Below are 72,089 nucleotides of genomic sequence, written 5' to 3' on the forward strand. Positions count from 1 at the left end.
TATCAAATATATCAAGTATGGTGTACTTGCAGATTAGAGATATTAAAAACCTAGCAGGGACATCCTCACTGACACTATCCCAGCATTTTCACACAGCAGCCCATGCTTCTACATATAGATGATAGAGCATACATTTGTTACACACAAGGATGTTCCTCTCCCAAATGATCCACGATGTTCTGCAATTGCAATATAGCTACTGTGTCCTTTGGCTTCGAACTGATCTCTGGTTACCTGTTGATATTTAAAGTTTTTATCAATCTTAGACACCATTAATTCACCAGATAGTTTGTAAATAGTTTGTAGCACAGTCAAAGGCACAATAATAGTGCATATGAAGATTAACCTCCATAGGGGGCAGGGTACCCTGTATCATTTGTTACTCCTCAGAGGGCTTAGCTGTACAGTGCTGTGCTATTTCAAAAAGGCAGAAGGCTAAACAATAATACTTACAAATGGAGACAGAATATCATAGGTAAAAGTGAGTGAAAACCTGGGATCCAGTAATCATCAAGCAGTATGGTTCAGCATAAAGACAAAGACTGACTCATCCCATACAAAAACAAAGGTGTTGGATTTAGGAAGGCTGATTTTGTAGGGATGGGAAATTGCCAAAGAATTGCTTACACAGAGTGGAGGAACATGGAAGCAGTACAGGAGAGGTGGGAAGCATTAAAAAGTGCAATATTAAAGGCAACAGACCTTTGTATCAAAAGTTTTAGGAAAAACACAAGGAAAAGGAAGCCAGTGAGGTTTGCGAAAGAAGTAGCAAATATTGTGAAAGAAAAAAGATGGCTTTTAGGAAATATAAGCAGACACAAAATAATGAAGACAAAGAGATTTATCTTGTTAGACAGAAGGAGACTAAGAAAGTAATCAGATGTGCAAAGGCACAAGCTGTGGAGAAAATGGCCCAGTCAGTGGGTAAAGGAGGCAAAACTTTTTTTTTTAGGTATATAAGCGAAAGGAGAAAAACAAAAGGCAGAATCATAAAACTAAAGACTGGGAGTCTTGTTGAGGACGACAATGTAATAGCAGATCATCTTAAGAATTATTTTTGCTCAGTATTCACTACAGAAAGAGAGGGGAAGGGGCCACAGTTAAGTTGCAGGGATATTCAGGAAAATGAAACAAGTACATTTACAGAGGAGAAGCTCCGAACAGAACTCTTAAAGTTGAAAGTGGACAAATCTATGTGGCCAGATGGGATACATCCAAGGATACTAAAAGAACTTAAAGAGGTGCTGGTAGCACCATTGACAGAATTATTCAACCAGTCATTAGCTACAGTAGTAATTCCAGAAGACTGGAAAAGAGCAAACATAGTCCCACTGCACAAAAGTGGAAGCAAGGAAGAGGCAAACAACTACAGACCAGTGAGTCTTAGATCAGTAGTAGGGAAATTGATGGAAACAATCTACAACTCTTTCTTTTAAGAGTATCTCAAATCCAGCAATTTACAGGATCCCAAACTGACATGATTTCCCCCCAGTGAATCCATGCTAACAAATCTTATTGACTTTTTTGACTGTATGACTAAAGTGATGGATAAAGGTGGAGTCGTGGATATAGCTTATCTAGACTTTAGTTCCACATCGCAGACTGTTAAATACACTTGGAAACTTGGGATTGGATACTATGATTATTGAATGGCTAAGTTCTTGGTTGCAGGATAGAAAACAGAGAGCTGTGGTAAATGGAGTGCATTCACAGGAGGGAAATGTTACCAGTGGAGTACCACAGGGATCTGTACTTGGACCAGTGCTTTTTAATATCTTAATGGTGACATTGCAAATGGCATTAAAGGGAAAGTATACCTTTTTGCAGATGACACAAAGGTATGCAACAGGGTAGACACACCAGGTGGGGTAAAACAAATGACTGAGGATCTAGGTAGACTAGAGGAATGGTCAAGAGTGTGGCAATTACAGTTTAATGCCAAAAAATGCAAAATCATGCACTTGGGTCTCAAAAATCCAAAGGCTAAATATAGTATTAAAGGCACTATACTGGAAACTACTGGGGAGGAAAGGGATCTGGGAGTCACTATTTCAGGTGACTTAAAGGCAGGTAAGCAATGTAACAAAGTAATGAGGAAGGCTAGTCAGATGCTTGGCTGTATTGGGAAAGGAATCAGCAGCAGAAAGAAAGAAGTAATAATGCCATTGTATAGGTCATTGGTACGGCCTCATCTAGAATACTGTGCTCAATTCTGGAGGCCATGTCTTCAAAAGGATATTAATACATTAGAGACTGTACAAAGAAGGGCAACTAAAATGGTGCATGGCCTACATCACAAAATATACTCAGAAAGACTAAAAAATCTTAATATGTATAGTTTGGAGCAGAGAAGGGAAAAGGGGGACATGATAGAAACTTTCAAATATATCAAGGGTTTTAACAAAGTCTAGGAAGGAAACATTCTCCAAATGAAGAGCAATAGGACACGAGGACATGCACTGAGGCTGGAGTAGGAGAGGTTCAGGGGAAATTCGAGGAAAAATTACTTCACAGAAAGGGTAGTGGACAAGTGAAATAGCCTCCCATCAGAGGTGGTAGAGGCTAAGACAGTAGAGCAATTTACACATGCATGGGATAGACATAAGGGTATTCTTACAAAGAAATAAGGATCAAATAAGCTTTGAGATAAAAAAAATATGGTAAAAAAGGGTAGACTAAATGGGTCAAGTGGTTCTTATCTACCATCAAATTCTATGTTTCTATGTTTAATATCTTATATAGGTGCCCACTCTCCACAAATAGTGTCTGGGACGATACTATAGTTTGGTGCTATAATAAGTGCCAAAATGGCTACAGATTCTGGTCACAACTGCCATCCAGGCACATTCACATTCACATTCAAGGCTGCCAATGCAGCACTATACTGCCTCACCACCACTTGCAATTGAGATGTGTTGGCTTGTGTCCTCTCCGTCTCCTTCTTCCAGGGAGGATGAGATGCAGGTACAGGTGCAGGCTCCCAGAGAGGCTGCTTCTGGACACCCAGTGAGTTCACAGTGGTGGAGCCAGGTGGACCAAGCAGCAGGTGGCTCACCTTCCCCTCATGCCGAGTGTAAATTCCACACATACGCGCATGTCCTTTCTCAGCAGGGGAAGCCAACAGCAGTAGCGGTAATACCGCCAGTGAGTAACACTTCCTCAGGAGAGCCAGCTGGTGAAACAGGGAGTAGAAGCTGACAGCAGTCGCAGTAATATCAGCAGTAGCGGTAATACCACTCCTGGGAGAGCCAGCGTTTAAACCAGACAGCATATCCTCTCTCATGCTGTGTGTGTCCACCTCATGTGTCCTCTCTTAGCAGGGGGAGCCAGCGGCAGTAGCGGTAATAATGAGAATCACACTTTCTCCTGAGAGCCGGTGGGTGAACCAGGCAGTGAACTGCTCTCCCTCAGGGCCGGAGCTTCCACTAGGCAGCTTTATGCAGCTGCCTAGTGGTGCTGGGACCTGATGGGGCGGCCTGCTACAGCTACCTGAAAAAATTAGCTTGATCCTACCTCTCACAGCCACCGCAATCCCCCCAGCACTCTTATCTTAGAGTAGCAATGACTGCCAAGCTCCTGTAGTGCAGCCTCCAGCTCCGTCTCCATTAGGCATAGGCAGTAACTTTGACAGCTCCTGGAGTCTTGGCCTAGGTATGACATGTGGTGCTGCTCTTCATTCCACGCTCTTTCAAAGACTACTCAGTCCCAACTCTGCAACACCACCTGCTGGTAAGGTAGCTGCACAGTACAGTCTCTGCAATTGAAAGGAAGGAGGGGAAGAGCAGCATTCTGTAGGGGTAGATGAGCAGAAGCATGCACACAGATGGGGGGATATAACAGGAGACATTTAACAGAGTGAGGAGGGTGTCAGAGCAGCAGGCACCCATAGAGACTGGGAAGATGGGGAGAAGAGAGCAGCTATGCAACAGACTGGGGGTGGGGGGAGAGCAGCAGCATGCCTTTCACCTGAAGGGCGGGTAGGGGGAAAGGGCAGTAGGCAGAAGTTTTGCCTAGGATGCTGAAAAACCTTGCACCGGCCCTGCTCTCCCTTCTTTCCCGCCAATGGCAATAGCTGTAAGAATGACCGTGGGTCACACTCCTTATCCCAATAACTGGAGAGGCTGCTCGGACTTCCAGGCTAGTCCAGTCACACCCCACAGGGACACTCAGAGAGATCTGCCGGCTCCGCAATTTAACCTTCACCTCCATAATAGCACTGAACACACACACACAGGACAGGATGCTCTGGAGACAGCAGTTATGATGTCAAAATTGTTGAAATATCAACATGGAACATGTTCACATCTGCAGGATGTTGACATGTTCACAATGTCAAAATGTGAAATGTTAATATTCTACAGGAAGTAGAGGGTTAGTCTGTGGGACAAAAGGATTAGGCTTAGGCTGCCGCAGGCACCAGCGAGAGTGTTAGTGTCATGAGGGGGAGTGAGATTTCTGATTAGGGCTTACCATTACTCACGGCCGTCATCCAGTGGTTACAGCAGAGACTCACCATCACATGACTGTTGGACCCAGAAGACACCATTGGAGCCACTGGAGATCCACTATCAGGTAAGTAAATGCTGAACTGGGACTTGACATTATGACAGTCATCAAAATATACCCAACCTCAGAATTTCACCTCCTTATTTCTTATGGAATTACTACATTAGTTTTCTCAGTATTCATATCAGGTAATAAAATATTAACATTTAATTATTTAGCGCCAGCATATTAAAATTGTTCTTTACAATTGGAAACAAAACAGCAACAAAACAGTAACAACACAAGACTGGTTAATTACAGACAAAAAGGTAAAAGGGCCATGCTCTTATCCTTCTTAACACTAATAGTACTGAAAGTATGGTGGAATGGTTGAGATATAGACACAGTGGCATGGTGACATTAGAACAGGTCCCATTGGAGTGGTCAGGACAGGAGTTCTTCCGTAATTTCTTTGGTGGGATCTGAGGATATATCAATCATAAATATGAAAGTTGCATTGGCACATGTCAGTATCTACCCCCCTCCACCCCCCAGAAAGTCACTTTGATGAAGCCCAGGCAAACATGGGGAGAAAATACAATATCAGCACAGATAGGCCTCATGGCTCCAACATTATGAAGGAAAAATGGTAACCATGGTGCCACCAAACTAAAAACTACATAACCAAGCTAGAGAAACAATTCTACTTTAACCTATATCTATATTGGGTGTGGCCACAATAAATATTATATCCCTTCTGGACACACTAGAGTGCACTAAGGAAAAGAGGTTAATTAAAGTTTACTACTACTTATGGGCCACTATTATTTACTATACTATCTCTAGAAGCGGTTGTGATTAGCGAGGAGGTGCCACATTACAAGTGATGTTTGTATGACTGGATCAAGGCATTAATGGTTTCATTAATATTTAGTATGATTTAACAGTTATATGATAGATAGATAGATAGATAGATAGATAGAAGATAGATAGATATTACAACACTCCATTAACAAGTATGGGAGATAGTGTACAAACAGTGGATCTAGGCATGGGCAAGCCTAGATTCACACCCACCGCCCACTCGCACCACGCATCCCAGCTGCAGCCGGCACCATTGTCAAATGCTAGAGGTCCTAATTGACCTCTAGTGTCTGTGTGACACTATCACACATCATGACGTCTCTCCTATAGATCCGAGTAGTAGGCGTCCAGAGACAGAGGGCATCAGCAGTCAGGAAGCAGGAGCGGGGCTGGTGAGTATTGTTTTTTTTTCTTTTTGTGTGTGTAAGTGGTGCTACTGGGGCACATCTATAGTGGGCATATCTGCAGGGGGCACATCTACGGGGGGCACATCTACAGTGGGCACATCTACTGGGGCAAATCTACAGGGGCACATCTACTTGGGGAAAATCTGCAGGGGGCACATCTACTGGGGGCACAACTACAGGGGGAATAACTACTGGGGGCATAACTACTGGGAGCATTACAACTGGGGGCACTACTAATGAGGGCATTGCATAGGGGCACTTAATAAGTGCAATGTGTATAAGGGTCTACCTGGTGCAATGTGTGTAAGGGGCTACCTGGCGTAATGTGTATAAGGGGCTCTTCTATACTGTGGTATAATGTGATTAAGGGGCTCTAACATGGTATAAGGGGTACTACTGTGTGGTGTAATGTGACTGACGGACACTACTGTGGGGTGTAATGTGAGTCGTGCTATGAAGCCATGCCCCTATTTTTTGCTGTGCGCATTAGGTGCACACTAACCCTATTTTGCCTGTCAGGAGGGAGAAGGAGGAAAGTTCGCCAAAGGAAACTTTCGCCCTGGGCGCCACAAGGTCTAGAACCGGCCCTGTGTTCAAATACATATTTTTTAAAATCCAGATACTTGTACAGTATATGTGTACTGGCAGCATATGCTTTTATCCCATACATTGATGCACTGAATCACTAATAAATGTGATATTATAACATTAAAACTAGAGATGAGTGGGTTCGGTTCCCTGAGAACTGACCCCCCGCAAACTTCACTATCCGAGCCCGGATCCGAGTCAGGCTCGGATTCCAGAATGGGAAAAACGTCATCATCCCGCTGTCAGATTCATGCAGGGTTTGGATGCCATATAAGGAGCTGCGCGTTGTCACCATTTTGACTCCGGCATTGGAGAGTGTAGAGAAAGGACGTGTCTCCGTCCTCAGTGTCCTGCATCAGTTCAGTGGTAGTGTCTTGTGCTACATCAGTCTAGTCACAGTGGTGGTGTCCTCTGCTGCCATGTGTCCAGTGCTGCTATATAAGTCCAGTCCAGTGGTGCTGTGTTGTGCTGCATCAGTTCAGTGGTGGTGTATTGTGCTGCATCAGTTCATTCACAGTGGTGGTGTCCTCTGCTGCCATAAGTACAGTGCTGCTGTATAAGTCCAGTCCATTGCAGTGGTGCAGTGTTATCCTGCATCAGTCCAGTGTTGGTGTCACTGTGCTGCTGTATATGTCCAGCGGTACTGCCGTATAAATCCAGTGATACTGCCGCACATGTCCAGTGATACTGCCGTATAAATCCAGTCCAGTAATATTGCCATATATGTCCAGTGGTACTGCCGTAAAAATCCAGTGGTACTGCCATATAAATCCAGTGATACTACTGTATAATTCCAGTAATACTGCTGTATAATTCCAGTGGTATTGCTGTATATGTCCAGTGGTACTGCCATATAAATCCAGTCCAGTGATATTGCCATATATGTCCAGTGGTACTGCCGTATAAATCCAGTGGTACTGTCATATGGCAGTATCACTGGACTGGATTTATATGACAGTACCACTGGATTTATATTGCAGTACCACTGGATTTATACTGCAGTACCACTGGACATATATAAATCCAGTCCAGTGATACTGCCATATATGTCCAGTGGTACTGCAGTATAAATCCAGTGGTACTGCCATATAAATCCAGTGGTACTGTCATATAAATCTAGTCCAGTGATACTGCCATATGACAGTACCTCTGGATTTATACGGCAGTACCACTGGACATATATGGCAGTACCACTAGACATATACAGCAGTATCACTGGACTGGATTAATACGCCAGTACTGCTGTATAATTCTAGTGGTACTTCCATATAAATGCAGTGGTACTGCCTTATATGTCCAGTGGAACTGGCATATAAATCCAGTCCAGTGGTACTGCCGTAAAAATCCAGTGGTACTGCCATATAATTCCAGTGTTACTGCTGTATAATTCCAGTGATACTGCCGTATAAATCCAATGGTACTGGTGTATAAATCCAGTCCAGTGATACTGCCGTATAATTCCAGTAATACTGCCGTATAATTCCAGTGGTACTGCTGTATATGTCCAGTGGTACTGCCATATAAATCCAGTCCAGTGATACTGCAGTATATGTCCAGTGGTACTGCCATATAAATACAGTGATACTGCCGTATAGGTCCACTGGTACTGCAGTATAAATCCAGTGATACTGCCATATAAATCCTGTGGTACTGCCATATAAATGCAGTGATGCTGCCGTAATTCCAGTGATACTTCCGTATATGTCCAGTGGTACTGCCATATAAATCCAGTCCAGTGATATTGCCATATATGTCCAGTGGTACTGCCGTATAAATCCAAAGGTACTGTCATATGGCAGTATCACTGGACTGGATTTATATGACAGTACCACTGGATTTATATTGCAGTACCACTGGATTTATACTGCAGTACCACTGGACATATATAAATCCAGTCCAGTGATACTGCCATATATGTCCAGTGGTACTGCAGTATAAATCCAGTGGTACTGCAATGTAAATCCAGTGGTACTGTCATATAAATCCAGTCCAGTGATACTGCCATATGACAGTACCTTTGGATTTATTCGGCAGTACCACTGGACATATATGGCAATATCACTGGACTGGATTTATATGGCAGTACCACTGGACATATACGGAAGTATCACTGGAATTACGGCAGCATCACTGCATTTATATGGCAGTACCACTGGATTTATATGGCAGTATCACTGGATTTATACTGCAGTACCAGTGGACCTATACGGCAGTATCACTGTATTTATATGGCAGTACCACTGGACATATGCTGCAGTATCACTTGACTGGATTTATATGGCAGTACCACTGGACATATACGGCAGTATTACTGGAATTATACAGCAGTATCACTGGAATTATACGGCAGTTTCACTGGACTGGATTTATACACCAGTACCATTGGATTTATACGGCAGTATCACTGGAATTATACAGCAGTATCACTGGAATTATATGGCAGTACCACTGGATTTTTACGGCAGTACCACTGGACTGGATTTATATGCCAGTTCCACTGGACATATAAGGCAGTACCACTGTATTTATATGGAAGTACCACTAGAATTATACAGCAGTACTGGCGTATTAATCCAGTCCAGTGATACTGCTGTATATGTCTAGTGGTACTGCCATATATGTCCAGTGGTACTGCCGTATAAATCCAGAGGTACTGTCATATGGCAGTATCACTGGACTGGATTTATATGACAGTACCACTGGATTTATATGGCAGTACCACTGGATTTATACTGCAGTACCACTGGACATATATAAATCCAGTCCAGTGATACTGCCATATATGTCCAGTGGTACTGCAGTATAAATCCAGTAATACTGCCATATAAATCCAGTGGTACTGTCATATAAATCCAGTCCAGTGATACTGCCATATGACAGTACCTCTGGATTTATACGGCAGTACCACTGGACATATATGGCAGTACCACTAGACATATACAGCAGTATCACTGGACTGGATTAATACGCCAGTACTGCTGTATAATTCTAGTGGTACTTCCATATAAATGCAGTGGTACTGCCTTATATGTCCAGTGGAACTGGCATATAAATCCAGTCCAGTGGTACTGCCGTAAAAATCCAGTGGTACTGCCATATAATTCCAGTGATACTGCTGTATAATTCCAGTGATACTGCCGTATAAATCCAATGGTACTGGTGTATAAATCCAGTCCAGTGAAACTGCCATATAATTCCAGTGATACTGCTGTATAATTCCAGTAATACTGCCGTATATGTCCAGTGGTACTGCCATATAAATCCAGTCAAGTGATACTGCAGCATATGTCCAGTGGTACTGCCATATAAATACAGTGATACTGCTGTATAGGTCCACTGGTACTGCAGTATAAATCCAGTGATACTGCCATATAAATCCAGTGGTACTGCCATATAAATGCAGTGATGCTGCCGTAATTCCAGTGATACTTCCATATATGTCCAGTGGTACTGCCGTATATGTCCAGTGGAACTGGCATATAAATTCAGTCCAGTGGTACTGCCGTAAAAATCCAGTGGTACTGCCGTATAATTCCAGTGATACTGCTGTATAAATCCAGTCCAGTATTACTGCCATATTAATGCAGTGGTGTTGCCATAATTCCAGTAATACTGCCGTATATGTCCAGTGGTACTTCTGTATATGTCCAGTGCTACTGGCTTATACTGCAGTATCACTGGACTGGATTTATATGCCAGTACCACTGGACACATACGTCAGTATTACTGGAATTATACGTCAGTATCTCTGGAATTATACGGCAGTATTATAGGAATTATACAGCAGTATCACTGAAATTATATGGCAGTACCACTGGAATTATACGGCAGTATCACTGGAATTATACTGCAGGACCACTGGACATATATGGCAGAATCACTGGACTGGATTTATACGCCAATACCACTGGATTTATACTGCAGTACCAGTGGACATATATGGCAGTATCACTGGATTTATATGGCAGTACCACTGGACATATACGGCAGTATCACTGTATTTATACGGCAGTACCATGGACATATACAGCAGTATCACTGGACTGGATTTATAATTCCAGTAATACTGTCATATAATTCCAGTGATACTGCCGTATAAATCCAGTCCAGTGTTACTGCCATATACTCCAGTACCACTGGAATTTTAAATCCAGTTTAGTGTGCTGTCATATACATCATAGGACAGCACCACCGAACTTATATTATTTACTCCAAATAAAGGGGTTATTAATATTTAATCCAAATAAATTTTACAGGGTTTGCCCTGTGTTGTGTAACTGTACACTGTCCTGTACCGCATATTGTTATATAACTCCAGAAAAGTAATGGAGAACAAAAATTTTGAGGATAAAATAGGGAAAGATCAAGAACCTCTTTTCCTAGTCCTGAAGCTGCTGCCACTAGTCATGACATAGATGATGAAATGCCATCAACGTTGTCTGCCAAGGCCGAAGCCCAATGTGATAGTAGAGGGCATGTAAAATCCAAAAAGCCAAAGTTCACTAAAAAGACCCCAAAAAATAAATTGAAATGGTCTGAGGAGACACATAAACTTGCCAATATGCCATCTATGACTCAGAGTGGCAAGGAACGCCTAAGGCCCTGGCCTATGTTCATCACTAGTGGTTCAGCTTCACATGACGATGAAACCCTCATCCTTCCGCAAGAAAAATGATAAGGGTTAAGCAAGCAAAAGCACAGCAAAGAACTGTGTGTTCTAAGATGTATCACAAATCCCCAAGGAGAGTCCAAGTGTGTTGGCGGTTGCGATGCCTGACCTTCCCAACACTGGATGGGAAGTGTTGACTCCTTCCACCATTTGCACGCCCTCTGCAAGTTCTGGAAGCAGCACCCACAGTCCAGTTTCTGATATTCAGATTGATGATGTCACTGTTGAAGTACACCAGGATGAGTATATGGGTGTTGCTGGCGCTGAGGAGGAAGATGACAATGAGGATTCTGATGGTGATGTGGTTTGTTTAAATCAGTCACCGGGAGAGACACCTGTTGTCCATGGGATCAATAAACCCATTGTGATGCCTGGGAAAAATACCAAAAAAGCCACCTCATTGGTGTGGAATTATAAGCAGTGTGTTGCATCTGTCAATCTTTAATAAGTAGGGGTAAGGACTTTAACCACCTAGGAACATCTTCCCTTACACGTCAACTGCTGCGCATTCATCAGAAGTCAGTGTCAAGTTGTGAAACTTTGGGTAAGAGTGTAAGCAGTCCACCGATACCTAAATCCCTTCTTCCTCTTGTACTCAAGCTCCTGCAAGTCACAACAACAACTCCCTCAACGTCTACTTCCTCCTCAGTCAGGAACGTCAGTAGTCCTGCAGGCCATGTCACTGGCAAGACTGAGGAGTCCTCTCCTAACCGGGATTCCTTCGGAGGATCTTGAGTGATAAGCCTGCTGTTGCTGCCGCTGCTGTTATTGCTGCTTGGAGTCGATCATCATCCCAGAGGGAAAGTCGGAAGACCACTTTTACTACTTCCAGTAAGCAATTGACTGTCCAACAGTCCTATGTGAGGAAGATGAAATATGACAGCAGTCATCCTTTTGCAAAGTGGATAACTGAGGCCTTGACAGCTATGTTGGTGTTTAATGTGTGTCCGGTATATGCCATTAGTTCAGTGGGACTTAGAGAATTGATGGATGTAGTGTCCACCCGGTATCAAATCCCATCTAGGATCCACTTCACTAGGCAGGCGATACCGAGAATGTACAGAGACATCAGAAAAAGGGTCCTCAGTGTCCTAAAAAATGCAGTTGTACCCACTGTCCACAGACATGTGGACAACTGGAACAGGGCAGACTAAGGACTATATGACTGTTACAGCCCACTGGGTAGATGTATTGCCTCCCGCATCAACAAAAGCAGCAGCACCAGTAGCAGCATCTCGCAAACGCCAATTCGTTCCTAGGCAGGCTACGCTATGTATCACCGCTTTCCATAAGAGGCACACTGCTGACAACCTTTTATGTAAACTGAGGGACATCTTCGCACAATGGCTTACCCCAATTAGACTCTCCTGGGGATTTGTGATATTGGACAATGTCACCAATATGGTGCATGCATTATATCTGAACAAATTCCAGCACGTCCCATGTTTTGCACATACAATTAATTTGGTGGTGCAGAATTTTTTTTTAAATGACAGGGGCATGCAGGAGATGCTGTCAGTGGGCCAAAAAATTGCGGCACTTTCGACATTCAGCCACCGTGTGCCAAAGACTGGAGCACCAGCAAACACTCCTGAACCTGCCCTGCCATCACCTGAAGCAAGAGGTGGTAACGAGGTGGAATTCAACACTCTATATACTTCAGAGGATGGAGGAGCTGCAAAAGGCCATTCAAGCCTATACATCCACCTACGATATAGGCAAAGGAGGGGGCATACACCTGACTCAAGTGCAGTGGAGAATGATTTCCGTCTTATGCAAGGTTCTCCAACCCTTCGAACTTGCCATACGTGAAGTCAGTTCAGACACTGCCTGCTTGAGTCATGTCATTCCCCTCATCAGGCTTTTGCAGAAGCAGCCAGAGTAATTGAAGAAGGACCTAAGATGGAGCGATTCCACAAAGTATGTGGGACTTGTGCATGGAGCCCTTTATACGCTTTGCCAGGATTCAAGGGTGGTCAATCTGTTGAAATCAGAGCACTACATTTTGGCCACTGTGCTCGATCCTAGGTTTAAAGCCTACATTGTATCTCTCTTTCTGGAAGATACAAGTCTGCTGAGGTTCAAAGATCTGCTGGTGATAAAATTGTCAACTTAAGCGGAACGTGACCCGTGAACAGCTCCTCCTTCATTTTCTCCCGCAACTGGGGCTGCGAGGAAAAGGATAAGATTTCCTAGACCACCCACTGGCGGTGATGCAGGGCAGTCAGGAGCGAGTGCTGACATCTGGTCTGGACTGAAGGACCTGCCAACGATTACTGACACGTCTACTGTCACTGCATATGATTCTGTCACCATTGAAAGAATGGTGGAGGATTATATGAGTGACAGCATCCACGTAGGCATATACTGGCAGGAAAAAGAGGCAATTTGGATGCCCTTGCACAAACTGGATTTATTTTACCTAAGTGGCACCCCCCTCCTTTGTGTACTCCGAAAGAGTGTAAGGTGCAGCCGGTAACCTTGTCAGCGATCGACGTAGGAGCTTACTTCCACAAAATGTGGAGAAGATGATGTTTATCAAAATGAATTATAAATTCCACCGGGAAGACCTTGACCAGCAATTGCCTCCAGACGGTACACAGGGACCTGTGATGGTGGATTCCAGTGGGGACAAATTAATACTCTGTGAGGAGGAGGATGTACACACTGAAAGGTGTGAGGAATCGGAGGATGAGGTTGACAGCTTGCCTCTGTAGAGCCAGTTTGTGCAAGGAGAGATTGATTGCTTCTTTGGTTTGTTTGGGCCCCCACCAAAAGTCAGGGTCTGCCACACGACTGTGGCTGAAATGTCGCTGAAATGATTGGTTTGTTAAAGTGTGCATGTCCTGTTTATACAACATAAGGGTGGGTGCCCAAGGAAAATTCCATCTTGCACCTCTTTTTCTTCTTTGCATCATGTGCTGTTTGGGGACTATTTTTTTAAGTGCCATCCTGTCTGACACTACTGTACAACTCCAGCATTACAACTGCCGTATAAGTCCAGTCCAGTGGTGCTGTCTTGTGCTGCATCAGTCCAGTGGTGGTGTCTTGTGCTGGCATAAGTCCAGTGGTCATGTCCTGTGCTGTATATTATTTACTCCAAATAAAAGGGTGCATTACTTATATTATTATCCAAATAATTTTTACAGGGGCTGCCCTGTGTGGTGTAGGGGTACGCTCACCTGTGCTGTATATTATTATAATAGCTCCAAATAAAAGGGTTATTATTATCTAAATTAATTTTACAGGCTTTGCTGTGTGTGTGTGGTTTAGGGGTACGCTCTCCTGTGCCACCAATATTATATTTGTATTAAATCTTGGCAAATTCCAGTTGTGTCGCTTAGCTTAGTCATACAGCTACCTCATTGCACCTCTTTTACTTCTTTGCATGATGTGCTGTTTGGGGCCTAGTTTTTTTAAGTGCCATCCTGTCTGCCATTGCAGTGCCACTCCTAGATGGGCCAGGTGTTTGTGCTGCATACTTGTGTCGCTTAGCTTAGTCATCCAGCCACCTCGGTGCAACCTTTTGGCCTTAAAACAATATTGTGAGGTGTGAGGTGTTCAGAATAGACTGGAAATGAGTGGAAATTAATGTTATTCAGGTTAATAATACCGTAGGATCAAAATTACCCCCAAATTATGTGATTTTAGCTGCTTTTATGTTTTTTTCAAACATCATCCAGATCCAAAACCAAAACACAAAAGGGTGGTTTTGGCAAAACCAATCCAGATCCAAAACACGAGCATGGAACTAGAACTAAAACCAAAACACGAAAAGTGCCCGCCGCACATCTCTAATTAAAACACAGGATACATTTAAAAGTGAAATATTCTTTTAATTTACTGTATTATGTTTGTGAAAACAATAGAGATACTGTGCAGTTGTTTTATATCTATAAGATATATTTTACATTACAGACAATGCTGATTTTTCTCTCATATATTCATTTTATATAGGCTTGTGTGATATTAATTTTAAAGTTAAAAATATGTAATGTGTCATTGTAAATATCAATTGGCTATTTTGTATATAATATAATTTAATGTAGAAGTATATATAAATATACAGTTGTATGACTAATGCTTTACAAAATATTAGTCATATGGCAAATTAAAAATAAATATTATGTGATTATAATTATTGCCAATTGTTTCATTGTTATCTCAGGGTACACACAAAATTCATTGTTATCAAACAAATTATGCCTGCTGCCTAAAATCATATTCCCTATAAATTGTCACAAAACCTTTGCAAATATATCAATAATACCCATTTTGCTCTTTTCCTGTTGATATGTGTACTGTCAATGACTGCCTTTCAGTGGTTTTATTGTAGAATTCTCCTGTGAGATCATGTAAGCTTTACAAACCTTGGTTAAAGGGATTCCCACTGCTTGCTACTGCCCTCCTCCTTTTCCTCCCACTTCCCATCTTTTATCTTGTACTTACTGAAAAATCCAATTTTTATGCTCTCCATCAGGTGTGTTTTCTCAGCAACAGACCTCAGAGGAGTGAAAAATGTATTATAAGTTGCTGTAAAGAAACATCTGCAGACTGTGTCCAATATATTTTTTCCTGAAGAATATGAAGTACAAGTATTTAACACAGCAATGTCATGTATTCTAATGTCAAGCGTTTTAATGCTTAATTTTTAAACAAAATAAAAAAAATAGAAAATGAACAGAATGAAAGTAATTGCTTTTGTGCATAGTTTTTATTTAAACTGAAGCAGAATAGGAAGTAATTGGGCCCCAGTCAAAAAGCTGCAATTGTGTGTATGTGCATAGCTGCTACTATAAGACAAAATACTTGCAAATTAGCACCAGTAACATTGTCTCAGTTTTATGCTAGGTATACATCACATACTGTACAAGTATGTACTTCTGCCTGTGTTTGTAACCATTTTGATTGTTACTTAAATATGCATACAGCTTCAATAGTTTCTCTACTACAGCTGAAATAACTTTACACCTTATGTACAAAAAATAAATAGAAAAATTGCTGCAATGAACACACTAAAACAGTATATATGTCTGGTCTTTGAATAAAGCACCTATCAGCTTTAGCAATATGATTGCAAAAAAGCCAATCAAATGCATTTTGTAAGTGCTTACAAACGTTATCATCCGTGGAACCATTGGTTTTTGTGTGAGCACAGCAGTGGCAAATGCAGGATTTCTGAGGGGGTGTTTCCATATATGATATATCTATATACAGTATAATTTGCACGTACATTATACAGTATACTAATTGGCATATCAGGGAGTACAAGGCTGCATATGGCTAGCGGTTCTATTTCCACTCATTACCACGTCATTTCCATGCCACGGAGATTCAGGTGCAGACGTAGCATACTGACACTGGGATCCTGGCCGCCCTAATGCTGGCAGGGATGGCGGCGCAATAAATCCCTTGCGGCTCGCTGTGCTCGCCATGCTGCGGGCTTGGTGGCTCGCCACAATTTCTGTTCCCACTCTGAGGGTGTCGTAGACACCCACGAGTGGGAATAGCCCCTGTTAGCAAATTTCTGGCTGTCGCTATTGTCAGTGGTTGGGATTCTGGCGTTGGTATCCTGACTGCTGGGATCCCGACCACTGGCAATATGACTACATCCCGTGTAAATATATATATATATATATACACACTGCTCAGAAAAATAAAGAGAACACTTGAACAACACAATGTAACTCCAAGTCAATCACACTTCTGTGAAATCAAACTGTCAATCAGTGTTGCTTCCTAAGTGGACAATCAATTTCACATGCTGTTGTGCAAATGGAATAGACAACAGGTGGAAATTATAGGCAATTAGCAAGACACCTCCAATAAAGGAGTTGTTCTGCAGGTGGTGACCACAGACTACTTCACAGCTCCTATGCTTTCTGGCTGATGTTTTGGTCACTTTTGAAAGCTGGCGGTGCTTTCACTCTAGTGGTAGCATGAGACGGAGTCTACAACCCACACAAGTGGCTCAGGTAGTGCAGCTCATCCAGGATGGCACATCAATGCGAGCTGTGGCAAGAAGGTTTGCTGTGTCTGTCAGCGTAGTGTCCAGAGCATGGAGGCGCTACCAGGAGACAGTCCAGTACATCAGGAGACATGGAGGAGACCGTAGGAGGGCAACAACCCAGCAGCAGGACCGCTACCTTCGACTATGTGCAAGGAGGAACAGGAGGAGCACTGCCAGAGCCCTGCAAAATGGCCTCTAGCAAGCCACAAATGTGCATGTGTCTACTCAAATGATCAGAAACAGACTCCATGAGGGTGGTATGAGGGCGCGACGTCCACAGGTGGGGGTTGTGCTTACAGCCCAACACCATGCAGGAAGTTTGGCATTTGCCAGAGAACACCAAGATTGGCAAATTCGCCACTGGTGCCCTGTGCTCTTCACAGATGAAAGCAGGTTCTCACTGAGCACATGTGACAGACATGACAGAGTCTGGAGACGCCAAGTAGAACGTTCTGCTGCCTGCAACATCCTCCAGCATGACCGGTTTGGCAGTGGGTCAGTAATGGTGTGAGGTGGCATTTTTTTGGGGGGCAGCACAGCCCTCCATGTGCTCACCAGAGATAGCCTGACTGCCATTAGGTGCCAAGATGAGATCCTCAGACCCCTTGTGAGACAATATGTTGGTGCGGTTGGCCCTGGGTTCCTCCTAATGCAAGACAATGCTAGACCTCATGTGGCTGGAGTGTTTCAGCAGTTCCTGCAAGACGAAAGCATTGATGCTATGGACTGGCCCACCTGTTCCCCAGACCTGAATCCAATTGAGCACATCTGGGACATCATGTCTTGCTCCATCCACCAGCGCCACGTTGCACCACAGACTGTGCATGAGTTGGCGGATGCTTTAGTACAGGTCTGGGAGGAGATCCCTCAGGAGACCATCCGCCACCTCATAAGGAGCATGCCCAGGCATTGTAGGGAGGTCATACAGGCACGTGGAGGCCACACACACTACTGAGCCTCATTTTGACTTGTTTTAAGGACATTACATCAAAGTTGGATCAGCCTGTAGTGTGTTTTTCCACTTTAATTTTGAGTGTGACTCCAAATCCAGACCTCCATGGGTTAATAAAATTGATTTCCATTGATAATTTTTGTGTGATTTTGTTGTCAGCACATTCAACTATGTAAAGAACAAAGTATTTAATAAGAATATTTCATTCATTCGGATCTAGGATGTGTTATTTTAGTGTTCCCTTTATTTTTTTGAGCAGTGTATATATATACACTGTATATATATATATATATATATATATATATACACTGTATATATATCAATTTCTTAACAACAGCAACATATTTTAATAATTATAAGAAGAACCATTGTTAGTAGAAGATTGATTCAATTTTATAAATGTTACCCAGTATTTCAGTTAGTGTAAGTAATGGTCCTGACAAATAAATAATAATCAGGCAGCCCCAAGTCAAGGGTTAAAGACAGACAGTGTAATCAATACATTTGTAGCAAATTTTAGGGTAAGCTACAAAAAATAATTGTAAAAAATGGAAAGCCAAAATCATAACAAGTAATACGGTTTACAAAACTGAATACATGTGATAACCAGACAATAACTATTAAATGGCCACATTGTTTGATGGAGGAAACATTATTTGAATGAGTAGAGTCCCCTCTAAGTCTAGAGTTCATAATGATTTCTCTACTGCAGGGACATTCCCGGGTGATCACTCATAATCCCAAAAGAATAACTTCTAGGCAACCACATCATTTGAAATAGGAGTTCTAACTTTTCAAAAAGGGATAACCCTGAGTCTGTGGATGCTAAAATGGGGGCAGCAGAGCACTTTTGCTTTTTCCTTTATTTATTGGCTTATAAAAATATATGCAGTGATTTATCTGGAGGTGGTATGGCTTTATGATGACATCACTTTCCAGACAAAATTACATTAACAAATCTTCAGGCCCAAGCAACAGCAACTATAAGGGGAAACTTTTAGGTAATCCCTCCCTAAAAACTAGAACACATGCAATCATCCTTAGCAGCTAAGCGGTTAATCTATGTTTGACTCAGTAAATACTAGTTAACTAAACTAAATATTAGATATTCAAACAATCCATCAATAATCTTTTATTAACATAAGTAATCTGTGTCCTCCTTAAACATGTACAAATGCTGTTCTATTAATGGATTAATGCTGTTAAAAATATTGATTGAAATATTAGATGCATGGTACTTAAATAAAGTAAAACCAAACCAAATTATTCAATAATGTGTATGTTAAACCATGGCAGCTAATTTAAAACTGTTTGAAGCTTTAGTTCACTCTAATTTAAATTATATATCACTTGAGAGCATAAATGGGGGTTATTAATGAGACTAATAGAAAATGCATTATTTATAGCACTACAAATTGGTTTACTTAGATTCTATACATCACAATAAAGATATTGAAAATCTTCATGTGTTGTAAAATTTTTGAAATGTATGTATGAATTGCTTAAGATAATAATAATGGTTTATTCTTTTGCATTTCAATTAGGTGATTTTCTTGTCAGTTAGGACACACTTTATATTCTTCTTTATAACATAGTTAGATAGAATTTATGAAAGGTTGAACCAAACGGATTTGTGTCTTTTTTCAACCTCATCAATTATTTGTGTTGATCCTGAGGAAAACAAAGCAATATCTCCCGCAAAGCAGATGTCATTTTAACCTAAAGTAGGGGAAAACATCATTCCTGAACCTATAATGCAATTGGATTTATTCCAGATCAATTACCCCAACTCTATAATTACTTTTAAGAAAGGCATCTAATCCATTTTTAAATCCACTTAGCAAATCTGCCACCATAATCTCCCTTGGTAGGGATTCTGGGAAATCCACATATTGACTACCAAAAGGGCTAATACTAGGTAAAAAAAAAAAAGGTTCTACTTGCAATACAACTAACAACATCCACTACATGACACTTGCATATTTAACTATGATCAATATGTTTTCAGCATTCATGGAAAGACAGGATGCAGCAATAGTAGTACTGTACATCCTGAATTTCAAATATGTTCTGCATTTCACAGAGAACTTTTATATAATCGGATTTATTTTAGCTGGATCCACAGTACAGTAGATACATCTAAATGCATTGCAAGTATTACATGTCTATGTTGATGGTGAAAATTATTTTACTGAAGTTGCCATGGATGCACCTCATTGCATACTCCTGGGAATTTGCTACCCAACTCTTGAACTGACTTTGAACATTGATATGTATGTGTAGATATTATTTTAATTATCTCTGTTATTTTTGTTAACGTGCCCAGCTTTTCTTTCCTGGTTACTTAATAAAGTAGTCCATTTCAGACCCTTCTGAAGTTTTTCATCTAACTTCTATACAGGTTGAGTATCCCATATCCAAATATTCCGAAATACGGATTTTTTTGAGTGAGACTAATATAGTGAAACCTTTTGTTTTCTGATGGCTCAGTGTATATAAACTTTGTTTAATACACAGTTGTTAAACATATTGTATTAAATGACCTTCAGGCTGTGTGTATAAGGTGTATATGAAACATATGTGTATGTGCACAAACTATGTTTAATGCACAAATTCATTTAAGTTATTAAAAATATTGACTAAAATTACCTTCAGGCTGTGTGTATAAGTTGTATATTAAACAAATGCATTCTGTGCTTAGACTTGGATCCAATTGCTATGATATATCATTATGGTATGCAATTATTCCAAAACACAGAAAAATCTGATATCCAAAAAACTTCTGGTGCCAAGCACTTTGGGTATGGGATACTCAACCTGTATTATATATATATATATATATATATATATATACATACATACTGTACCAGATAAGTGGTGGCACTCAGTGACTTTCTATAAAGTCGAAAAAATCATGTCCTTTTAATCAACATTTTGGGGTAAACTCCCCATCTTCCTGATGATGGGAAGTTTACCCCAAAACATTGATTAAAAGGACACAATTTTTTCACCTTTAAAGAAACGTTTCGTGGTAAACTCCCCATCATCAGGAAGATGTGGAGTTTACCCCAAAACGCTGATTAAAACTCCCCATCTTCCTGATGATGGGGAGTTTACCCTGAAATGTTTCTTTAAGGGTGAAAAAATTGTGTCCTTTTAAAGAAACATTTCGGGGTAAACTCCCCATCATCAGGAAGATGGGGAGTTTACCCCAAAACGTTGGTTAAAAGGACACAATTTTTTTGACTTTATAGAATATATCTGCAGCAGGTAGATTAGTTTTGAAAAGAATATCTATGAGGTTTTTACCTCGTGAATAGCATGGCATCAAGACAATATTGATATCCTTGTCACTCCTCAACACTGGCCAGAGTTTCTTAGAAACTTTATTAATAAAAGGTGAAGCTACATTGTATTTATTCACCCAAGTCAACTTGCTGGTGCTTGCACTTTTATTTTTCTTCCTCAAAAGGTGTGATCTGTTTAATGATAACCTCAATGCAGCTAAAAGTAAGGTGTTATGATTATATCCTCTCAGAATAAATCTTTCAATCAGCTGATCAATTTGAACTACAGCAGCTTCCAAATCATTATTAATACAAAAAAATTTAATCATTTGGGAGTAAGGTAACCCCATCTTAAGCTTTTTGGGGTGACAACTATCAAATTGGAGAAGAGAATTATGAACAGTGTCCTTTACATACACAGTGGTATTGATCTTCCTATCCTTTATCCCAATCTGGAAATCCAAGAAGCTAATTGATGACTTACTCATGTTAAAAATTATATTTACAGGGGAAGCAGAACTGTTATGCTCTTTCATCAATTCAACAAATTCCAGTTGGTTACCTCTCCAAAAAATAAAAAAGCTCATCAATAAAACGGGTGTAGAAAAATATTTTAGATGAAACTGTGCTTCAACCTTACTGAAAAAAATGTAATTCTCTATTGCAAACATATACGTATTTCCATACACCGGTGCCATGGCCAATCCCATCGCACACCCGGTTGTTTACAAATTGTATGTGTTCTCAAAAAGGAAGAAATTTCTAGTTAACAGAATCTCCAACAAATTTGAAAAAATCTCAACCTAAGCGATATCAATAGTACCATTATTCATAAGAAAGACCTTGTGGCAGCCTAGCCATCATTATGCAGGATAATTGTGTATAGGCTTGATACACCCACTGTAATCAGCCATAAACACTCAGGGACTTCAGATAGTTCCAATAATTTATTCTGAAGTGACGTACTGTAGTGTTCAGTAGGAAGATTTTTTGAGTCTGTACTACAAGTTGTAACAAAGAGTCAAAAAAATTGCTGTTGGTTGCATTAGAGAACCATGGGCCGAGATAATAGGGCAAATGGGTGGAGGATTCAGCCCCTTATGAATCTTTGGCAGTATGTAGATAATGGGGGTTATAGGGAAATCAGGTATTTGGTTGAAGTGCTAACATTGGCATGTGATTCTAAATTTATTTCTGAAGAACTATTGTAATTATTAATCCTTTTAAACTTGGCAGTCGGATCACACTTAAACTAAATATAGATTTATGAATCCCCAGTGTGCCGTTTAATCTCATTCCTGTAATCCTCCACATCCTGCAGGACAATTTACCTCCCTTGTCCACTGGACGAATTATTAATTGAGATTTATTAGACAAGGAAGTATGAGCTAATTACTGCTTCTTAGTTAAATTGTGTTGGTATTTAGATGCCTACTTTTGGTTCTCTGCAATTTCAGAGTCAAGAAGCCTCATAAAGGTCTTGATTGAAGCAATTTCGAAAAAAAAATCATCATAGCCGTGGTATTAGATGTATTTTTATGAAAGTATTCTTCCAGTTTCAAACTTCTTTGTAATTGATGTTTTTCTATTTTCCACTGTAAATCATTGAAAGCTACTGATGGAATAAAGGAGAGCCCCTTAGATAGTACTTCCTTCTCAGCTTCATTTAAATCATATAAAGATAAGTAAAAAATCAATTATTTTTGTTCTTGTTGGTTGGTGGCTTGTTTCCAACTACTTTGTCTCCATCCTTGACCGACACATCGGCTGTACCTCCTCCTCCTGCCTTGGAGAACGTGGTCACCCCTAAAGGGATGGTTTGTGCAGATCTTTTCGATGATGTCCCAGGGGCATCCGAGTCGTTCATGGATAAACTACCTTCTTGTGAGGAGTCAATATCCAGCTTGCTTTGAGGGTATTTTTGGAAAAAAGGTTTTCTTTTATCCGACCTATTAGAGCTCTGATTGTTTCTACCAGATAACCATTGGTATACCTGATGGTTCTCGTAGTCTTGTTTTACTTTAAATAATTTCTCTCTTTAAAATTTTATTAAATCCTTCTTATGTGCTGCAAGTTCCTGATTCAATTTATGTATCCAGTCCTGATCTTGTTCAGACTGTAGCGTATCCAAATGGATTTCTTTAAAACTAGAGATTTTATCTCTCAGACAGCTCTCCTCTTTTTAGACTGTTCAATTACCAGCAGCATCATATCGAAAGAAAATTTATTCATTATGCCTATCCATTTTTTTACAGAACAATGAATCGAATCTGCCAATAGTCAGGCAGTTTCACACCCAAAAACCCCTTGGTATTTGCTTTGACCTGTAAAAGTAAAAGAGGGTGTTCCGCACTGGTAAATGATAACAGACAAAACCTTATTATGAGGAAATGTGTCCGTGACCGACATCGGAAATGTAACACTGATGTGGGGGCAAATGCAGGATTTTCTGGAGAGGTTTCCATATATGATTGTTAGGAGTAAATGCAGGTTTTGTAGGGGAGGCATGGTGGGTGAGTTTCATAAATGTAACATAGAACACATACATGTACACACTCAAACTCACACATACATGTACACACACATAAAACACATACAAACACAAAGACAAACATATAACATACACAAACACAAAGAACACACACACCTACATATACACCCACATAGAACACAAACATACATGCATAGTAAACACACACACACACACACACACACACACACACACACACACAAGCACATAGAACAGACACACATAGAGAACAGACACACCTACATATAAACACACATAGAGCACATACATACATACACACATACATACAAACAAACAAACAAACAAACAAACACATACAGTATAACCACATTTACATATGTGATACCCTGACGGTATGCCCCATGCTGGTGCTGTAGCCAGGTGAGGTGTGCTACCGCCAGGCTTGCAGTAGCTCACAAACAAACATTTGGGCCCCCCCACCTGTGCGCACTAAGCCCCCGCAACCCCTGTAGTGGATTCAGGCATGCTGGGGACTGCGGAAGGGCTTCCATACATTGCAGTATAAAACAAAATGTAAAATGTCCGCCGCCGGGGAGACAGATGCTAGAGTTCACATTTGACCTCTAGTGCTTGTCTCCTTCTCGGCGGCAGTCATTTTTGGTGGATCTTTTTACACTGCAATGTACGAAAGCCCTTCCACATCCCCCAGCATGTCTCAATCCACTGCGGGGGCTGCAGGGGATAGCTTTACTAGGTGGCTGGTTCAGTGGGTGCTCGGGCCCGGGAGCACCCACGGAATCGGCCCAATTGACACATATGTAATGTGCACCAGCTAAGCAACATCAGTGGTCTCTGATCATCAGAGATCCTTACAGACTGCTTGGCAGTGACACCAGGTAAGAGTTGACTCTTGTATTCCCCTAGTCCATCTACCTGCTCTGCCTTCAATTTTCTGCTGACTGGCACACAAGGTTGTTGTCCTGTTGGAAAGCAGTGCTTTAATTTGAAAGTGACACACATGTTGATCAAGGATGGAGACAAAGAGAGTTTATTTGTCTTCTTCATAGCCCTTCACAAACAGCTAAGCCTGGAGCCCGTGAGCTTGTGAGTACATGATCACCTGTTTGCTCTCAGGGACATATACTACCTCCTACTCTCTACATCTTATAGAAACCTTCTCTGGACCCAGATACATATGCTCCCCATCCTATTCCTGGTCCCCTAAACATACACTACCTGCCCTAAAAATCATCATCATCATCATCATCATCATCATCATCATCATCCCACCACCATTGACCCCAGGGACATTTACTATCCACCCTATTCCCCAGGTTCATAGACACTGAACCCCCCAAACCAGGTTACATACACTAGTTCTGTGACCAGCCCAAGCACTGCAGTGTTCACAATACACCACAGCTTCTGACAGCTCTTGTGCCAGGAGCTAAACCATCAAATACACATCACTCTCTGTGGCAGAGCCAATCATGTCAGCAAGTACTGCATACAGGTCAGTCTTCTCTTGCAGGCTGAGGCAGTTATGTGCAGTATGTTTAATCTTTTTCCTGTGGTGCCAATGTGTTTTTTTTAGTGGAGCCAATGTTTTTTTTTCCGGTGGGGGCCAATATGTTTTGTTTGGCCCCCACAGTGAAAAACACACACAAAAAAAACATTGTTTCAGATGAGGGGATAATTTGTTTGTAGTGGCCAGTGTGTTCTATTATTTTCTTGTGCAATGTTTTTCATCTGCACATGCCTCTGAGTTGCACCATGCATGCATACTGATAGGGGTTGTACAGAGTTGCAATACAGACTCAGATGGATGCACTAAGAAATGTATTAGAAATGTGTTGGGTGTTCCTAAGCACGTACAGGTAATTAACCAATTAGGTGCAGAGGTAGTGCAGTATGGGCATGTTATTGGAGGGACCTGGGCATGTTGCTGAAAGTGGTTGTGTACAGAGATGCTGACTGACTCACACTGGAGGCCATGTTCAGATGGATGATCTGCACCTAGGACAGGGCTGGTGAAAGTTTCAGTGGTGCGACTGATGGTGGACTATAGTGACAAACAAAGCATAATTGCAGCATCTGTAGACACTGACAGTGGGTGTCTCAGTCCCTGCATATTCTGATGTACATCAGGGAAGGGCTATGTAGTGGCATTAGCATGAAGTCACATATGCAACTGCAGCAGAAGATGCAAGGAAGGCCACAACTGCATATGCTCAGTTTCAGGCCCTATGAGAAGGGATCCCAACCCCCTTGACAGACTCCACCCCCTCATTATGCACCCAGTAAGGGCTGCTTCCAAAAATTTCCTGGGTTGGGTTTTCATCCCAATCCGCCCCTGCATCTAGAGTAGAATAATATATTTACCCAATGAAATACTGTTTTGAAAGTGACCCAGTGTTATTATTGCACTCACATTCAGTATGAAATCATTAAGAGAAATTACTTAAATGTGAATGATCTCATCTTTCTAAGCAACCAGCTGAAGAAGATACACACTGCTGTGATCTGTACACAACCAATCCCAGTGGAAGGTGCATGCCACAATTTAGAACCTGGAGTTGAGATGATGGTTCAGAATTTCCTGATAGCAGGCTCCCTACAGACCAGTGGGTAGGACCCTATCAAGTGTTGCTGACAACTCCAACTGCTCTTAAAGGAAATTAGAAAATGATGTGGATTCATTGTGCACATTGTATAAGAAATTAAAGTCACCTGAGACAGCCCATTCGGAGGACATTCTTCAAGATACAGCTGCTTTACTTTATCAGTAAAGGCGCTAAGTGAGTGATTCTTACAGTCACCTCCTGGATCACTTGCCAACAATATGAGTTCTTGAACTAGTCATAATAAAACTGGGCTAATTACTAGCAAAGTAACTATAAAGAGAACATTTAAAGAGTGCTCTGAAGATCATCATGAACATAAATATGTTGTTGGTACCAAGGTCATTAAGATAAGGTATTTTGATTGTTATGACCTTTACTCTGATTGACAGATTGAATATCTCTATGGTAAGCATATGACCAATGACACATATGATAAATATGTTAAAATGGTATACCATGCAAAAAGTGTACATAAAGACTTATATACAGTATGGGAGACCATGAAGAGGATATGAATGAAATGCAAAGTAGAATTGCAACAAAAATTAATAAAAGTAAATGTTTGTTTTGTATGACTGTAGAGGCCGACTTTTCTATACTAGCTCACTTTTCAACACCACAGATATGATACGTTACTAAAACAGTTTTTTTATTGGCATGTGTTATATTGTAGTAAGTCAAATACAGGGCCTAATTCAGATCTGTTAGCTCGCTAGCGTTTTTCGCTGCACAGCGATCAGGTAACTACTGCGCATGCATATGCACCGCAATGCGCAGGCGCATTGCACTTGTACAAAGCGGATCGTTGCTGTGCACTGGTTCTGGCAAAGAATCCATTCGCACAGCCAAACGCAAGTTGATGGACAGAAAGAGGGCGTTTGTAGGTAGCAACTATCCGTTTTCTGGGAGTGTTTGGAAAAACACAGGCATGTCGAGGCATTTGCAGGGTGTCTGACGTCAAGTCCGGGCTCGAATAGGCTGAAGTGATCGCTACGGGTGAGTAAGGTCAGAGCTACTCAGCAACTGCACAAACTGTTTTTTTTTGTACAGGGCGGCTGTACATGCGATCACACACTTGCAAAGCTAAAATACACTCCCCTATAGGCGGTGTCTATCTGTTCGCAGCGCTGCAAAAAATAACTAGCGAGCGAACAGATCTGAATTAGGCCCATAGTCTGTAGTGGATTTCCCTGTTTTAATATATTAGCAGCTAGTTTAATTTATGCCCCTGCCTTGCAAGTAACAGTTGCTACAGGGAGACCTGACTACCTCTTGAATACAGATGATAAACAATGCATACAATACCACAGAAAATTAATTATAAGGATAAAGATGGCACAGTTAGCATACTACATGTTATAGGACAAAAAGGGTTATATTTATTGGACAATAGCAACTTTTGTAACTAAGATGCCAAGTACCTGGGGTCTTTATTTGTGAATAATATATTTTTTCAATTACGAAAGGATACTTTTGATAATGCAATTTCTACTGATGCAGCAGGAAACAATACGGCTTTCTTTACGGAAAATAAGGGACTCATTTTGTACAAAAGCATCACAGCATGTCATTACCTATGGATATGTAATTGGCAAGGTGTCACTTACCTAAATGACATCCAAGGCGCGTCTGTAGTGCCCATGCGTGCATTGTTTTCTGTGTTGGAGCACATGCACCTTATTTCATTCTAAATCTGCACATGCAATAGACTCCTAGAAAAGAAGAATGGCAAGTAGAATGCTCTATTTCAGCAATGCATTTTTCACACTAAGCATGGGTAATTGAAGAAACACACATTTGCTGTTGTGTATGGACACATACGCTCAGATAACAGATATAGAAGTCATATTATAAGACAGCATACAGTACATACAAATATTTACACTTCTTGCAGGAATACATCAAAAGTGTTACAGAATGTCAACCCATTAGCCATGTTATTTATTCCAGATACTCTAAAATGTTTTTACAGTTTTATTTTCCTCAGTGTTGATGCAATGTTCTGCTAAAATGTATTATTAAACTAAAAAAAGAAAAATATATATTTCAATAGAGCATTTATCCAAGAGTCATCTGAAACAAGATATATATATATATATATATATATATATCCAGTTTCATCTTAGGAAGAATGTTTTTTTGGGAGTTAATGTCTGGTGATTCAAATACTGTAACACAGGAGCACTGGATGCATATGCATACAATTTTTGGAAAATTTATTTTGGGCTTCTGTATGTTTGTTATGGTCTGGTAATAGAACTTTGAATTTGACATTTGTCCAGGCATTTCTGTGGGCAAGACATGAAAGGGTAGTTTGAAAATAGAAGATTTTTTTTTTCCGCAGACACTTTCAGTAAATACACTTAAAAACTGTTTTTCCCTTGATAGAGCTATTGTTTGGGATGGCAAGCAAGCAAGATTAATTTATTCAGCTAATTCTCTAATAGATGTGATGCTTATATTTTTGTACTGCTGAGGTAGACAGCAGTTGCATGCATACAGCAGTCCTAGTGCCAGGCATCACTTATTTATTACATTTTGTTTGTCAGTTCTGAGCCACACATATAATGTAGAGATGAGCGGGATCCCGAATCCCCTAAACTCTGCAATCCGAGCCAGGATCCATGTCTGGCTCAGGACTTACCACCTTCCTTGGATCCCAAAATAAGGCAAAACGTCATCATCCCGCTGTCGGATTCTTGCGGGTTTTGGATTCTATATAAGTCCCGGTGATCGGTGCCATCTTCACTCCGGCTTTGGAAGTTGTACAGCATGGATGTGTCTGTGCTGTCTGTTGCTGTGGGCTAACATTTAGGGGTTGCTGTGACTTCTAAGGAGCTGCTGTGACATTTATCTAAGGGGCTGCTGTGGCATCTATCTAAGGGGCTGCTGTGGCATCTATCTAAGGGGCTGCTGTGACATCTAAGGGGCTGCTGTAGGGTTCACATTTAGGGGCTGTTGTGTCCTCATACAAGGGCTGCTGTGTCCTCCAGGAGATGCTCTGTCTGTCAAGGGGTTGCTCTCTGTCAGTCCATCCAGGGGCTTTGCCGTGGTGTTAAAAAGAAAAAGAAAAAAAATAATTTTATTTTGTGTTCTACCCCAGTATATATCCAGAGGCTGGTGCTGGATTCATCCATCAAGGGGCTGCTCTGCCCATTAAGGGGAGCTATGTCCATCCATCCAGGTGCTCTGCCCCAGTGTTAAAAAAAATAAAAATATAAATTTAAATCTATTTTGTGCTGTACCCCAGTATACATCCAGAGGCTGATGCTGTGTCCATCCATCAAGGGGCTGCTCTGTCTTTTAAGGGGTACTCTGTCCATCCATCCAGGGGCTCTGACCCAGTGTTAGAATTACGTTTATATATTTTTTTTAACACTAACACTGGGTCAGAGCCCCTGGATGGATGGACAGAGTACCCCTTAAAAGACAGAGCAGCCCCTTGATGGATGGACACAGCATCAGCCTCTGGATGTATACTTGGGTACAGCACAAAATAGAGTTACATTTATATTTTTATTATTTTTTATTTGTGCTGTACCCCAGTATATATCCAGAGGCTGATGCTGTGTCTGTCCATCAAGGGGTTTCTCTGTCCATTAAATACAAGGGTGTTGTTAAAATACAGGGTTGCTGAGAAAATACAGGAGTGCTGGCCCTGTCCTGTATGCTGTAAATATACAGTGGTGCTCTAAAAATACAGGGGTCTTGTATGCTGTAAAAATACAGGGGTGTTGTAAACATGAAGGAACACTGGCCCTTTCCTGTATGCTGTAAAAATACAGGGGTGTTGCAAAAATAAAGGAACACACCCATGCATTTTTACAGCATACAGGACAGGGCCAGTTGTAAATATAAAGGGACATTGTTCAGGTTGCTGTAAACATAAAGGGGCACTGTTCTGTGTGCTGTAATAATAAAGGGGCACTGTCCTGTGAAATGCAGAACAAAAATCTGGAGGAAAAAAACTGAAAGATCAGGAACCACTTTCTAGTACTAGTGTTGAAGCTGCTGCCACCGGTCATGACAATTAAGTTGCAATTCCATCAACGTTGTCCACTGTGGCCAATTCCCAATGTCATAGATGTGGTTTGTTTCAACAAGGCACCAGTGGAGACAGTTATTGGCCATGGGATGAAAAAGCCCATTGTCATGTCTGGGCAAAATACCAAAAAAGCCACCTCTTAGGTGTGAAATTATTTCTCTGTGAGGATGAGGATGTAAACACTGAAAGGGGTGAGGAATTGGAGGATGAGGATGACATCTTGCCTCTGTACTTCTACAGTGACATCTTCAATCTCAATTTCAGCAACTGGACTGGCGGTGCTCCTCCCAGCACTTGCAGAGTGCGTGCAAATGGTGGTAGGAGCCTCTTTTCCCATACGGTGTTGTAAAGGTCAGGTCTAGACATACAGTAGCAAACGTGGACAGTGCCAGCATCACTGTATTTTCACAACATACCTATAATTTTACAGTATACAGGACCAGTGTACTGTACTTAATTTTAACAACAACACCCCTGTATTTTTACAGCATACAGGAACAGTGTACTTTTATTTTAACAATAGCACCCCTGTATTTTTACAGCATACAGGAACAGTGTACTTTTATTTTAACAATAGCACCCCTGTATTTTTACAGCATACAGGACCAGTGTACATTTATTTTCACTGCACCCCAGATTTTTTACAGCATACAGGTTTATTTTCACTGCACCCCTGAATTTTTACAGCATACAAGACAGGGCCAGTGTACATTTATTTTCACTGCACCCCTGAATTTTTACAGCATTCAAGACAGGGCCAGCACCTCTGCATTTTCACTGCATACAGGAGGACAGTGCCCCTGCCCCCTGTAAAACACAGTGACAGCCAGGACAGCAACACCCATGTACAGCTGCAACACCCCTAACAGCACATGAAACACCAGTGACAGTCAGGATAGCACCCTTATCATCCCAGGGACACCACAGTGACAGGAACATCACCACTACAGAGCACACACTGACCCCACCTGATGACACCACCCACAGAGAGAGACAGAGGTCTCTCTCTCTTGCACTCCAAGTGAAAATGGCTGCGACACACGGCTGTTTATATGGAGTCCAAAACCTGCAAGAATACAACAGCGGGATGATGACATTTTGCTTTGCTCTGGAATCGAGCCTGGTGGGAACTCCTGAGCCGGACTCGGATTCTGTCTCAGAACGTGAAGTTTTGGGGGGGGGGTGGGTTTCTGTTCTCAGAGATAAGCGGGTTCGGTTCTCAAATGTATATATATATATATATATATATATATATGTATATATATGTTATATTTAGGATGTGTACATAGTGATGTGCATTTAGTGATATACAGATATGTCCTGCTACAGTGTAGCTTAGATGTATGCTCACTAGTCAAAACATAAGCCAAAGATCGAAACTTGCCTCACCTCTGAATCTGCCCTATAGTTAAAAATAGAACATACACAAAGATAATTATCTGTGTTTTTTTTCCATTTGGTGATTTGTATCTGGTTACATTTTAACTGGAGTCACATGTGCTTGGTGTTTATACTGATATTTTGACTTGTTATTGATTTGCCACCTGTGAGAGCCTATTATAAAGAATCTCCTCTGCCTTACTAGACATGCCCTTGAAAAAATCAAATGACCATTGTTACGAACCAGGTAATTTTTTTGTTGTTAATTGATTAACATTAGTTAAATTCTATATGTAAACTCACTGACTTACACTTATGTTAATTAATTTATTATTATTTAGCTTTCCTTACTAATAACATTATTTTGGGTGCTATCAGCATTGTCTGTATTTTTTCATTTTTTATCAATCTTGACCGTAACTCATTCAAACAATGAACCAAATTGAATTAGACGAGACACAAAGGGGGCAATTACAATTTCACACAGGGCCAGTTGTTGTATAACAGTTTTCCTTCAATAGATTAAAAGATAAAAACTATACTACAGTATTTTGCTATTTATACTACAGTATAAAAACTGTATTTTGTTTTTAGTCAGGTTGACTTTGTCTTAGACTCAATTGTGTGATGCTTTGAAACAATTAAGAGAGAGAAATATGCAAAAACTGAAGAAATCAGGAAGGGGGAAAACTTTCATACCACTGTAGACCCAGCTCTGACTGCATAGGTAGGAAAGGGTTTTAGTGACTCCACAGATAAAACACTGTGAAACGTTGAGTTTCAGGTAGTTAATACAGCTAGTGCTTGCTGTTTGTATTTTAAAAAGCTTATAGACAAGCATAATCAAATATCCATTGGTGATCTCAAGAGTGCGATCAAGATACCAACAGGAAGCCCTTTCTACAAGTTGGTCAACCTGTCAAATCCAGAGGTCTATTTCAGGAATATAATGTCTTATCAAGCACCAAAAAAGAGGGTATTCAAAGAAACGTCATGACACCAGACATCGGATATTTAACTGCATGTCAATGGTGTGTTCTCCTTTTTCATAGTACCCTGATACACTCTGTCTTTGTGGCAGTAGGTCACAATAGACAGTTGTGTTCTAGAAATACAGGTTGAGTATCCCTTATACAAAATTCAAAATCCCATATTTTGGGGTCCCCTACTAAGATAATGACATATATATTATATAATATATGTCTATATAATATAATATATAAATATATCTATATACAGTATACACATAATATATGTGTCATTATCTCAGTAGGGAATGTGGGATTTTGAATTTTGGATAAGGGCTACTCAACCTGTTATTCAGTTTGACATAAAATTACTATAATTTTGTTTATCTCATCAAACAAGCACATCTTGCAAATGCTGTATTTTAGACAAGGTCCTGAGAGAAGCCTTAATACAAGGGTAAACTGAACTAGCAGACCCAAAAATAAAGGGTTATAACAAATTCCATGTACAAAAACTAGATAGTTCTTTAAGACCAGTTCAGAATGTCAAATTGTTACATTTTTACCACCTACCAATATAATTCAAAATGGAGGGCTTGTTAGATATCCTTTTCTGCTTTTGAAAGACAGTTACTAAATAAAAAATAGACCTCAGAAAAGGCTTTACATTCCATCTAAATACACTAGAATCATAGTTGTTTTAAAGAGGTTGTAGTCATAATGTCACCATTGAATATATCAACATATCTGGATTTTGTGGCAATTACAGAGTCATGGTGCAATGAGAATAATGACTGGGACATAGCTATACCAGGATACAATTTATTTAGGAAGGATAGAATAGGAAGAATTGGAGGAGGGGTAGCAATGTATGTGAAAAAAGCATAAATGCTACTTTAATACAAAATATTAAAGACAAAACTGAGGCCCTATGGGTCTCCATAGAAACTTGGGAGAAGGACATTATTCGCATTGGGGTGATCTATAGACCACCAGGCCAGGGGCAGGATTTGGACAGGAACCTATTGTTGGACATCACTAAAATAGCTTTAAAGGGAGACATCATAATCATGGGAGACTTTAATTTACCTGATGTAAATTGGGAGGGGTCTTTTGCAAGTTCAGCTACAAGTGGCAAATTTCTACATTCCTTACAGGGAGCATCTCTCAAGCAATTGGTGAGGGAGCCCACTTGCAAAGACTCAATATTAGATTTAATTCTTACAAATGGTGATAGGATATCCGACATATATGTGGGTGAGCACCTGGGATCCAGTGATCATCAAGCAGTATGGTTTAGTATAAAGACGGGATCCAACTCCTGTCACACAAAAACAAAGATGTTGGATTTTAGAAATGCTGACTTTGCAAAAATGGGGAGATGTTTAAGTAATTCATTGGCAGACTGGAGGAGCTTGGAAGGAGTGCAGGAGAGGTGGGAAAAACTTAAAAGTGCTATACTAAGTGCAACAGACCTTTGTATCAAAAGGGTTAGGAAAAGCACCAGGAAAAGGAAGCCAGTGGTTCACAAAAGAAGTATCAACTAGTTTGTATTTCCTAAAAGCCATCTTTTTTGCTTTCAAACACACCTCTTTGTCGTTATTATTTTGAGTCTATCTTGACAGACGGAAGGATGCTAAGAAAGTGATCAGACGTGCAAAGGCAGAAGCTGAGGAGAAAATGGCCCAGTCAATAGATAAAGGGGGCAAAACTTTTTTTAAAGTATATAAATGAAAGGAGAAAATCAAATGGAGGACTAATAAGGCTTAAGACAGAGAGTGAGCATTTGGTGGAGGGAGACAAGGCAAAAGCAGATCACCTAAATCATTATTTTTGACCAGTATTTACTACAGAAGAAGGGATGGGGACACAGTTAAATTGCAAGGACATTCATAAAAATAAGGTAGATGAAAGTACATTTACAGAGGAGAAGGTCCTAACAGAGCTTTCAAAACTAAAAGTGGATAAATCAGATGGGATACACCAAAGGATACTCAAAGAGCTAAAAGATGTGCTGGTTACACCTTTAACTGGATTATTTAACCAGTCACTAAATACAGCTGCTATTCCAGATGACTGGAAAAGAGCAAATGTAGTTCCACTGCACAAAAGTGGAAGCAAGGAAGAAGCAAGTAACTACAGACCAGTAAGCCTTACATCAGTAGTAGAGAAAGAAATGGAAAAACTATTAAAAGAAAGAGTTGTGGAATATCTTAAATCAAAACACTTACAGGATCCAAAACAGCATGGATTTACTGGTGGGAGATCATGCCAAACAAATCTTATTGACTTTTTTGACTCTGTGATGAAAATAATAGATCAAGGGGGAGCTGTAGATGTAGCATATCTAGACTTTAGTAAGGCATTTGACGCTGTTCCACATCACAGACTGCTACATAAACTTGAAAGCATGGGGGTGGATTATAAAACAGTTAAATAGATAAGAACCTGGTTGCAGGATAGGAAACAGACAGTTGTAGTTAATGGAGTGCAATCTATGGAGGGAAATGTTACCAGTGGAGTACCCCAGGGATCTGTACTTGGTCTAGTTCTCTTTAATATCATTGTTGGTGACATTGCAGATGGTATTGAAGGGACGGTATGCCTTTTTGCAGATGATACAAAGATATGCAACAGGGTAGACACACCGGGAGGGGTAAAACAAATGACTGATGACCTAAGTAGGCTTGAGAAATGGTCAAGAACGTGGCAACTACAGTTTAATGTTAAAAAATGCAAAATCATGCACTTGGGTCTCAAAAACCCAAAGGCTAAATATAGTATCAAGGGTACTAAAATGGAAACTACTGAGGAGGAAAGGGATTTAGGAGTCACTAGTTCAAGTGACTTGAAGGCAGGAAAGCAATGCAACTAAGCAATGAGAAAGGCAAGTCAGATGCTTGGTTGCATAGGGAGAGGAATCAGTAGCAGGAAAAAAGAAATGATAATGCCACTGTATAGGTCATTGGTGCACCCCATCTGATAGAAACTTTCAAATATATCAAGGGTCTTAACAAAGTTCAGGAGGGAAACATTCTTCAAAGGAAGAGAAGTATTACATACACTGAGACTGGAGGGGGGTAGGTTCACAAAGTTAAGGAAAAATGACTTCACAGAAAGGGTAGTGGATAAGTGGAATTGCCTCCCATCAGAGGTAGTAAGACTGTAGAGCAATTTGCCTTGGGATAGGCATATGAATATCCTTACAAGGAATTAAGGTTCAAAAAGGGTTGAGATTGCCTAAAGGATAAAAAAAAGGGGCAGACTAGATGGGCCAAGTGGTTCTTATCTGCCATCAGAAACATAGAAACATAGAATTTATGTTTCTATCAATTTTGACATTGTGCACTGACCAGCAGCCAAGGTTTATGATTAGGCTGTTGGAGGGGAAGTTAGTGTTAGGCAGTAGAGGTAGGGTTAGGGGATAGGATTAGCAATTCTCACTGAGGATCCAGCAGAAGTCATTAGGATGTCAATGTTTCGATAAAATTCTATTCATTTTGACATTTCATCAGTGTTGACTTGATGAATGTTGATGTAACAATGTTGACATACCAAGCATGTTGACATTATGACCATATCAACATTCCCATGTTAACATGCAACATGTCAACAGTATGAATAGTCATATGGTGAAGGTCTATAAAATATACCATAAATTTTTAAAGGTATCATATGTATTCCAGTGCAAAAGAAAGGTATTTGGCTTTCCCATTGCCTCATTTTCTTTCATTAGAGTAATGAAAGCAGTGATCTCATACCTCCTTTAGAAATCTGTTCAATGTTTTGTACATCTATATGTTATACAAACAGAGCCATATCTTGGTGTCTGTGTAATGCGAGTAAATCAGAATGTGCTATAATTTCTATCCAATCTCGTGTTCATAAAAAATGAAAACAAATTGGTGTCATTTTTAATAACTATTTTGGGTTTTCAACTACATACTCATTCTCTCTTCTTTGGTGTTCCACAAGAAAAATGGTTAGAGATACAGAATACATGTGTCAGAGTAATTCAGAAGAACAGGTTTTCTCTAGTCTTGGATATGGTTATTTTAAAAATTGAAGCTCTTGGTCAGGGGTGTATCTAGGGGTCTGAGCACCCCTGGCAAAGTAAGGAACTGGCACCCCCCACCTCCCCCACCCAGGGACCCAGAGGGGGGAGTTACAAATAGGCTGAGGTCAGGGACACTGAGGGGGAATTACAGGGAGGGTGCAGGTAGGGACAATGAGGTGGAGGGCTTAGAGGGAGGCTGAAATCAGGGACACTTAGGGGCAATTACAGGGAGGGTGTGGACAGGGACACTGAGGGGGAATTACAGGAGTGGGTGGGCAGGGGCACTGAGGGGGAATTACAGGAGTGTGTGGGCAGGGACACTGAGGGGGAATTACGGGGAGGGTGCGGGCAGGGACACAGAAGTGGAATTACAGGAGGTTGTGGGCAGGGAAACTGAGGGGTGGGTCACAGGGAGGCTGAGGTCAGGGACACTAAGGGGGAATTACAGGGAGGGTTCGGGTAGGAAAAATGAGAGGCAGGGCCTACAGGGAGGTTGAGGTCAAGGACACTGAGGGGCAATTACAGGGAGGGTGCGAGAAGGGACACTGAGAGGGAATTACAGGAGTGTGCGGGCAGGGACACTGAGGGGGGAGTCACAGGGATGCTGAGGTCAGAAACACTGAGGGAGAATTACAGGGAGGGTGCAGACAGGGACACTAAGTAGGAATTACAAGGAGAGAGCGGGCAGGGACACTGAGATGGAATTACGGGGAGGGTGCAGGCAGGCAGACTGAGGGGGAATTACGAGGAGTGTGCAGGCAGGGACACTGAGGGGGAATTACGGTTAGGGTGCAGGTAGAGACACTGAGAGGGAATTACAGGAGTGTATGGCCAGGGTCACTGAGGGGGCAGTTACAGGGAGGGTGCAGGCAGGGACACTGAGGGGGAATTACAAGGAGGGTGCGGACAGGGACACCAAGTGGATATATGCACACATACATACAGACAGTTAAAAACCCCTCTCTCGGTGTGATGGCACTACATGTCCCAGCAAATCCAGTTGACAAGGTGTGCTGGGACTTGTAGTATCAACATAGCTGAACAGGCAGTGACTGGTCTATATAACTCTCCACACAGAGCTCTTTGTAAGCTGTGATCCAGACTGCCAGGATAGACCATGCAGTGCAGCTACGGTACCGCAGAAAATGTACAGGTATGCTCATGCTGCACTGCTGACAGGTGCTAGATCGCGTGGGACCAATGAGAAGGGGAATGGATGAGGAAGAGGAGGTGCAGCTATATTCACCATCATTGTGACTGTAGTCACAGAGAGTGTCAGAGTGCAATACGCTTCTGAGAGTCCGGCAGTGGATAATCACTGCTTAGGTATGTACTCAGTGAGTACTATGTCATTCTACCCCTTGGCGCGGGTGGCACTGCCGGGCGGCGCCCCCCTCTTGACCGGCACCCCTGGCGAGTGCCATCCTGGCCAATAGGAAGATACACCCCTGCTCTTGGTACATGTTTCTACATGCATCTCTGCTATGCAGAAATTCTCATAATTTTATAACAGCTTTGTTTCAGCATCTGTACACACAGGATTAACAGTATTCACTTAGCTATAGTTAGACGTATATCAGAATGGGTTATCTTTCCCCTTCCACTCTTGAGATCACTGCTAGATCTTCCACCTGTTAATAACAATAATGCTAGATGCATCTTTACTAGGTTGGGTAGCTTTCGCACTAAACTAAGCAGTGAGAGGAGAGTGGTCCACAGAGAAATCTCTACTACATTTGGCACAACATGCAAAACTCAGCTAAGCTGTTTTTCATGAGTAGTGAGTAGGGGTGTGGTATTCGTGGCCGGCGGTCTCAGCATACCAATGCCGGGATCACGGCAGCGGATTCACGGTGGGGGGTGGCTAGTGCAGCAAGCCCTTGCGGGCTTGCTGTGCTCGCCACAGGTTCTATTCCTACTCTGTGGGTGTCGTGGACACCCACGAGTGGGAATAGTCCCTGATGGTTGGCATGCCGACCATCGGGATTGTGATGGGGTGGGATGTAGGGGGAGGTTATGTGACCGTTGGTCTCCTGACCGCTGGTCACATAACTACATCCCACGAGTAGATGGATTTTAAAATTTTTGTTTGCCATAATAGAATATGTATAAAGTAACATATTTAAGAAGCAAATTAAGAAAACTCACAAGGCATGGCTAAATCTCTGAGTCTATGGCATGCAAAACCATGCCATACATGGCGGGATAAAGCAAAGATGTATGTGGACACATCCATACATATAGACTTGCTATATTTCAGTGCAGCAGCCTGACACACAGTAAAGCTCAAGGAGTCCTTACAGCTGTCCTGTTGTCTATGTGTGTTAAGCTTCTGTGTATAAACAGGATGATACTTACTGTATTCATTTAATATCTCTCTGGTGAGAGGGTCTAGAAAAATGACATTGGTCACTTTTACTACAAACAACTTAGAGCCTGATTCAGAGGTTCAAGAGCTCAAATCTGTGCATACATCTTGATGGAGATCCATGCGATTTCAATAGGTCTTTAACAGGTATTCCTGAGTGATGTCTGGGGGCATGACTTTTATCAGCCAGCATGATGGTGGGCATGTCTGTGGCATGCCGGTGTCAGGGACTGCATCGATAGACACAGACATAACCCAGGAATACCTGTTGAATCTCTGAAACCTCTGACAGCGGTGGCCATGTGCTATCAGACATTCTGGCAATGACAGAGATTCACTAATGTCTGATGATACGACTGCTTGGTATGACTTTCGGTGCTCTTCAACAAATTAGAGCAACAGCCAGTGGGCATCATATTAGTAAGCCTTAGCATAAATTCATATAAATGTAAGTTAATGAGTGTCATTTCAGAGCCCCACTCTATTTTCATGTGTAAAATTCTGTGTATGATGTTTAAGACTGCAATAGAGAAATTTTAGCTAGAATCTGATTGGTTATTATGGGAAACCACACCAATATTCATTTGTAGAAGCTTTAGTAAATCCATCCCTTTGAATTTTTCAGTGGATAGTTTTAATTAGTAGAGAGTACCACTCTTTTTGATCTCCATACTACATTAAAGCAAACAGCCCAGCACTAAGTAGCCCATGAGCTATCCCTTACAATTGTAGGGAACCTACTGTACCTTGTGAGTCATGATAGCCAGTTTAGGGGAACATGTACTAAGCATTGATAAAAGTGGAGAAGTGAGCCAGTGGAGAAGTTGTTCATGGCAACCAATCTGCTGCTCTGTATACATTTATAGTTGGCAAATTATAAATGTTACGTCAATGATGATTGGTTGTCATGGGCAACTTCTCCACTGGCTCACTTCTCCACTTTTGTCACTTCTTAGTACTGGTCCCCCATAGTTTGTTAGTACAGAGCCTGCTACATTATGTAAATTGTGTACTATGGACAGAAGGACCCTAGGGAAGTATCATGTCTGTCAGCCATTAGCTACCATAGCACTAAGAGCACTTGCACTTCTCAGTACATAAACAGTTTTGATGCAATTATATTCAAGATCAATCAGTACATCACTGTATGTGGCAAACACTCCTGCCTGGATAATTCTGTAACAAAATAGTGTTAATATTGATTTTGGTTCTAAGTCACGTGACTATTTTTGCTAATCAATTAAAATCCAGGTGCTTCATTGCAAATTTATGCAACTTTTAGTTTGCACCTCCCAAGTAGGTGAAAAGCAGTGAAAAATTGTTATATTAATGCTAAATTTGCAGGACACAGTGTAGTATCTCTGGGACTCCCCACAAAATGATTAATAATGTATTTAGAGGTTTTTAATTAAGAAAATATGGACAATAACCAAAATAAACAGTAGTAGTTGCTGTAATGGTTTTACTCCAATCTGTCCCTTAAAGCCTTTGTGTCCTCTCCTGCTAACAATACAGGAGATTTTTATTTTGGTCAATTAGCCCATGTCAGATTGCAATTGTCATTTTCACACAGATTTAGGGCCTATTTCAGACCAGGGGGTATATTTACTAATAATCGTGTTTTAACCATTTTTAAGGGTGTTTGAACTCGAATGGTATCGGGTGCATTTTACTGCAACTTTTTGAATCCTGATACGGTCATTTACTAAGCTGCTGAGTTTGCAACATTCGTCTTTTCTGATGTCGATGTGATTCGTAATGTCAGGCAGTGTTTTACGGGAGTGATGAGTAAAACACTGCCTGACAAAACACAAGGAATCCCGGCCGGATCTGTGAGATCCGTGCAGGGCTTCATTGTGCACCTTTAAAAAAAAAATTAAAGTGTTAAAAATCAAGAAAAAATTGCGTGGGGTCCCCCCTCCTAAGCAAAACCAGCCTCGGGCTCTTTGAGACGGTCCTGGTTGCAAAAATATGGGAAAAAAATTGACAGGGTTTCCCCATATTTTAACAACCAGTACCGGGCTCTGCGCCTGGTCCTGGTGCCAAAAATACAGGGGACAAAAAGCGTAGGGGTCCCCCATATTTTTAACACCAGCACCGGGCTCCACTAGTCAGAGAGATAATGCCACAGCCGGGGGACACTTTTAATGCCAGTGCCACAGGGACCTATATAAATCACTAACTAGTCACCCCTGGCTGGGGTACCCTGGAGGAGTGGGGACCCCTTAAATCAAGGGGTCCCCCCTCCAGCCACCCAAGGGCCAGGGGTTAAGCCAGAGGCTGTCCCCCCCATCCAAGGGTGGCGGATGGGAGGCTGATAGCCAAGTGTAAAAATAAGAATATTGTTTTTTGTAGCAGTACTACAAGTCCCAGCAAGTCTCCCCTGCAAGCTGGTACTTGGAGAACCACAAGTACCAGCATGCGGTGGAAAAATGGTCCCGCTGGTACCTGTAGTACTACTACAAAAAAAGTACCCAACAAAACACAGAACACACACATTGTGATAGTAAAACTTTATTACATACATGCACACCTACATACATACATACTTACCTATGTTCACACGAGGGTCGGTCCACTTCTCCAAGTAGAATCCATGGGGTACCTGAAAATAAAATTATACTCACACAATCCAGTGTAGATCGGTCCTCTTCTGAGTTTGTAATCCACGTACTTGGCAAAAAAACAAACCGAAAAACCCGAACCACGCACTGAAAGGGGTCCCATGTTTACACATGGGACCCCTTTCCCCGACTGCCGGGACCCCCCGTGACTCCTGTCAAAGAGGATCCCTTCAGCCAATCAGGGAGCGCCACGTCGTGGCACTCTCCTGATTGGCTGTGCGCTCCTGAGCTGTCACTCAGGCTGCACACGGCAGAGATACAATGTAGCGCATAGGCGCTCCATTGTATCCAATGGTGGGAACTTTGCGGTCAGCGGTGAGGTTACTCGTGGTCAACCGCTGACCGCAAAGTTCCCACCATTGGATACAATTGAGCGCCTATGCGCTACAGTGTATCTCTGCCGTGCGCAGCCTGAGTGACAGCTCAGGAGCGCACAGCCAATTAGGAGAGTGCCACGACGTGGCGCTCCCTGATTGGCTGAAGGGACCCTCTTTGACAGGAGTCACGGGGGGTCCCGGCAGTCGGGGAAAGGGGTCCCATGTGTAAACATGGGACCCCTTTCAGTGCGTGGTTCGGGTTTTTCGGTTTGTTTTTCTGCCAAGTACGTGGATTACAAGCTCAGAAGAGGACCGATCTACACTGGATTGTGTGAGTATAATTTTATTTTCAGGTACCCCATGGATTCTACTTGGAGAAGTGGACCGACCCTCGTGTGAACATAGGTATGTATGTATGTAGGTATACATGTATGTAATAACGTTTTACTATGTTCACACGAGGGTCGGTCCACTTCTCCAAGTAGAATCCATGGGGTACCTGAAAATAAAATTATACTCACACAATCCAGTGTAGATCGGTCCTCTTCTGAGCTTGTAATCCACGTACTTGGCAAAAAAACAAACCGAAAAACCCGAACCACGCACTGAAAGGGGTCCCATGTTTACACATGGGACCCCTTTCCCCGACTGCCGGGACCCCCCGTGACTCCTGTCAAAGAGGGTCCCTTCAGTCAATCAGGGAGCGCCACGTCGTGGCACTCTCCTGATTGGCTGTGCGCTCCTGAGCTGTTACTCAGGCTGCGCATGGCAGAGATACAATGTAGCGCATAGGCGCTCAATTGTATCCAATGGTGGGAACTTTGCGGTCAGCGGTTGACCACGAGTAACCTCACCGCTGACGCAAAGTTCCCACCATTGGATACAATGGGTTTTTCGGTTTGTTTTTTTGCCAAGTACGTGGATTACAAACTCAGAAGAGGACCGATCTACACTGGATTGTGTGAGTATAATTTTATTTTCAGGTACCCCATGGATTCTACTTGGAGAAGTGGACCGACCCTCGTGTGAACATAGGTATGTATGTATGTATGTAGGTGTGCATGTATGTAATAAAGTTTTACTATCACAATGTGTGTGTTCTGTGTTTTGTTGGGTATTTTTTTTGTAGTAGTACTACAGATACCAGCGGGCCCGTTTTTCCACCGCATGCTGGTACTTGTGGTTCTCCAAGTACCAGCTTGCGGGGGAGGCTTGCTGGGACTTGTAGTACTGCTACAAAAAACAATATTCTTATTTTTACACTTGGCTATCAGCCTCCCATCCGCCACCCTTGGATGGGGGGGACAGCCTTGGGCTTCACCCCTGGCCCTTGGGTGGCTGGAGGGGGGACCCCTTGATTTAAGGGGTCCCCACTCCTCCAGGGTACCCCAGCCAGGGGTGACTAGTTAGTGATTTATATTAGTGATGAGCGAGGTTCGGTTTTACTCGGTTTTACTCGGTTTTACTCGGTTCTCAAAACGGCATCTTATTGGCTATCCAAAACACGTGACATCCGTGAGCCAATAAGATGCCGTTTTGAGAACCGAGTAAAACCGAGTAAAACCGAGTAAAACCGAACCCGCTCATCACTAATTTATATAGGTCCCTGTGGTACTGGCATTAAAAGTGTCCCCCGGCTGTGGTCCCCCCCCTTGAGTTAAGGGGTCCCCACTCCTCCAGGGTACCCCGGCCAGGGGTGACTAGTTAGTGATTTAATGCCAGTGCCACAGGGACCTATATAAAAGTGTCCCCCGGCTGTGGCATTATCTCTCTGACTAGTGGAGCCCGGTGCTGGTGTTAAAAATACGGGGGACCCCTACGCTTTTTGTCCCCCATATTTTTGGCACCAGGACCAGGTGCAGAGCCCGGTGCTGGTTGTTAAAATATGGGGGATCCCCAGTCAATTTTTCCCCATATTTTTGCAACCAGGACCGTCTCAAAGAGCCCGAGGCTGGTTGTGCTTAGGAGGGGGGACCCCACGCAATTTTTTTAAAAGTTTTTACACTAAACGACCCTTTCCCATAGATAACCATGCACAGATCTCACTGATCCGTGCATGATTATCCAAACTCGCCAGGAAAAAGCAGGTCTATTTTTTTGCTGCTTTTTTTAACGAATCGCAAAAAAATACGACGGTCTCTGAGTGCTCAATTGCTAACACCCAAATATGAATGAATAGTGAATGCCCGTGTTGTATGAAATAACAGCCGTGTTTGACCTATGGTCTATTCATTCGTATTTTTGAACATTGCCGTTAAAACCATTACGAATAGCCCAAACACTGCCGAGATTTGTGCTTAGTGAATTCCCGTGTTGAGACTTATAATCCGAGTTTGACCGATTTGTGTTTTTTTTTTATTAGTAAATATAGGCCCTGGTCGCAAGCAGCCATTTTTTGCACTGCTGCGACCAGGTAGTCGTCGTCTACAGGGGGAGGGGGTAATCGCTGTGGGTATGAATGCATGTGCAGAGAGCTGCACAAACAAAAGTTTGTGCAGTCTCTGCACAGCTCAGGACTTACTCAGCAGCTGCGATGAACCGGCCAGGAGCTGACATCAGGAACCCTCCCTTAAAATGTCTGGACACACCTGCGTTCTCCCGGACACTCCTTAATAACGGTCAGTTGTCACCCACAAATTACCTCTTCCTGTCAATCTTCTTGCGATCGCCAGTGTGATCGCTTTCTTCATAAAATCCATCGCTGTCCGGCGATCCCCATCGCCAGCGACCGGCGCTCCTGCGCATTGCGGTGCATACGCATGCACAGTTCAGACCCGATTTCACTGCTGCAAAAAAAGCTAGCATGCGATCGGGTCTGAATGACCCCCTTTGCCAGAAATTCATCAAAACAAATAATATTCTGAAATAATCCTACTCTCAAAACTCAAAAATGTCAACCTTTGTAAGGTACAAGTAGAAGGAGGCTGCGCTGAAGTATTAGAAGCAGAATTATGAGCGATAGTAATATAAAATTATCAAGGACCTGGCAAGAAGTATGCAGGGCTGCCTTTGGTAGAGACCATGCGCCCGGTTCAGACTTGATAGCAGCTGTTCATTTTCAAACAGCGGGCGATTATCGATTGACGACATGCGCGCACATTGCGGTGCATACGCATGTGCAGTCTAACAACAACAGGCATCGCCGGACAGCTACAGGCTGGTGCAAAAATTTCAATTGCACAGTTATTCGCATGCTGATTGACAGGAAGAGGCCATTTGTGGGTGGTTACTGACCGTTTTCAGGGAGTGTCAGAGAAAATGCAGGCGTTCCTAAGCGTTTTCAGGGAGGGTGCCTGATATCCACTCTGGACCCGATCAGCCTGTTCTCATTGCACTGTAGGAATAAGACCTGGGCTGCGCACAGACAACACACTGGTAAAAACATTAGATGGTGAGTGAGGTGTGAACAGATTTGCAACTGTCCGCTGACTGAGGGATACTTTTAGCACGGCGTAAACATGCGATTGCACACTTGCACAGGTGAATATACACTACCCTTGGGCAGCGACTATCTGATCACAGGACAACAAATTTAGCAGCCCAGTGACCAGGTCTGAATCCCCCCCCATATCCTCATAGTCAGCTCCCATTCAGCAGTTCAGCAACCTCCTTTCTTGGACTGCAAAACAGCTTTAGGGAGACATGTACTAAGCAGTGATATAAGTGGAGAAGTCAGCCAGTGGAGAAGTTTGCCATGGCAACCAATCAGCTGCTCTGTATACTGTTAAAGTATGCAAATTATAAATGTTACGTCAATATTGATTGGTTGCCATGGGCAACTTCTCCACTGTCTCACTTCTCCACTTTTATCACTGCTTAGTACATGTCCCCTTAGTCTCCATATGCTAGTGAGAGTTTGGAGAGTAGGGTACTTAAGAACTCATCCATCTGATCCAACCTCTGCTATAGAGAAGGAGAGGGTAGACACCAGCTGCAGCCTCCTCATTCTAGTCCAATCCAGCTCCTTCTCTAATCACTGTCTAATACTATGAGGCGTCTATCTGGAAGCATACCTTCTCAGGCAGGTAGTTATCAACTGCCTCTCCAACTGTCAATGCCCACAGCCCAGTTTTATCATTGCTTCATGGCAACCTCCTAACTCTGACCCTTGCACTGTCTGTTTAGCTTTAATCCCTTCACTACCAATTCTTGATTAAATAAAAGCTGTGGGGATTTACATTATTTTAACCACAATAACTGTTACTTTGCAATAACGATGTTACTTTGTACAGTAACTCAGGCTGCTTGACATGGGAATCACCTGGGGCACAAATCTTTTTATTTGGTCACGGTTTAAGGCTAGATGTAATTTCCTCTTGCTGCAGAAAATATCTAGTTACAGCTTTAGTTGTACACTTTAGTTTTGGCTTGAAATAATGCCACAAGAGAGTTTTTACCACCTTGTGTCATACACATGATTGGTTGAGAATTTAATCTAGGCAGATGCATAGTGAATTGGCAGAGAATTCCTTTTAATTTGTGGTCAGTAAAAAGAAGGATGAACCATCAAGTGTTATTAAATGACTTGCAACCCATCCATAACTAGGACTGGTAGAATATAGGCCCTAATTCCGAGTTGATCGTAGCTGTGCTAAGTTTAGCACCGCTACGATCCTTAACTCAGACATGCGGGGGGACGCCCAGCACAGGGCTAGTCTGCCCCGCATGTCAGTGCCGGCCCCCCCGCACAAATACAAAAGCATCGCACAGAGGCGATGCCTTTGTATTTGAAGAGTAACTCCCGGCCAGCGCAGCTCCTGCGGCTGGCCGGGAGTTACTCGTCACTCCCGCTGGCTGCAGCGGCTGCGTGACACATCATGAAGCCACCGCGGCCCGCCCCCCAAATGGTCTGGCCACGCCTGCGTTGGCCGGACCGCTCCCCCTAAATGGCAGCTAAACGCCGCCGTTCAGCCCTCTTCCGCCCAGTGACCACCTCTGTCTCAGAGGCGATTGCTAGGCAACGATGACTGACATGCGCCGGTGCACTGTGGCGCCGGCGCATGCGCAGTTCCGACCCGATCGCACGGCTGCGAAGAAGTGCAGCATGCGATCGGGTTGAAATGACCCCCATAGACCCCATCAGTAGAATATTTTCTTACCTCAGCTTCTTCTATATCAGTAGCAGTGATGTGCGGTGAGGTGAGGCAGGTGAAACAGAGACTTTCCTGTCATACTAACGTACATGCCAAAGTTTTGAGTATATAAAGTAAATGTATTTTCTGATCAAAACTCACCACATTTCCAGCAGTAGATATTGCTCCACCTGTATGTGATGCCCACATGAACCCTTGAGCTCATATATTGTGTGTGTATCTATTTTTGCATATCAGACACTGGGCTTACTTCAGACCTGATCGCTGCTGTACATTTTCACACAGCGGGCGATCAGGTCTGAACTGCGCACTGCAGTGATTGACAGGCCGAAATGGTCACTAGGCAGGAGGGGGCAGGCCGGCGGCGTTTATCCGCCGTTTTGGGGGCACATTCTGGGCAATGCAGGTGTTCCTGGACCATCCACGGGTGGGCTGCGGCGGCTGCATGACATCACATGCAGCCGCTGCGACCCAGGAAGTGACAGATAGCTCCCTTCCAGCGCGCAGGAGCTGCGCTGATAGGGAGCTACTCAGGTACAAAAGCATAGCTGCGGTGTGTTGCTTTTGTACCTGTGCGGGGGGGGGGGGGGGGGAGAGAGGGGGGGACTAGCCCTGTGCTGGGTGTCCCCCCGCATGTCTGTGAAACTGATCATAGATGTGCTAAATTTAGCACATCTACGATCAGGTCTGAATTAGGCCCAATGTGACAGAGACAATTACTGTATGATTGTAATGATTTAATAGACTGACCAAAATCAATATATATATATATATATATATATGTGGAAGGGGGGAATAGGGGTACCAGCGACTTGCAGTGTCTAATATATAAAAATAACTATGAAGAATATAGCGGGATATGGTTTCCAAAAAAAGTAACAAAATATTTATTTATACAATTTGAGATATAATAATGGGATAAAAAAAAGTAGGTAAAAAGCTAGATACTGTAATAAAAACAATAAAAAATACTAAAAAATATAGATAAAATAATACAGTTAAGCTAGAACCCTAAATCACGTAAAATCAGTAAAAGCAATTTTATACTGATAAAAGTATTTTAGGATAAGAAAATTATGCTTATCTTTAAAAATGGAGAGTCAGTGGAGGTATACCTCCACTGACTCTCCATTTTTAAAGATAAGCATAATTTTCTTATCCTAAAATACTTTTATCAGTATAAAATTGCTTTTACTGATTTTACGTGATTTAGGGTTCTAGCTTAACTGTATTATTTTATCTATATTTTTTTAGTATTTTTTATTGTTTTTATTATCTAGCTTTTTACCTACTTTTTTTATCCCATTATTATATCTCAAATTGTATAAATAAATATTTTGTTACTTTTTTTGGAAACCGTATCCCGCTATATTTTTCATAGTTATTTTTATATATTAGACACTGCAAGTCGCTGGTACCCCTATTCCCCCCTTCCACACCTTAACTCTAAAGGCAGCTTATCACTGCTGAGTACTTAGGGGTTAGCTGACACCTTACATTTTTAAAGGAGTGTCTTTAAGCACTGTATTATCTTTTAATAAATATCTGTTCACACACACCTGTGGCGCTGTACCCCCACTACCCATATATATATATATATATATATACAAATACAATACTTAGAGGGCGCTCAGTAACATAATTGTTCAAATATAATCCAAAACCAGCTTAAATTAAATTGTGTAATTTAGGTCAATAAAAATATAATGTCTAAAATATTGTGTAATAATACATCAATATAGTAATTTATACAGTAAATTCATAAAACAATATTTCATATTTTATGAAATATTGTTTTATGAATTTACTGTATAAATTACTATATTGATGTATTATTACACAATATTTTAGACATTATATTTTTATTAAATTAAATTGTGTAATTTAGGTCAAGCTGGTTTTGGATTTTATTTGAACAATTATGTTACTGAGCGCCCTCTAAGTATTGTATTTGTATCACTATTTTTGTCACCGTCTAGCAAGGTGACAACTATTGAGGTGCAGCTGTTTTGTACAGCGCGAATTAAGGGTATATTCTTTTTGTGATATATATATATATATACATACAAACAAACACGAGGAACCACTGCACTCACCATTCCCAGGGGTTGGGGTGCGGTGGGCTGTGACCACCAAACTCAAATATACCAAACAAAGAACCCTGCACTCTCCTAAGCAGCTTCATTCACCTTAATGCTTTAATATACATCTAAATAAATAATGGGGTTTTGGTTTATGAATTGTACAAATCATTTAAGCTTGCGGCCCACTCCAAGGGACCCCATTTCACCGCAAGTCCTACTCTATCACAAACTTTCACATAGATTTTATAGAAATTATATAGTAACCTGGCTACTGCTGTGTCATAGAGGAAAATGTGCTTATCTGGTTTAGAGCTTACCTGCCACACCAATGGCTTTTAAAAGGTAAGACAGTCACCAACACATAACACAACTGCAGGGTTCTTTGTTTGGTATATATATACATATATATATGACAATTACATTTGACTTATCACAAAATCTCTTGAACCATAAGGACTAGGAACTTGACATTTGGACAGTAGCTTGCTTTTGTGACGTAGGCACCGACTAAAAAGGGCATTTTTAAAAATTCCACCCACAAAGGGGTTAAAAGGGGTGAGATGATTATTGTGAATTCTCCCCTCACAGAGGAGAGTTAAGATAGCCCACCCAGCCGGGGCTATAAAGAATGCATGGTGCCAGCAATACCAAGTTGCAGAGGGGGAACAGAGCCGGCCATAGGCATAGGCAAACTAGGCAATTGCCTAGGGCATTTGATATGCCTAGGGGCATCAGCAGCTTCTGCTGATTAAAATGATATGCGGCATGCCTATATTCTGTGTGTAGCATTTCATATGCAGATACAGCCAGTCTCACACAGCATATAGACATGCAGCATATCAATTTAATCAGTAGAAGCTGCTAGTGCATCCTAGCCACATAGCAATGCAAATAAGATGCATTTTCATAAAAATAAAATAAAAAAATAAAAAGGTATGCCCGACGTTAGCATTGAGGCAAGATTTATGAGGACACATCTGTATCCAAGCAGAGGCAGAGGTCACAGTGTTAGTGGCAGTGTGAGTGCTGTGTGCATGTGAGTGGGTTGGTTGTGCAGTAGTGTTCAGAATATGTGTAAGGAGCATTATGTGTGTCATGTAAAAATGCATTAATAATGTGCAACATATGTGTAAGGGGCACTATGTGTGTCATTATGTGTATAATGGCATTAATAATGTGCGGCATATGTGTAACAGGGTACTACTGTATGTGTGTCATTATGTGTATAGGGGCACTAATAATGTGCAGCAAATGTGTAGGGGCACTATGTGTCATTATGTGTATAAGGGCATTAATGTGCGGTATATGTGTTAGGCGCATTATGTTTATAAGGACAGTAATAAGGTGTCTCATATGTGTAAGGGGCATTACTGTGTGAAATGTGTATAAATGCATTACTAATGTGTGGCATTATGTGTATAAAGTGATCAGGTGCTCTACCATGTGGCATTGCATATAGAAAGGGCACTACTGTGTCGTCTAATGTGAAAAAAGAGCAATAGGGTGTGGTGTAATATGAATAAGGAGCAATTCAGTGTGATGTAATGTGAATAAGGGGCTCTACTGTGAGGAGTAATGTTTATAAGGTAAAGTGATACTACTGTGGGATGTAATATGAATTATGGACACTATCGCATGATCAAATGTGAATAAAGTTGCAGTACTGTGTGGCGTAATTGGAATTGGGGTTATTGTGTGGCCATGCCCCTTGCCAGCAAACACACCCCTTTTTGGGCTGTGCGCCAAATGTGTGAACTGTTCCTATTTAAAATATAGGGGGTACAAACACCAAAATAAGGACTTCTATGGGTGAGGGGTGATGGTACTGGGAAAGAGGTGCAGGGTCAGAGGCGGAACCAGCGGTGGTGCTAGGGGGCACCAGCCAAAATCTTGCCTAGGGCATCATATTGGTTAGGGCCGGCTCTGAGGGGGAAGGACACAATGCTTTGTTCCTGGACTTCATTGTCAGTGGCAGTTGCAGAGCAGTCTACTATTGAAATAGGGGACCCACACCCAGTGATGTTTGAAAGTGTTTAGGGGTAGCAGTTGATGTGGCTTCCCTATTTGAATAATGAACTGTTCTGCTACTGCCACTGACAATGAAGTCCCGGAACATATAAGGAAGCCACATCAACTGCTACCCCTAAACACTTTCAAACATCACTGGGTGTGGGTCCCCTATTTGAATAGTGGACTGCTCTGCAACTGCCACTGGCAAGGCAGTCTAGCCTTATGGTTCAGGAGATTTGGTGATGAGTCAGTGGTATTTGCCTTTTATATACTGTATATAGATTTCAGATATAAGTACTTAACCAACCTATTTCCAGTCAGGAGAGGATAGTGTCTCAATTATCAAAGGTTAACCTGTCACTTGAACTAAACATTGCCTCTCACACAGCAATAGGAGGAAAGGAGAGATAAATATTTTGATCCTTAAATGCATTAAAGGAAAGCTTGATAGTCAGCAACTGCTTATCTGCTGCGTAAAGGGGACCAACAGATCTTCCAGTGACCTTAAGTGTTGTGCGAAAATCTTTACCTCTTTACCTCAAAGGAGGAGCCCTAAGGAGAGCGAGAAGCTAAGCAAGGAGACCTAGGGTCCTTTGTTAAATATGTAACGTTTGCTGGGATAGGCTGACTCTTTTTCATACAGCGGGCAGAGCTTGGCCTGTCATCACAGCATTTACAGCAATGAGCAGGGCAGCATCAGGGGTGGGACAGGACAGAGAAGGAGGCAGATTATTATATGTGTAATGTTGTGTTTTATATGTAAACCTTTTTAAAAGCAGTATTAAGTTTGCTTAAATACCAGCGCTTTTCATCTCTTTGTATTATAATTGAAATTCCATAGCAAAACACGGGTATTCAGCTAGTATTCACATAACTAAAGAGTGGATATACCAATGCTTACACTGGGTCTATGAGTGTAAAGAAGTGAAACACCCAGAAGTGAATAAGCCCATATAGCAGGTAATACACGTCTCGCCTCCTACCCGTGCCTACTTGCAACAGCTGGGTCTAACACCAGGCATTCTGCCCCTCAGGTTCCAGTAAATCAGAAGATTTCCAGAGGGAGCATAATCATTGGCATCCCACCTCGCTCTGCCAGCTGAAATCGCCAGGTGTCACTTAATGTACTGTTGCTCCTTAGGTCCTGGTCAAATTCTAGCATCACCTCACTCGCCAACAAATCAAGTTACAATAACATTAGACTGAGCATTTTTCTCATTTGTTTTTGTTTTTTCCTATTCTAAGGTGAACATGCATTCAAATTTATAGAAGTTTCTTTCATCCTATTATCACTTGCACCATGTTTCACAAGTTTAAAGCTATCTATCACGGGGATATAGGTAACAACATTTAACAAGTACGAGTATTACGGACAAAAGCACAGAGAAAACATCCTATGTTCGTGCAATTATTTTCCTGATCATATCTATTACTCTGAGATGAACATCTCCACGGAATTCTCTTTATCTGCTCCCTTTTTTTATGTATTAAACATATAAATAATGGCATTGTTTTTACGGGACAATATATTTGTACCAACACAGTCTAATAATAATGACTGCCTACAAGGCATATTAGTGTGTTGCTTAAATAATTTCTGCTTTGTAATTGTATTGCTTTAATATAAGATGAATGTAAAAGATCAACTTTTGAATTAAGGGTTACAATAATATTCACAGTCTCTGCATTTTAAAAATTGTCACTGACAGCTACTTTTCAGTTTGATTTTTTTTAATGTATGACTGCTTATCAAAACAGTTCTGCAGACGTAATATTTGTTGATAATTTGAATAACAAAATCGTGTCTAAATTAGCAATCTGTCACCGAATATTCTCCATGCGGGCTCTATCAACGAATCCAGGGTCTTCACACCCCAGAGCTAAGACTCAATTGTGCATATATCGACCCTTGTCTAACACTGACAGCAGAACCACCTTACACTTCCTTCAGTCTGTAGAATGTTATCGTGACTCCAGTCTAATTTTTCCCCTCCATTGTCCTTTTCTATTTCAACTCAAACTCAAATCTACTAGGTGAACTCTCATCAGTGATCCCAAAGTAACAAACAATTGCAGTTAATCCTGTTTGCGTGCCAAAGACCGGAAGCACGTCGCAGCCGTCGATAACGGGGGACAACACACTTCCGGTGTAGATAGGAACCTCGTAGACGTATGAGGGGATCGAAAGAAATGACGGACCCATACACAGGAAGTGAAGTGATCACTGGAAACTATGGGCGGCAACGCTATTGGAGCAAAGGGTGAAAACATGGACAAATGAACTTGGATCCGGGATTATGTATACAAAAGGAGAATATAGAGACTTGAAGATCCACCACTCTGGACCTGATATTAGATTATACCAATTTATGTTTAAACATATTTATTATATTCACTATGTATGTTTTATAAGCATTTTGACTCACTATTGAACATGTAATTGATGTAAGGATAAGTAAAAGTGGAGGTTGGGAAAATAGGTATGGTTTTTTAGAAGATTTGATAGCTGTGATTCCTGATTGGTTTGGGGGGTCAGGGGAGACTTCAGTAGAGTATAAAAAGCCTACCAGGTTGGTCCCACATTATGCCCTGAGGAAGGATTTGTTATCCGAAACGCGTTGGCACTATCTTTTTGACCCCAAGTGGTAAGGTCTTCTCATCTTTTCCCTGGATAAGGAACCAGGACTTTGGAAGGGATTCCTAAGATCCGTTTTTCTCTTTTAGAACCAGGGTAATATATTATTCCCTGACGGGTTCCGAGGGGCTTAATGTGGGATGAACCATTGGCCACTGTTGTTTAGGGGTATATTTTAATAGGTTATCACCATTTTTTATGGAATTTTATGTCCTGTTGGAAATAAATTTTTTGAACCTTTTAATGTAAGTTCGGACTTTGGATTCTTCTTATACCTTTTTTGAAATACTGTATGAGGACTATTGGAGGTGTGGAAAAGAACCCGGAGGACAGACGGAGAAAGAAACCTTTTAAGGCACATAGGGCCTTATGCTAAGGTGAGCATGGTATATATGGGATAAAATCTGCTCCGATGAGATATACACAGAGTGTTTTTGAAAAAACGAAGTGAAGTAAAGAAACCATTCAAGGCACATAGGGCATATATATAAGGTGAGCGTCCTTTATCTAGGAGGGGTGAGATCCCAGGGACCAGACGTGTTAAAGGGGCCAAAAAGAAACCTTTTGAGGAACATCCCCCATTGACAGGAGGTCAGTCCAGAGGTGCGAACCACAGAAAGAAGTTCACTCAATACTCTGAGGACTCAGAGCCTTAAAAAGATTCTTATATATATAAAATAGTCTGTAATGTGCCCAGTTTTTTGTTGGTAGCGCTTGTGGACTACTCAGAATTGTTTTAGTTGTGAATGCTACCACACCACACTGTAAACGCTCAATACCGTCCGATCTTGGAAGCTAAGCAGTGGTGGGCTTGGTCAGTACTTGGTATTCGTAGGAGGTCTCCCTCCAAGTGTTGTAGAAATCTTAGGCACACAATAATCTGAGTCCCCAACACTGACAGCAGAATCACCAGTTTTCCTCCTTCAAACTAGGATCTGGCAGACCCCAATTAGTGTAGGATTTCCCTACACCAGCTGGACCAAACCAGCAAGTATCGCCTGCCGGAATCCCTAGAGGAACCTATTTGTACAAAGGTAATGTTCCTTCTATTCAGAATAAACAGATACTTGCCCACGAATCTCCGTACTTATATCTACTATATCTTAAAAGATTTTTACACTCATAGACCAAGTGTAAGTATTGGTATATCCACTCTTTATTTATGTGAATATTTTGGTCAGTCTATTCTATCATGACAACCATACAGTAATGGTCTATGGGCCTAACTCAGAGTTTATCACAGCAGCAAATTTGTTATCAATTGGGCAAAACCATGGGGGTCATTCCGAGTTGTTCGCTCGTTGACAATTTTCGCAACGGAGCGATTAAGGCAAAAATGCGCATGCGTATTTTAGCACAAAACTTAGTAGATTTACTCACGTCCGAGCAAAGAATTTTCATCGTTGAAGTGATCGGAGTGTGATTGACAGGAAGTGGGTGTTTCTGGGCGGAAACTGACTGTTTTCTGGGAGTGTGCGGAAAAATGCAGGCGTGCCAGGATAAAAAGCGGGAGTGGCTGGCCGAACGCAGGGCGTGTTTGTGACGTCAAACCAAGAACGAAACAGGCTGAGCTGATCGCAGTGTAGGAGTAAGTCTCGAGCTACTCAGAAACTGCTAAGAATTATTTATTCGCAATTCTGCTACTCTTTCATTTGCAATTCTGCTAAGCTAAGATACACTCCCAGAGGGCGGCGGCCTAGCATGTGCAATGCTGCTAAAAGCAGCTAGCGAGCGATCAACTCGGAATGAGGGCCCATGTGCACTGCAGGGGGTCAGATATAACGTGCAGAGAGAGTTAGATTTGGGTGGGGTGTCTTCAAACTGAAATCTAAATTGCAGTGTAAAAATAAAGCAGCCAGTATTTACCCTGCACAGAAAGAAAATAACCCACCCAAATCTAACGCTCTCTGCAAATGTTATATCTGCCATACCTGAAGTGCACATGGTTTTGCCCAACTGCTAACAAATTTGCTGCTGTGATCATATCTGAATTACCCCTACAGTATGTCACATTGTCTGATATCCAAAAATAGATACACAGACCATAGACCAATGGGTCTTATTATTAGTATATATTTGTGAGGACAATATACCATTTACCGGCAGAATACCGGCAATGGGGCGAGCACAAAGAGTCCCCTTGCAGCCTCGCTGTGCTCACCACAAGTTTCATTTCTACTCTAAGAGTGTTGAGAACACCCACGAGAGGGAATAATCCTGTTTTGCCCGTATTCCGGCTGGTGGCATTTCCGGCTGTCGGGATTCCAGCATCGGTATCCTGACCACCAGGATCCTGGCAGCCGGCAAATTGAACGGATCTCATTTGTATTGTTTGTCTTCCTTTTGGTTACACTGACTTTTATTAAAGTATTGACTAAAAGTTATGTTTTACTAATTTCCACATAGAATACATTTTTGATCTTTAAGAGTGCACCCAAAAAGAGTCTCCTTCTTCTTCTTCTCCTTGTGTTGTAGTTAAATCATATCTACTGACTCCGGGTGCACCTCTAAATCGACAATAGTAGGGATTTACCCTGCAATACTGTCTATTTTGGTTTTATATCAATTTATCACTTAAGAAACAATACAAACTAGTGCAGAATCAAAACATTTTTTTCATACTCATATATTGTGTGCAAATCTGGCTCGGGAACTAGCCAGTGCCTCATGATCCATTTATATCGCTAATCAGTAGGGCTTCACTCAGGTCTCTAGCAGAGCCGTTTCTAGACATTTTGGCTCCCTTTGCGAACAGTAAAAAAATGCGCACCCCCCATAGACATTATAAAATATAACTTTTTTCAACTGTGTTCCCAGAGATGTGTGGACTCACTAAAATGGGTGTGGCTTTAAAGGAAACGAAAAGCCACCACATTATACCCCACACAGTAATGCCCACAGCACCATATTATACACCACACAGTAATGCCCATGCACCATAATATGCCCCATAAAGTAATGCCCCCTGCACCATATCATGCATCATACAGTAATGCCCCCTGCACCATAATAAGCCGTACACATATGATACACAGTAATGCCCCTGACACTTTATTATGCCCCACACAGTACTGCCCAGGTCAACTTATTATGCACCACAGTTGTGCCTTGGCCTGTTCCAGTATTGTTACCTTTTTCTCATAATCAGGGGTTTTACGCCATGGGCCACCTCCCATTTGGTGTCCATGGTCAAGCAGCATCTCCCCGGCGGCTCCCGGCCCTTCTGGGTATTGGTGTCCTCTTTCCTGACAGATGCCAGAGGTCCAGTAGAGGTCCTCTAAGGTGGCGCCCATTTTGGGTGGGACATTTCATCAGCATTTTATACGGTCAGCTAGACCGCATAGAATACTGCTGCCGACACTGGCTGTGGTGCCCCGTGAGATTGCACAACTCGCCCGGCCCTCAAAACAGCCCTTGTTTCTAGCCTCTATTAAAGGAATGTCAAAATATCTGTAGGAAATAATAAAAGGTTCACTCTATTAGGTGATGTATTTTATTGTTAGTTTTGCACCACACCTCATAATGAATAAGTAAGGGTGTTTACAAATATTTGTTGCTGTAATATGTGGAAGGCTGGAACAACACCATCACTTTCTCAGTTTATGACAGCTACCACATTCATGTATGGTTCTAACCAGTGCCTGAAGTGGGCCTGTATACACCGGTATGGCATACTGGCACTTTGAAAGGCAGCAGCGGGGGGTCTTCAGTTCTCAAATTCTGTACTGTTCAAGTGCCAATTGGAACTCTAGAACCAGCAAGCAGCCACTTCTGATTGACTGCAGGTCTGCGGGAGATTTCAAATGGTGGAGGTCATAGTGACCTTGTCATGATCCTGACTGAATTTTTCATATTCTGTTGCTTACCTTAGCATATCCTGTAACCTGCATTTGCTTCCGATCAGCATGAAGACTGCAAATCTGTGTTGCTTAATCTTGATTAGTCACCCAAGTAGGAATTCCTCTTAGTAATCAGTAATCAGCTGTGTACAGCATTTGATTCTTCACTGTGTTTAGCTCTCTGGAGTTTTGGTCCAAAATTCTGCATCCTTTGTTCATTTTTAGAAGTTCAGGCTTCATTGTTTTTCCAGCCTGCTAGCCCTCACTCCACATCAAAGCCTAACCTTTGAGTACTAATGTGACAGAGTCTGATCACCTGACCATGAGCTATAGAATCCTATGCCAGCCTGACACTCCCTGAACCCCTTGACTCTATTCACCAGTCACCAAAGATCAGGAGGTATAAGTAGAGAGACCTGTGTTTCAAAAGCTGCCACTTCCTTGAGTCACACAGCTCAGTGTGAGCTAAGTAGCTGAGCTCCCTAAGAGGTAACACTAATTACCTTAGTTCCTGTAAACCTTTGCTCTTTTGCTACCCAGTCCAGTTTACAGTTGTGTTACCAGTTATATCCAGAACCAGCCTGGATTACAGTGCATTACCAGTTATATCTGGCACCAGCCCAGATTACAGTTGTGTTACCAGTTATACTGGTACCCAGCCCAGTTCACAGTGCGCTACCAGTTATACCAGTACCCAACCCAGTTCACTCAGCGCTACCAGTCATATCCGGTAACCAGCCCAGTTCAGTCATATCCGGTAACTAGCCCGGTCCAGTCATAGGTGACAGCCAGTCCGGTCCAGCATTGTATCACCAGCTGAACCCTGTTCATCATTAAGCCAGTTCATTTTCACCAATACATTCACCATCCTGTCCCTGGTGTTCCACTGGTCAGGATGCAGCTCCCTCTGCCGAGGCCTGGGTTCAACTCCCTGTCAGGGATTGCTCCTTGCATATTCATCATACTGTTTCCCACAGACCAGCCAATTATACACATAGTCCTCCAGTTACTCGTACAGACTTCACATAGACGCCGGGTTCACAAAACTAACAGTCATGACAGACCTCACCAGAGCCGCACTGAAGGCCTCCTCTCTACAATGCTGCCCACAGAATCAACCTCTGCACCACCGCCGCCCAGGGTCTATTTCTCCGCACCATCACTGTCCAGGGCCTTATCCTTCTCACTGTCGCTGCCCACAGCCTCCTTCTCACCACTGCTATCTACAGCCTCTGCACCGCCGCCGACAACAGCCCCCTCCGCACCTCTGTTGCCTATCAGGTAATGTTACTTTGCTTCTCTATGTCCCTTTGACACTATTTCGTCCCTGTCAGAGCTGTCACTCTCTTTGTCACTGCTGTCATTCTCTCTGTACCTCTGTCACTCTCCCTGTCACTGCTGTCACTCTTTCTGTCACTGCTGTCACTCTCCCTGTCCCTGCTGTCACTCTCTCTGTCACTTTCCCTGTTCCTGAATTTTGTCTCATACTGTGTGGCATAATGTGAATTTTTGCTATTTCCTTGTGGCATAATGTGTAAGGGGCACCAGTACTAGATAGTATAAGGGGTCCTACTATTGTGTTGCATGATGTGTATAAGGGGTATATGGTGTGGTACACTACATGCCTCCATTTGAGTGGCCACACCCCTTTTTCCAGAGCACACATGCTGAAGGTGCATGCATAATTACAACCTTCACTTTTCCATACCCCCACTTCAGAACTTCCACTGGTTTTAACATATGGGGGAAAATCAGTTGAACCTATTTGCTTTAGCTATTAATGTAGCAATGTAAATTATATGGTTTATAGGAAAAGTTATCTTGAAAGTAACTGATTTATAATGACTGGCAAACAAAGCAAACAGTTGAAATGGAATTACTTACTGTAGTATACAGCTACAGATGTGTCCTCATACACATACACCTATTGTCTGCTCAGCATGTAGAGTGGCAGGCCTGCCACGTCTTATAAGTGATACTGGGATGCATCCTGGTGTAATACCACTACTACTGAAAACTGACCTCTTTTATGTTATTTTTCATTTTAGCAACTTGCATGGTCATTTGGATCCCATCTCTACCTTATGTTTTGTGATTTTCATGTTATTTTCTTTGTTGTGTTATTTTGGTATTATTGCTTTAGTCAAGTTGCACTGACCTATTGCTATATGCAACAAAACTATGTTTTGATCTAATGTCACTGCAAAACAGTTTGAATTGTTGCTGCATTCTCAAATTGCATATGTTATTGTTATGTTGCTCTGTTGTGCTTTGCTTTTGTGGAGCTGTTTCCCTGTGTTTTGAGTTACTGTAAGCTTTTTTCTATTTAGGTTACTAAACTATTCCTATGTGTTATTGCTGTATTTATACTTAGCATTAATACATTGTTGTACTTCCCAAATGTCACGGTTAGTGATTTAGGCAGGACAGTCTTATTTTGAGTGCTCTGTCCCTGCATCCTGATGGAAAAGCTTTGGGCCTATCAATCTGGAAGGATGGGAGGCATTTCACCGTCACTGCTGTTCTGCATAGCATCTCTGCGGTGAACACGTGCCATGTGCTCCTGTCATGTTGTGTGCGGCAATGAAAGAATACACTTAGAAACACCTCACAACTTTTCAGAGGAAAATTCCCCTTTTCTATGACATTTATTCATTAACTAAGCTCAACACAGAATATGGAATGAATCATAATAAAATTAACAAGATTGAGAATTATATAGTACACATGTTACTTTACTATCATAGTAGTGCATGTTGACTATATGACAGGAATATGAAGATACTGTTTACATCCTTATAAAATATTTTCAAGAATGTATGATGACACTGATGTATAATCACCTTCTAACATGGCTCCAAATAGTAAATGTTTTCCCTGAGATCCTTAATACATGTAAAAGAGAAATATCACATTTAAGTTATGTTAAAAGAGATTTACAACTGTACTACAATATAAATGGACAGACATTTTCACACCACAACAGCAAGGGAGAGATAGAAATGAACACAATCTATCATTACCTAGTTGCCTGAAGTAAAAATTTGTTTTCACTTAGGAGTTTAGAAAGCTTAAATAATGGGGAATATCACGGGGGACAGTCCCCTGCTGATAAGGAAATGAGTTGCCAAGATCTGACAAATTACCTTCAAACTCTGTCATTGAAGATACCTTTTTCCATGTCAAATTTTAACTTCTGTTGAATTTCTTTTCCAGTGGCTTGCTGGGATCGGTTAAGTTGATTGCATGCCTGTTTTTCTTTGAATATGTTAGGTATATGTTTTTCACCATCTTGTGAACTAAAGGTGATAGATTGAATTTAAATCAGATAATAAAGTCCCAGCAATTTTGAGCAAATCGCCAGGAGGGGAATCTATCCTTATATCCCTGTGGGTTTCAGCCACAGCATGCTCTCAAATTCTCCACTATAATGTGGTTATCATGTTAAGATAAGCTACTGCTCTTTCTGAAATGAATCACAATTAGATATTTATATTTTTTCTTTTTCTTTATAATCTATTTTTCTCGGTCTACATGATTGAGATGATATTGACAACAAGCAGCATGTTTATTATAGTTATTTAAGAATGTTACAGTTTAATACATTGATATAACATCATAGTTGTTTGATCAAGTCTGCATTCATTAATATACTTTATACTGTACAGTATTAGTTAAAATTTAATCACTTTCTCAGTTTTACATATATTAAATAAAAATTACATAAAAGTAAAACAGATTGAATAGATAAGAAAATGAAAATAATGTTTAATGCACCTGAGTGGCTACACAAATGACCACCTTTCTCTGGTGGGCAATCAGGGGTAATTTAAGAGAGGAGAGGGCCCATGAGTAGCCTCCGTTGCGCCTTGTTCCCAGGGACATCTACAGTGCACATGCACAAATCATTCGAAATGGCCATGTTAGCAAGACTTTGGAGGGGTAAGCATAATATACAGGTGCAGGGTGTGCTGTGTGGGCCCCTCTGGAACCAGGGACCCATGTGCACTGCACACCTTGCACACATTATAGAAATGCATATGTGGACCCTAATAAAATGTGGCCAAATATTAGAGATCTGTTCATACAGAGAGAGCACTCCTTTCAGATTCAGCAGACAGAGCACTTACCGCACACCACGCCTGTCAACACAGTACTGGAGATGGACACGTACACTCTCTACAGCCTGATTGAAGATGGCGCAGATGCATGGGACTTATATAGAATCCAAACCCTGCGAGAATCCGACAGCGAGAAGATGATGTTTGGCCCCGCTTTGGGATCCAAGTAAGGTGAGCAGTTCCGAGCATAGTGGTAATGCTCTTTACATCTGGACTCACTTGGTTACTCAGACCTGAAGACTTTGCCATAGACCTATCCCTGATCAATAAATAAGCATTTCTGACACAGCGGAGACAAAGAGTGTTCAAACTTCTATGAATAACTATTGCAGCTGCAAAGACTTAGACTACAGTGGCAGAAATAAATAAGATGGTGGCTTTGCTATTGTGGACAGCCAAAATAAGTGCAAAGTAGTCAATGAATGCTCTCATCTTACTGAGTTCTGTATGCACAAACTGCTTCTACAAAGACAACTTATTTAGCAACTATTCCTAAATGTCTGGGAGAGTGCCAAATATGGGAGGGTTCCCCAGGCCTCCTGATAGATTTGGACAATCTTCTAGTATTGCTCAATTCACAATTGAAGTGAGTGGCCAAGCAGTTGCTTGACGTGATTTGCATTCAATCGTGTCCTCCTAGTCCTGCCCAACTGTAAATGCCATATTGTGGCTTTGAGCAGAGGGTTTGGGCCTTTAGACAGCAGGAGGTGGGGCCACAATAACAATAATGCGGCACAATGCTCCTGCCCACTGGAGTGAGTCTAAAGAAAGTCAGTAAATATAATATGCAAATGAGACATCTAGTTAGCAATTTAAAAAAGTGATTTCAAGTTGATTGTGAATTCTGATGATACGCCCTCTCTGAACTTAACCTATGTGAGATTGCTCCATTACTGGTCAGTTCCACTTACTTATTTGCATATGGAGATGCAACTCAACATTGAAATAATTCCATATCATCTGTATTGGTTTCGGTGCATGCACACTGAGAACAGCGCAAGATGGGATGCAGTATATATACCAGCTGTCGGGATACCAGCGTTCAGGAGACCAACGTTGGAATCCTGACAGCTGGTGAAATGCCAACACCTGGAATCCCGACAACCGCTTGGTATTCCCACTTGGTTGATGGGTCCACGCCACCAACTGAGTGGGCATGGAACCTGCTGCGAGCGAAGCAAGTCACCGGGCTCAATGTGTGGTGAGAGCAGCGAGCCCATGAGGGGACTCTCTGCTTCACTGCCAGGATTCTGGCAGATGAGATGCCGCTGTTAGTATAGTCACAGCCGACATCTCGTCTGCTGGGATATCATATGTATCCTCTTAAGATACTGTGCGCTCAGCAAACAGATTTGAGTTCCACTCTGCTTTGGCCACATATATTGTATTTCTCCTATGTTGCTCCTGTTACTCCAGCACCATTCTAGAAACTGGAGAGGTATTAGTAGTAGTAATGAATCTGAGTAACTTTCTCTTCTCCTAGCTTTTGGGAACTAAATGGAATCTAAAAGACCTGTTGGTGAAAAAATTTAATCTATGCTATTATGTTGTCAAAGACTTGAATGCAGTGAACTTGCTGTATCTTGTTGAACAAGAGTGTAATATACAAATTAATCTTCGCAAATCGCTACAATTTTACAGTTATATTGCTTTCAAAGTCGTTGGATGTTTTAAAAGTTACTATGAAACTCAGTGGCAATTGTAACATGCAAAAATGTAACCAATCTACTTTTGAGTTTTATTAAATATGGTGATTAAAATATAGCAATTATTCATTTAGGTTTTGCTAAAACTAATTTTGCACAATTTTGACATCACCTGCCTCATGTAACCATGGACTTTCAATATTAGCACTTGATAGTTTTGGGAAGGAGATCGAGGCTCAGAGACAAATCTAAAGCTATTCAGCACTCTATCCTTTTCTGTGTGTCTTGTAAATTCTTCAATGTTTGTATGCTTGTCTTTTCTGTGTGTAACACCCCTTTACCTGGGTTTCCTGGGTTATGGTGTGTATTTAAACGCTTCATTTTGGCAATGCTTCTCACCTTGTACTTCTCTTGGTATTAGTGCCCCCACCCGAATCTTGACATGACGTGCTCTTCTGGGGAGTGTTCAATTTCAGGAACACCAGAGGGAGATTTGGGAAACCCCCTGCCCACCATGTGCTTAGACCACCCCCACTACAGGAATATGTCACACGGATATGTTGCAAAAGCCACCCTTGCACATTTATTAAAGGGTCTGGAATAGCAATTGCTTTTATGCATTTATATACAAGGTACTATAGTAAGATCAATAAAAGAGGACATATACTAAATAGGCATAGAGACAAATTGAATAGTCAGTAATGTACACACATATCCAAAGGGTGTATAATGCAGTAATATGAAATAAATAACATAACACATTAATCTGATCTCTTCTGTGTGTCCCTTCCTGAACCTCCCTTTTGTATACAAATAAGACCTGGACCTTTGCAATCACTGACTGGGGAATGACAACTTAAACAGCAGTATCACAAGGAATTTCACACATAACACACTCAGCATTAGACAATACATCGCCCACTATAGTGCACTGTTATTTCAGAGTTCATAAATTATTTTCTGCATGCTATGGCTTGGAGAAAATTATACTTTAATGAGTTCCAATTGACACTTTCAGCAATGCTGGTACTTGTAGTTCCACAAACTGATTTGTGATGAATTCACACTCTTTGTTAGCCAATAATTGTCAGTCTTTAGCAGGAAACCTATAACACTGTAAACTGTTACTTATCTCACATGCTTCCAAAGTGTGCGTCCCTCTGCAAACTCTTCTCTCCAGTTGTCAAAAGGAAAGATATGAAATGCGTTATCCTCTTTAGGCTACTTAAATCCATCAGACTGTACAGAGAGAGCCCCACTGAGAGGGAGAACCCCAGACACTTTGATTTCTTCCCCAGTATTATCCAGTCATAGTCAGCTGTATCTTAGCTATATCCAAAACATGGCTCATTCTTCTCTCTCTCCTTGCCCATCTCCTCCTCCACTCCTCTGGAAAAAGCTATCCATTCTCTACTCCCCCCCTCTCCATGCCCTGGTTTCCCCACCCCAGGCAGCCTCTGCATGTCTCTCTGTATATCCTCTGAAACACAAGGCTGTCTGGGAGATGGGCCATATTGTGTTTAGAGACTACAGTACGTGTCCAATTTCACATCTGCTGCCTGTCATAAGTGCAGAGTGATACGTACTCCCCCTGTGGGACTTGTGATCCGCTGACAAAGTGATAAGCCTGCTCCACATCCTGAAAAGGAACATTCTGTCTGTTTACACATCCACACATACCCTGACAAGCTCCTACAATGACAGGGGTGGGCCCCAAATAAGGCCAGGGGTATACCCAGTGAGGGTGAACTACCCTGGGCATTTAAGTGGCTCTTCCTAACTCATCATAAGTAAATATCATAGGGGCCCTAGTGGTGCATCTGGGTCAGCTGATAGCTGGAAGGTCTCCCCCATTTCCCTCTGACACCCTTTCTGGGTGTTTGGACTCTCCCTTAACATCTCTCTCTTCTGGTTGGCCCTGAGCCTGTCCTTCAGGTGCTCTAGCTTCCACCCTTACTTCAGATACAACCTCCTCCAACCTGCATACCTGTTCTCCTCTTGGCTCTCCTCTAGCCCCCTCAGTAGACCTGTGGAGTCTAATGACCTCATGACTTTGAATGACAGTCTCATTTCCATAGTGGGAGAATCATATCCCAATTCATCCTCACTGCATTCTGTATCTTTATAACCTCTACTTTCCTCTGTCCTGATAGACCTCAATCTTCCTGGCTTCCTCCATGGCACCCTCTCAGTGGTCTCAACAGCTTGATCGGTCTTGAACCTCACATCTCTTCCAATCGGTAATAGGTGTTGACGGTGATAAGTCTTTATGGGCCCTGTTTATCCATCAGGCCTTACATGGTAAACAGGTGCCCCAGACATTTTGGCCACCACTTTGGTCACCACTTCCAGCTTGTGCACAGGGTTCTCTTTTCCATCGATTTGCCAACTTATGCTTTCCTGGTATTTCAAGGTAGCGAAGCAGTACTCTGTCTCCTACCCCCAGTACATTCTCTTTCACTCAAATGTCTTATCGAGTCTTGTTTCTCAAAGAAGACTTAGTAGAAGCTTCTTGAGCCAACTTGTGAGCATGTCTCAGTTCTTCTTGCAGTCTCTGCACATACTGTAAATGTGTCTTCCCTGAGTGGGAAACCTCCATTATTCCAAAACAAATGTCTACAGGCAGTCAGGCTTCTCTTCCAATTATAAGGAGGTATGTTGAGTATCCAGTTGACTCATTTTTTGTGCAGTTAGTGCCCAGTCAGTTGGTACATGCATATGTCAGGAAGGCACACTGGAGTAGGCACATCAAAGTGCCCATCATGTTGAGAAGGGTTCAATTGAATCTTTCTGGCTGTGGGTCCCCTTGTGGCTGGAATGGTGTGGTCTGTCCAGGATTGTTCTGTATCCCGCATAATTTGCAGATCTCTTTTATCAGCTGACTCTCAAAATCTCTCCCTTGATCAGAATGGATCCGAGCAGGAAGTGAATAGTGTACAAAGAATTTCTCCCATAGAATCTTGGCAACAGTTGTGGCTGTTTGATCTTTGGCTTGGTAGGCCTGGGCGTACTGAGTGAAATGATCCATCATGACCAGAATATTGGCAGTGTTGCTTTCATCTGGCTCTACAGAAAGAAAATCAATACACACCAACTCTAGTGCCCCATCACTCGAAATGTTTTTCAATGGTGCTGCTCTTTCGGGCCGTGCTTTACGCAGAATACAAGTCCCACAATTTCTGCATTATTTTTCAATATCAGCCTCCATTCTTGGCCAATAGAACTGATCAGCAATCGACCCACTTGTTTTCTCAACACCTAAGTGTCCATGTTGGTCATGTAGGGCATTCAGTACAGAATCACAATGTTTATTTGGCAGAACCAACTTTCTTTTCACTCTACCATCTCTGTGGGTGAATTCCCTATAAAGGAGGTCTCCTCTGACCATCAGAAATTCTCTTTGCCTGTGCAGTAAGATGGCTTCTTCTGTTTTAAAGGCTTTTGACCCCAACCTTTCACTGGTTGGATATCTTCCAGCTGATCACTCTTCAGCTGTTTCCTACTGATCCTCTGCAGATCACCCAGTTCAAACTGACTCAGCCAGCAATACTGTTTGGGCAGTGCAGCTTCTGAAACTCCCAATGCAGTGACACATTCTCTCACAGGTGGCACCACCACTCTTCCTTCATGGCACATACCTCTTACTTCTGGAGCAGGCACTTTAACCCACTCTTCTTCAGGTGATTCAGCATGTCTTCCAGCCAACCTGGACAAAGCATCAGCATCAATGTTTCCTTTGCCAGGTCGGTACTTCAGTGTGAAGTCATACACAGCCAAAGCTGCCAGCCATCAATGTCCTGTGGCATTTCACTTTGGTTAATTCTGTCAAAGGCTTGGCTAATTTAGAATATCCCGGAACAAACCTTCTGTAGTACCCACAGAACCTGCAGAAAAGACCTCAATTCTTTTAGTTTTGTGGGCTGTGGCAATTCTGCCACAGCTTCTACATTGGATGGGTCAGTGGATATCCCTTCTTTGCTGACAATGTGCCCAACATACTTGACTTGCTTCTTTCATAGTCTACACTTTTCTAAAGATAGCTTCAGCCTTTTACTCTTCAATCAGTCAAGAACTTTGAGCAACCTCTCGTAATGTTCTTATAGAGTCTTCCCAAAAATGATCAAGTCATCCAGATACATGATGACTTTATGGAAATTCAAATCTCCCACTGTCTCATTCATGCATCTCTGAAAGGTGGCTGGGACACCTTTTACCCCCTGTGGCATTCTCTTTAACTCTTCAGGGCAGATGAAGGCTGTCTTCTCAGCATCTTCCGGACTCATCAGAATCTGGTAGTACCCACTCCTTAGGTCTAGCACAGAGAGCCATTTGCTATCTTGCAGACAGTCAAGTGCTTCATCAACTTTAGGCACCATATACCTGATGTCACGGTCCGGCGGGAGAATGTGCAGGGGAGCTGGCTCTTACCTGTCTGGTCCCTTTGGAGAGGTCCAGCTGGCGGAGGTGTGGGCTGCTGGCACTGGGCAGGGTGCGCTGGGAGTACAGGCAGGGGCACTGGTTGGCAGCTCAGCAGACTGGCAGCATGTCCCTCCGGCAGGGTTTAGCGGTGCTGCTGTGGAGCCAGGGCGTCTGTGAACAGGCTGGGCTGTGTTCCCGGTGGCCATCTTGGATGTGGGCAAAAAGCCTGTCTTGCCCACACTTCACCAATTTATCACTTTCCTTTGGCCAATTAGCTCAGAGCAGCTGCTATAATACAGGAAGTCCTGGAGGAGGGAATTTGCCAGTGCAACATCTTTCACAGTATATGTGAAGCTAGTTCTCCAGCAGCGTCTCCAGTGTCAGGTTCTTGTTACAACAAATTACCCAAGCCTCCTGATATAGCCTTATGCAGACTGCTGACTCTGTTCCCATGTCCTACCTAGCAACCTGTTCTGGATGCCGCAGTAACCAGCCTTCGGAATTCCTCCTTTAAAGTACTGGGCCACGGTTCCGGTATCCTTAGACACCCGCTAACCTACAGTCATAACTCTATTCAACTGTCTTTGGCGAACCCTGTTAAACTACTCCAAGTAATAAATGCTTCATTCGTCCCGCTCGTTTATTATTCAGAGATCCAAGTGCACCAGAATCATCTTCCCCAAATCCGGATCCACAAGAATCCTCAGACGTGACAGTTTGCACTGGCCACATGGATCCAGGAACTGGACAGGATTTTGGCTCGGATCTCCTACACAGCATAGCGAGGCATCTGTAGGGATTGGAAAATTCACAGCGACATTTGGTGCAGTGCCTCTAAGAGATATCCACCCCATCCCAGCCTATATTGCGAATACTACTCCTGCCCGTTGACTGGAGTCGCAAGTTTCTCAGCCCGTCCTGGCATCATTGGGGTCATCACCATCCACTCTCCGTTTGCCAACCCCCAACAAGTTTGATGGGAACTCTAAACTCTGTCGTGGATTCCTTAATTAGTGCGATGTGCACTTTACAGTCAGCCAATTTCCCAACGCTAAAAGGCGAAGGTGGCATACATAGTCTCCTTACTCTCAGGGGCAGCCCTGGAATGGGTCTCACCTCTTTGGGAAAGAGATGATGCTCTGCTGAGTGACTATCCAAAATTCCTAGCTACCTTTAGAAAGATCTTTGATGAACCGGGATGCTTGACATCAGCATCCATTGAGATTATGTGTCTACGCCAAGGGAATAGGCCAGTCGGCCAGTATATCATTCAGTTTCAAACCTACGCCTCTGAATTACAATGGAATGAGGAAGCTTTGGTTGCAGCATTTTGGAATGGCCTTTCTGAGCGTTTGAAGGATGATCTAGCGACTCGAGACTTACCACCAAAACTGGATGATCTCATTTCATTATGTAACAAAGTCGATCTACCATTCTGGGAGAGGCAGGCAGAAAAAAAGCAAGGGTGATCATTATCGTTTCCGCCCTGTACCTCTGGCACCCCCTCCGCTAGCAGTATATTCTCCTGACGAGCCCATGCAGCTGAACCGGGCCCGACTTACTCCTGAGGAGCACCAGAAACGGCGGCGAGAAAATTTGTGTCTTTACTGTGGGGCACCGGGACACATGGTGGCATCATGCCCACAGCGTCTGGGAAACTCCCACTCCTAACTGGGCTAGGAGACACCAGGTTAGGAGTCTTGTCTCGGTCTCCAAATTCCTCTGAACCTACTCTACCAGTCACTATTGAACTCTCGCAGGGTACTTAGTCCATTCTCTCTCTTTTAGATACAGGAGCAGCAGAGAATTTCATCACAGCCCATCTGGTTCAGCAGCTTCAGATCCCTGTGCGAGATTTATCTGGTTCCATTTCGTTATCTGCGGTTGATGGAAGCCATATTCTTGGTGGAGTAATTTCTCAACGGACTCTTCCTATTTCAGTTGGTATCAGTGCTCTTCATAAAGAGCAATTGAAACTTTTAGTTATACCCAAGGCATCACATGAAATTGTGCTGGGTTACCCTTGGTTTAGTAGGCATAACCCGCATATCGATTGGCACTCCATGCAAATCTTATCCTGGGGGAAGACTTGTTTGACCTCTTGTTTGCCGTGTATCAAACCACTCAATAAAACCCTTGTCACATTACCCTCGCAGATTCAGCCTCAGTACGCTTCCTTCTCTGACGTCTTCAGTAAACAGGGAGCAGATATCTTGCCACCCCATAGGAAATGGGAGTGTCCTATAGACCTCGAACCAGGGAAAGATCCACCCAGAGGTCGGACCTACCCTTTATCAATTCCTGAAGCTAAGGCTATGTCCGAGTATATCTGAGAAAACTTGGCCAAGGGGTTCATTCGGTCATCTACCTCACCAGCCGGAGCTGGTTTATTCTTTGTCCAGAAAAAAGATGGGGGGTTAAGACCTTGTATAGATTACTGGGGCCTGAATAACAACACGGTTAAAAATCGTTACTCTCTACCCCTCATTTCCGAATTATTTGATCGAGTCAAGGGAGCGACCATCTTCTCCAAACTAGACCTAAGAGTAGTTTACAATCTGATCAGGATACGAGCAGGCGACGAATGGAAGACCGCGTTCAATACCAGGGATAGTCATTTTGAATATCTCGTCATGTCATTTGGTCTGAGTAACGCCCCTGCCGTATTCAAAAATTTTGTCAACGAAATTTTCTGAGACCTTCTATATCAATCTGTCGTGGTCTATCTGGACGACATCTTAATCTTTTCCCCAGACCTTGGAACACATCGACGACACGTCCTAGAGGTTCTACGTAGACTGTGGGAGAACCATCTGTATTGCAAGCTAGAGAAATGCATCTTCGAGCAGCAGTGCCGTAACTAGGTGTGTGCTGAGGGGGCATTGCACACAGCGCAATCGCGCTGTGGCCGCACCATCAGCATCCACACTGATTAGCTGCTGCGCTGCCCGCTGTAGTGTACAGTATATTAGTAGCGCTGCGCCCGGCTCCTTCCCCGCCGGAGGCAGCGCTGCTAATATAGATCACAGGCAGAGCAGGCAGCGCTGGGCAATCTGTGTGTGAGAGTCTCTCCGTCCTCCGTGTGCTGCTGGGCTCTGCTCCGCCCCCCCTCCTCCTGCTCTCCTGCACTGTACACTGACTTCCGGGTACAGGAGAGACGACGGCTGCAGCTGCTGCTTATCACAGCAAGTGAAGTCTCTCCCTCCATTCCCTCCCACCCCTCGTGCAAGTGCTCCTTATATTGTAGGTATGTGCTGCTAGTTACTACTTATTCCAGTAAAACAACATAAATACAACAACAAACTACTTTTCTTGTGTTTGGAAATTCTGGACTTTCTCTCAGTGACTTATTAGATAAACTACTGTGTAGTTTATCTATAATAAAGAAAAAAAGATAAACTGCATATACATTTATGTAATGTCCCCTGTAAATTGAATACATATGATTGTGTGTAAATATTTTTCTGCTATGGTATAAAACTATATATATATATTTGGAGTATTACTGTCTGGTGTAATGTGACTAATGAATGCTGCCGTGCGGTGTAATGTAACTAATGGACGCTAATGTGCGTTGTAATGTGACTGCAGGTGCTACCGTGCTGTGTAATGTAACTGGCGGACGCTACCGTGCGGTGTAATGTAACTAATGGACGCTAATGTGCGGTGTAATGTGACTGCAGGTGCTACCGTGCTTTGTAATGTAACTGGCGGACGCTACCGTGCGGTGTAATGTAACTAATGGACGCTAATGTGCGGAGTAATGTGACTGCAGGCGCTACCGTGCGGTGTAATGTAACTGGCGGACGCTACCGTGCGGTGTAATGTGACTGCAGGCGCTACCGTGCGGTGTAATGTAACTGGCGGACGCTACCGTGCGGTGTAATGTAACTGGTGGACGCTACCGTGCTGTGTAATGTAACTGGCGGACGCAACCGTGCTGTGTAATGTAACTGGCGGACGCTACCGTGCTGTGTAATGTGACCATGCAGTGTAATGTGGCTAACGGAGGGGGGGCAATTCTCTTTCTGGCAGAGGGCACCAAAATGTCTAGTTGCCGCTCTGGCAGTGGCGTAACTAGCGGTGTGTGAATTATAGGAAGGGAT

The 72,089-nt window shown here is 42.3% G+C and overlaps 1 long non-coding RNA gene across 1 annotated transcript; it reads right to left on the bottom strand.

Annotated features, from left to right (window-relative positions):
* Nucleotides 1-4,731: 4,731 nt before the first annotated feature.
* Nucleotides 4,732-28,085, bottom strand: LOC134935356 (uncharacterized). The gene is made up of 3 exons (XR_010180085.1): nucleotides 27,985-28,085; nucleotides 15,463-15,588; nucleotides 4,732-4,967 (listed from the first exon to the last, which is right to left on the bottom strand). It is a non-coding gene; the product is annotated as an uncharacterized LOC134935356 (long non-coding RNA).
* Between the last annotated feature and the right edge of the window lie 44,004 nt (nucleotides 28,086-72,089).

The sequence above is a fragment of the Pseudophryne corroboree genome, chromosome 6, assembly GCF_028390025.1.
Source record: "Pseudophryne corroboree isolate aPseCor3 chromosome 6, aPseCor3.hap2, whole genome shotgun sequence".
NCBI lineage: Eukaryota > Metazoa > Chordata > Amphibia > Anura > Myobatrachidae > Pseudophryne > Pseudophryne corroboree.